This window comes from Arachis hypogaea, chromosome 20 (genome assembly GCF_003086295.3).
Source record: "Arachis hypogaea cultivar Tifrunner chromosome 20, arahy.Tifrunner.gnm2.J5K5, whole genome shotgun sequence".
Lineage (NCBI taxonomy): Eukaryota > Viridiplantae > Streptophyta > Magnoliopsida > Fabales > Fabaceae > Arachis > Arachis hypogaea.
Genome location: NC_092055.1, coordinates 16,140,712 through 16,212,800, shown reverse-complemented (window position 1 = coordinate 16,212,800; position 72,089 = coordinate 16,140,712). Strand labels below are relative to the sequence as shown.

The 72,089-nt window shown below is 33.5% G+C and overlaps 5 protein-coding genes across 9 annotated transcripts; 4 read left to right on the top strand and 1 right to left on the bottom strand.

Moving 5' to 3' along the window:
- The first annotated feature begins 12,323 nt into the window (after window positions 1-12,323).
- Window positions 12,324-16,998, top strand: LOC112784098 (pentatricopeptide repeat-containing protein At1g62350). Of its 2 annotated transcripts, none has more exons than XM_025827215.3 (2): window positions 12,324-12,940; window positions 16,285-16,998. In XM_025827215.3, exons 1-2 carry the CDS (start codon window positions 12,668-12,670, stop codon window positions 16,690-16,692), a joined length of 681 nt encoding a protein of 226 aa, XP_025683000.1. In that variant the 5' UTR covers window positions 12,324-12,667; the 3' UTR covers window positions 16,693-16,998. The 2 variants fall into 2 exon arrangements, with proteins under 2 accessions (XP_025683000.1, XP_025682998.1); XM_025827213.3 differs by having other exon boundaries at window positions 12,437-12,958.
- Window positions 16,999-21,569: 4,571 nt separating this feature from the next.
- On the top strand, window positions 21,570-23,220 carry LOC112784081 (photosystem II reaction center proteins PsbY, chloroplastic). The gene has a single exon (XM_025827194.3). It carries the CDS (start codon window positions 22,494-22,496, stop codon window positions 23,115-23,117), a length of 624 nt encoding a protein of 207 aa, XP_025682979.1. The 5' UTR covers window positions 21,570-22,493; the 3' UTR covers window positions 23,118-23,220.
- A 487-nt stretch (window positions 23,221-23,707) lies between these two features.
- Window positions 23,708-31,131, bottom strand: LOC112785512 (uncharacterized). Of its 2 annotated transcripts, none has more exons than XM_025828975.3 (6): window positions 30,831-31,131; window positions 29,339-29,406; window positions 28,500-29,247; window positions 25,433-28,129; window positions 24,591-24,645; window positions 23,708-24,137 (listed from the first exon to the last, which is right to left on the bottom strand). In XM_025828975.3, the coding sequence occupies exons 1-6, from the start codon at window positions 30,976-30,978 to the stop codon at window positions 23,999-24,001; spliced, it is 3,855 nt and encodes a 1,284-aa protein (XP_025684760.1). In that variant the 5' UTR covers window positions 30,979-31,131; the 3' UTR covers window positions 23,708-23,998. The 2 variants fall into 2 exon arrangements, with proteins under 2 accessions (XP_025684760.1, XP_029152353.1); XM_029296520.2 differs by having other exon boundaries at window positions 23,708-24,095.
- Window positions 31,132-37,432: 6,301 nt separating this feature from the next.
- Window positions 37,433-42,903, top strand: LOC112784044 (uncharacterized protein At4g29660). 3 transcript variants are annotated; one of them, XM_072229370.1, is made up of 3 exons: window positions 37,433-37,951; window positions 40,970-41,194; window positions 42,379-42,903. In XM_072229370.1, the coding sequence occupies exons 2-3, from the start codon at window positions 41,012-41,014 to the stop codon at window positions 42,493-42,495; spliced, it is 300 nt and encodes a 99-aa protein (XP_072085471.1). In that variant the 5' UTR covers window positions 37,433-37,951; window positions 40,970-41,011; the 3' UTR covers window positions 42,496-42,903. The 3 variants fall into 3 exon arrangements, with proteins under 3 accessions (XP_072085471.1, XP_025682919.1, XP_072085472.1); XM_025827134.3 differs by having other exon boundaries at window positions 37,449-37,859; XM_072229371.1 differs by lacking the exon at window positions 37,433-37,951 and adding an exon at window positions 38,889-38,936.
- Window positions 42,904-49,335: 6,432 nt separating this feature from the next.
- On the top strand, window positions 49,336-50,049 carry LOC114926114 (uncharacterized). The gene has a single exon (XM_029296583.1). The coding sequence runs from the start codon at window positions 49,336-49,338 to the stop codon at window positions 50,047-50,049; it is 714 nt and encodes a 237-aa protein (XP_029152416.1).
- The last annotated feature ends 22,040 nt before the right edge of the window (window positions 50,050-72,089 follow it).

Here is a 72,089-nt window from a genome sequence, read left to right as displayed (position 1 = left end):
TACTTAGTACTCACAATAGGTAGCTCTAATCTAGGAATATTAATTGGAGCAACTGAGTCTCTTCTTCTTTTTTAAGCAATCGACAAATCCGTCCTTGCCTTCCCAATAGAGCATAGCAACAATGGATTATTCGACGCACTACTTTGTTGATTAAGAGTCTTAGAATTGGAACCAAAGACCTTAAACACCTTAGAAGGGGAGCTGACACTATTTTCCAACTATTGAACAAGAGATTGGACTAGTTGAGTTAATTGTTCAACAAAATTAGCTAATGAATCTAAAGTCACTTTGTCCTTCAATGATGGATCGTGTTCACTATAACATTAAAAAAAAGTGAAGACACCATCACCACGGCAATAATGAAGACACATCGTCGTTTCCAGACTTGGCATTGCCACACTTCTCTTCCTTCTCACCCTCGTCCTCTTTGCCGCAACCACACTAACCTCTCTCATTCTCTCTTCCTACTTTCTCCCGACATTAATAACCATCTCCATCACGCGCTCCCTCTTCGTCGAATCCAAACTCCACGCTCTCTCCATTCCACCGCCCTCCGATTCCGTTCCTCCGCGTCAGATGGCGGGGAGTGAGAGACGAAACCCTAAACCCTAAGGCTATTCTCTCCTCTTTCTTTTCTTGGGCCAAAACGAGCATGTTTTCTTTAAGATAGTTTTTTATAATTCTAAATAAAAAAAATATTGCAACATAATTCGTATCTTATTTTTTTAATCGAAAATGTGAATAAATAGACTCGTTACGAAAAAATAATAAAAGAACATTAAGAATAAGTTTATGAAACAAGAACAACAAAAAAATAATTAGTACGTGCTTGTTTAAAATTTCAGTTGGTTCTTGACGGATCTTCATGTTAGAAATAGAGTTTGCCTCATAATCTCTGAAATCACTTAACACACATATCAAGTCATCTAATGGTGATAAGAGAGGATTAATATTAGCAATATAAAGACCAAAGAAGCATGTTTTCAATCATAGCACAAAATCAAGAAGGAAGACATAAAGCATGCAATTAGTATGAATAAATGGGTAAAGAGTTGATAAAAACCACTCAATTGAGCACAAGATAAACCATGAAATAGTGATTTATCACCTCAACAGAAGCAGGCCGATTATTTCTACGCATTTTTACCATTGTAATTAGCTTGTAATATTATGTGTTTGAGAAAAAATACATAACAATAATAAAAGAGAGTTCTTATTATATATCAATTTAAGGTAAATCTGTATTAAATATAAATTCAATCTAATTATTGACAATCTAATTAGTGTTATAATCAACATGAATCACACAAATTTTATTATTTATAAGTAAATCATATATTCAACCATAATCAATGTTATGTGTAAAAATTACAAGTTTAAAGGCTAATATTATGCAGAGTAATAAGTTAGAATAATAATATCTATTTTGAATCATTTCTAAATAAAAATAATAAGTTTTCAGTTATATATGATTTAAAAAAATTATATATTTATTATTAAATATTTATTATCACGTGGAATAATAAATTTAAATAATAATATCTATTATGAATAATTTTAAAATAAAAATAAAAAGTTTACAATAATATATTATTTAAAATATATATATATATATATATATTTATTATTAAATATTATGTATTTATTATCATGCAGAGTATAAGTTGGTACTAGAATAGCTACTATGAATGATGTCTAAAAAAAATAATAAGTTTCTAATTCAAAATTATTTTTGAAAAAAAAGTATTTATTATTAAAAATTATATATTTATTATCACATAGAATAATAAGTTTGAATAATAATATATATTTTAAATAATATTTAAATAAAAATAATATCTACTTTGAATAGTAAATCTTTTTAAATTACAATCATAAAAAATGCACATACCTTGCAATTATATTATATGATATAAATATAAAATAATGAAATCTTTTTAAAAGATAATTTTTCAAAAATAAAGAACGAGCAAACAATATTTTATTCTATATATAAAGACACTGCTCAACATGTTATTAGCAAACTATATTCACCATATTATTCTAATTGTATTACATATATTCTTAGGTGATTGACATGTGTAAATGAGAATCATCTGGACCACCTCAACATAGCGAGAAAAAAAGAGACACAAGAGAGGTTAGTATTAATGTTATTGGTAACCAACTATTACATAATCCGTACTTCAACCATATACCTCACATAGTCACATACCCCAATATTTCTATTCTATGTACCACAGTTTTTACACTGCTATAATATATTCTAACCAATCTCCGACAACCATGCATCCATCGCTATACAACCTATTTCTACCATCATTTATCGTAGGTTCAACTGTCACAAATTTTTGGCATCCTACTCTCGTATGTCCTTTTCAATCTACTAATCCAAAAGATACAGATGAAATTCTTAAACTGCTAAAGTCTCCACCACATCATCAGTCTGACTCTGGTAAAAATAAGAAACCATCAAAGCATACAAGTGTATACGATAAGAAGGTATCTGCGGCCAAGAGAAGAATTGTCTGAAATCCACATTTGTCTGAGAGTACGGTTGGTGTGAATATTGTTTCCATTAAAGACAAATTTTTAAGAAATAAAATAATTATACTGAGGACCTCACACAAATCCTAAACCAACGAGCAAAAGGCACTCTTAAAAAAGAGTACACCAAATAGATATTCTATTAGCATGCGTTCCCTAAACAACAAAAAGGCCGAGCACAATAAATGAAGAATTGAATGACCATCTATAAGTTTTCATATCACAAGAATTTGCATCGATCATCTAAGGTTACATAACTTAGTAATCATGCAATTTTATTTTTGCAGTGGATCCCGATTTTATTTAAGCCTTCTGCATACATGAATTTGGATAACCTGGATATTAAAATGACAACCTATGTATTTGTACCAAATAAAAGAAGGTTACATATCCCATTATCTATCTATCTATCTATTAAAGCTTAAAAAATGGTACAAAATTAATGTGTTTCATATTTGTAGTGATGAGCAATTGGTAGAGTTAAACCCCAAAATAGTCTTTGAGATTGGCGTCGTGCACTAAAACTGTCCCTGAGATTTCAATTGCACTAATTACGTCCCTGAGATTGACAAAAAGTGTACTACGTTAGTCCTTGACCCATTTTCCATTAACAACGTGATGACATGGATGGATGACATGAGCTGTTAGTGCCACGTGTCATTTCATGGTTTGGCCACATGTAATGGTATGATGATGTGGTGACCAGTGACACGTGGCATACTGATATAGATAGTTGTGCCACGTGTCATAATGCTATTTGGCCACATGTTTGTTTATGCCACGTGTCACAATATCCGTCCACATGTCGTCCATTATGTCATCATTGTAGATGTACCAAATTAGTCTCTCACTTTGCATTAAATGACTCATTTTAGTCCCTGAAATTGAATGTCGTGCACCAAACTAGTCCCTTCACCAGTTTTTTTCTCATTTTTTCTATAAATTCAAAATTCTCAATATCTTTGAATGCAATAATTTCAATTCTGTTTTTTCACATGTTATTCAAATATAAGTGCTTTTATAAAATAGTTTTTCTCTTGCGAATACTCCTAACCACCGTCTTAGAGTTGACGTGAAGGCATTTCAATCACCCTCACTACCATCTCCGACCTCTTTCGTCTAGACTGAAGAGGCCGGAGATGGTAGTGGGGTTGCTTGAAGTGACTTCAGTCTAGCCCATTTACACACAATGGAAACATGTATTTCATAAGAACAAAAAAATGTTTGTTTTAATCATTGATTTCTTGTTAAAAACACATGTTTTTGATGAAAAAATGTGTATAATCAATCATATAATTCTCTTTTTATAATAACATACTTATATATTACAAAATTTATCAATGTTAAATTATTCTAGAAAAAATTATATAATTAAAACTAAAATCTTAAAAATTTTTATGAAAGCACTTGTATTTAAATGATATATGAAAAAATAGAATTGAAATTAGTGCATCCAAGATATTGAAAATTTTAAATTTAAAAAAAATGAGAAAAAACTGGTGAAAAGACTAGTTTGGTGCACGACATTCAATTTTATGGACTAAAATGAGTCACTTAATGCAAAGTGAGAGACTAATTCGGTGCATCTATAAAATGATGACATAATGGATGACACGTGGACGAATACCATTGCGACACGTGGCACAAATTGACATATGGCCAAATAGCATTGTGACACGTGGCCAAACCATGGAGTGACACGTGTCACTAACAACCCACCTCATCAAGCCATGTCATCACGTCGTTAATGAAAAATGGGTCAAGGACTAATGTAGTGCATTTTTGTCAATCTCAGGGATGTAATTGGTGCAATGGAATCCTAGGGATGATTTTAGGACATGACGCCAATCTCAGAGACCATTTTGGGGTTTAACTCGGTATTGGCAATAAAAAACAAGTTTAGCAAAACTCGTGGCAACTTCAAGTCATTAATTCCCAAGGAATGGGTGCATGGGTATGTAAGTGTATAATTAAACTACTATCTCTAGCATACTTTCAATTCTTAATAAATTTATTAATTACCACATAAGTGTTGGATTTGGTGGCTACTATGCTAACCGTGCAGGAGAAAGGAATAGGATGTCAAACACACTAGTATTTGCTAGCTATATTTTCAGTACGCCATGTCTTTTTCAGGTTTGTTACAGTTTTTATTTATTTTATTTTATTGTATAATTGGTATCACTGACTTAGCCCTTGACTATTAAATTCAGCAATTCATACTTGAATGTGATACCAAAATTGAAGTTTTGTTGAAACATTATAAAAAAGAATTTATGGAAAAAGTTGATGAAGGTCTAAAAAAGGTATATGATTAATTGTATTTATTATTTTTTTTTCATTGTTTAATGGCATTTATCTTTATGAACTGATCTATACTTTTTATTTTAAAAATTTTTGTATCTAATAATATTCTAATACATGAAAGTTTGTATTAGATTTTTTTATCTGTCAACGAGAACAACATGCATTGGTATCTAGTTGTTTCTTATTTGTACAATCATCAAACAATTCTGCTAGACTCCCTACCAATTGTTTCAAATAAAAGAGGGAAAGAGATCGAGTATTGTAAAGCTGGTAAATTAACTTTTCCCATTTTCAGTTTTATGACATTTTTTTTAAAAGTTTCAAATAACATCCTTTATTTTAATTTTTTTCCTATATAAATAGGCAAAATATCTGGAAGATATGCTCAAGTATGACTCGTTTTATAAATACAACACTCCATATTGGCTACAGATACTTGATTTTGCATTTGTGGATACGCTAGAAGTAGGAGAACAAGCTCCTGTCTCGTAAGGAATATCTGTATTTGTGTTTTTCTCTTTGAAATATTTATCTGTATAAGCTAACCACGTCTTATTTAACACAGTAATGATTGTGGGATATAGGTGGCAACCTGGATGACAAACTATAAGAAGACGTATTGTTATACAATAAATATATTATTTTTTGCTTAAAAAAAATAGTACATCATTTACTAATGTGTATGGTTTTGTTAGTAACCTTAAATATTTTTATTTTTTAGGTTAATGATAGTACAAGGATGCGACTTACGTTAGATTTGATTCTAAGGCTCCACAATTTGATGTTGTATAATGTCATTAACTCTACTACCAGGAATTACAATAAGTATAAACAAAAAGATTCAAACAATAACTATATTTTCTATGGGCTCTTTCTGAAAATTGATGTTTTTGTCTTTAGTTCAATTATATTTGAATTTAGATGAAGCTTAATTTTCACTCTAGCATTTCTATTCTTTGAACCACTTCTGTGTTGTAAGCTAGGCAAGTCCTCATATTTGGAATAATATTAAAAGTTACTAGCAATATATATGTATAAATAAATTACTAGTTATTGTATAAAGTATAAACAACGGAAGCTGATATTACAAAGGTTTATTAAGAACGTGTAGTTAAATAAATTCAGTGCTGCCATTGTCTTGTAGAATTAGTTGTTAGTGAATGCAATTGAATAAACAAAAGCAGTTTCTGAATCTGTAATAAAAACAAAAAAGTTGAAAGTAACTCATAAGGAAAGCTATATGTATTAACGAAGTCAATCTTAAAAAGAGTTATCTGATCTTTCTGTTTAGTTATTACTGATGATGAGGAACAAGAATGCGACTAATTATATTAAAGAAAGGTCAAGCCCAAACAAGTTTTCATTATTGATTCATATGAACCATTAAACCATTTATTCTTTCTTTTATCAATTATTATATCATGTCCTTTTTGAACTGGAAGTATATTATAGCTTTGACTAAAGAACAAAGCTTCAAATAGATATTTATTGCCAAGTAGTTGAACAACTTTGTAAATTGCTGATGGCTTATTCTACAAACTCATTAACTGATACTCTTCCTCTCTTCCATAGCATGATTCTAAGCGTCACTGCCACAAAAAATATCAATTTCATTCGCATATGATATCAACTTAATGTGCCAACTCAGTTTACTATTGTCAGAGATGAATTTAGGTCTAACATCTGTCACAAATTAAAATTTGAGTAGTTAACTTTTGGTATAATGCAATTTAAAGAGCCTTTTGGTATTTATCTTTAGAATGAAAGAAAAAAAAAATCTTACATAATGATATTAATAAGGATACTATATTGTTTTACTTTTACAATATCAAAGAGTTACATGTATGCTACAGACTTTGTAGCAAGACAGTAGTTAATGAACATGCAGCAATTTTTACACACAAATTAACATGCAGCAATTTTTACACACAAATTAACATTAAAAAATGTTTAATTATTTAGTTGGTTTCTATAGTTTTGCAAAATTTTTAATTAGGTCCCTATACTTTTTTTCCTTTTAATTGGGTCTCTACACTAATTTTTTTTTTCAATTGAGTCCCTACACTTTTTTTCCTTTTATTTGAGTTCCTGTACCAATTTTTTTTTTAGTTAGATCCCTATACAATTAAGCCAATTACTACCAAAAGGGACCTAATTGAAAAAAAAAATTAGTGCAGGGACCCAATTAAAAGGAAAAAATATATAGAAACCAAATTGAATATTTCGCAAAACTATAAGACTCAACAGAATAATTAAACCTTAAAAAAAATATCTAATCAAGATGGAATAAGCTGAAAGCTTCCTCAAAGTGCAGATCAATGCCCTCAGGAGCTAATGAACATTCACATATGCTTTTTACTTTGTTAATCTGCATATATTAATATAAACGGATAATATTAGCATGAAACTTGTAAATCACTCTTTGATAGCATTATGAAATATGGACTATAAGAGAAGAATTAAAATAACCCTATAATGAAAATGAAAAAACTTTTTATATGGATTATAAGAGAAGAATTAAAATATCTAAGCCAAAAAAATTTTTTTTTCCCTTTTCCACCATAAAAAAATAAATGAAAATCACAATTCACATTATGCAATAGTCAATATGCATCTCAAATTGCAATATAATAATAAGCTTGATTTTCATTATTTTTTTAAATTATGAAAAATATTATGAAAATAAAGATTAGAGTTTAAGAAGGAAAGAAAGATAAAAGAGGATTGAGAGTATAAGAGATGACTTTATTAATGATTGGTGCATACAGAACTCCAAAAGGGGGTTATTTATAGTCAAGAGTCTAACTTCTAGCTGACTCAGTTAGGTTGACTAATACTATCTATTTGAAATTTAAAATACAATTACAATCTAGGACATTCATAACAGATATCTTTATAACACTCTCCCTTGGATGTTCCTAGTGGTAATACGTTAGAAAGCTGTCTCATTAAAAACCTTACCAGAAAAAATCCAATGCGATAAAAATCATGGTTAAGGAAAAGAGTATGGTCCGTATTACTCCCCCTAATGATTACATCACTTGATATCTCTTAGTTGGCGCATCCTAGTCTTGTATACTAGCTTCTTAAATGTTGAAGTAGGTAGTGCTTTAGTGAACAAATCTGCTAAATTATCATTGGAATGAATTTGTTGAACGTCTATATCACCACTTTGTTGAAGATCATGAGAGTAGAAGAGCTTGGGTGAGATATGTTTTATTTTATTTCCTTTGATGTATCCCTCCTTTAGTTGATGTATGTATGTAGAGTTATCTTCGTATATGACTGCAGGTATTTTCTTCATCGGTAAACCACACATATCTTGAGCATGTTGGGTGATTGACCTAAGCAAACACATTCTCGAGTTGCTTCATGAATTGCCAATATTTCTGCATGATTTGAGGAGGCTGCAGCTATAATTTGCTTTGTTGAGCGCCAAGATATAGTTGTTCCTCCACTTGTGAATAAATAACCTGTTTGTGACCTGCCTTTATGGAATTAGAAAGAAAACCTGCATCTGCATATCCAACTAATTGAAATATTGTTTCATTAGTTACATAAACCCTTATCAATAGATCCTTGAATGTATCTTAATATATGTTTGACATCATTCCAATGTCTTCTAGTCGGACAAGAACTAAATCTTGATAACAAGTTTACTGAAAATGCTATATCTGATCTTGTATTGTTAGTGAGATACATTAGTGCACCAATAGCACTAAGATAAGGTACTTCAGGACCAAGGATCTCTTTACTTTTACAAAGTCGAAATGGATCTTTATCCACAACTAATGATCTCACTACTATTGGAGTACTCAATGGGTATGCCTTGTCCATATAAAATTTTTTCAAAAATTTCTCAACATAAGTTGACTGATGGATGAATATACCATCCTTCAAGTGTTCAATTTATAAATCAAGGCAAAATTTTGTCTTGCCAAGATATTTCATTTTAAATTCTCTTTTTAAATAATCCACAATTTGTGGAATCTCTTTGGGTGATCCGATGATGTTTAAATCATCAACATATACTGTAATAATAATAAATTTGTATTCAAATCTCTTTATAAACACACATGGACATACACGGTCATTTTTATATCCATCTTTGAATAAGTATTTACTGAGACATTTATTCCACATAAGCCCGGATGTTTTAATCCATACAAGGACTTTTGAAGTCTTACTTAAAAAATTTATGAAGAATTATTATATGCTTCCGGCACTTTGAATCCTTTAAGGGCTTTCATATAAATTTCTTTGAAAAGATGGTGATTCAATCCCAATTTTTTCTTGTAATAGTCTTGTAATTAAAGGGTGTCAAGGGAGGTCTTATGAAAGGTTTTGGAAAGGAAAAGAGTAAGAATCGCATATATTCATGCAATTAGGTAGCGTTTGGTGGAGATACAGAGACGGAAAGACTAAGACTGAGAGACAGAGACTAAGAGACAGGGATTGAAATAAATCTCAGTATTCTGTTTGGTGCAAAATGGGAGACAGGAATTGAAATAAGAATGAAACTCTAATTTAATTTGCACAAAGGGTAAAATTGGAATTAATTAATTGAAATGAAAGTATTTTAGGTATAAAATGTTATTTAAGTTTCAGTCTCCATCTCTAAAAATTTCAGTCCCCTGTGTCCCTATTTTTTGGAAGTACTGAAATACTGAAATTTTAGAGACAGAGACAAAAATTTTAGTACCAGTCTCTGAACTAACACACACGATACTGAGTCTCAGTCTTTCAGTCTCTGTCTCAGTACCTCAAAACAAACGCTACCTTAAAGACATGTATGATGGGGTTACAGCTAGTGTGAAGACTTAAGGTGATGTGACAGAGGAATTTTCTATTGGTATAGGATTACACCAGGGATCATCATTAAGTCCATATCTTTTCACATTAGTCTTGGATGTACTCACAGATCATATCTAAGAGCCTGTGCCATGGTGCATGCTTTTTGCCGATGGAGAGAAGTTCTAGAAGTGTATAGTCTGCGCATAAACTATAGCAAGACGGAATCTATGGAATGTATGTTCGGCCGCCGAAGAAAAAACCTTAATATATAAATGTAAAGATTGGAGAAAATATCCTACGAAAAATTAAAAGTTTTAAGTATCTTGGGTGCATTATACAGGATAATAGAGAGATTGAATATGATGTAAATCATAAGATCCAAACAGGTTGGTCAAACATAGTTAGTTGAAGAGAGTAATTCAACTGAATTCTTCTTAAATAAAGATTTCAAATAAAATACTAAAATTAATCATCAATATTATGACTGTGACTAAAATTAATTTCTAACATAACCGTAATAAAATCTAATATAATTCAACTAGATATATCAAATTAAAATATAATTTAAATATAAATTTAACATAATCAACAAACACAAAATTTTTAACATATAAATTAAAATAATATAAATATAAAAATTTCCAACAAATACTAAGAATGAATTAGGATTACATAATATAGGAACATCAGTTATTTTAATCGTTGATTTCAATTAATATATATTATATATATTTTTTATAATTCAGATCAACGGTTAAAACAACTAGTGCACCGGTACTCCCAGTGCACTTGAATTGTTTCCCATAATATGTATATATATATATATATATATATATATATGAGCATTTAAATAAATTCTACTTCCCGAAAATTTGGCAGATCCTCAATAATGCAAGTATATCAATCCCCATCCTCTACCCCATTTATTTGCGAGAGCAGATCTCCATCTCCATAAAAATTTGTAGATTGTGTTAGTCTTTCACATAAATGATCCCCACGAATACCTACCCATGCGAGTTTTTTTGCCATTCTTAGTTATAATCATATAAAAAATAAATTCTAATAGACAAACATATGGAATAAATCTCTATAGTAATCTCTAAGATTCACGCATTACCCAATATGATCTTCGAGATTTCAATTTCACTATTATAATCTTCTAGATAGAGCTTCGGGCACCATAACGGTCCTTGAGCATCTTTCTGGCAAAGAGTCAGCTATCGCAATGCTGACGTGGCATCACTTTGTCACGTTGGACCCAATTTGGTCCCTCCTCCTATGAGCCACTTAGTTCTGGCACTGCTACCACTGCTAGAGTCCCACATTCTTGGTGTCGATGGGAGGGGTGTATGTGAGGAAGAAGAGGAAGAATAGTGTGTCCAGATTTAGGATGGCGTTTCAAAGGAGCTAGCGTGCCGGAAAAGAAGCGGTTGTCGATGGTGCTGGTGTTGAACTTCGTCGAGAGGAAGGAGGTATAGGCTTGTGAGGGAAAGCCGGCGATGGTAGGGGCGGTTAACATAGTGAGAGGAGAATAACGTGCAGTGGGCGCTGGGGAAGGCTGGCGAGGACAGGGTACACGTGGTGGTGTCGGAGGACCAGGGCACCATAGTGGTCCCTGAGCATCTTTCCAGTGAAGAGTCAGTTATCATAATGCTGACGTGGCATCACTTTGCGATGCTGGACCCAATTTGGTCCCTCCTTCTCCGAGCCGCTTAGTTTTGGCGCTGCTACCACTGTGGGAGTCTCGTTCTTGGTGCCGCTGGGAGGGGTGTATGTGAGGAAGAAGAGGAAGAATGGCATGTCGAGATTCAGGAAGGCGTTTCAGAGGAGCATGCCAGAAAGGAAGTGATCGTGGATGGTGTCGGTGCTGAACTTTGTCGGGAGGAAAGAAGTTCAGGCTTGAGAGGAAAAGCCGACGACGGTAGGGGCGATTAACGTAGCGAAAAGAGAGAGCAATGTGCAGTGGGTGCTGGGAAAGGCCGGCGAGGACAGGGTACACGTAGTGGTGTAGGAGGACCAGGGTTGGTTGTTTGTTAGGATTTATGACAGTTTCAACGACCCTGACGCCTCGGAGTTCCTGATGGGACATCTCTACCTTGCGGTCCATAACGAACTTCAGGGTTTGTTCTGGGAAGCTGAAGAAGGAAAGGGTAAAAATGACAATTCAAGTGTTCCTGTTGCTGAAGTTGCTACTGAGGTGAAAACACTGAGGGAGATGCAAGTGAAGACTCGAGCTCTTACTCTACAACCGCAGCGGTGAAGAAGGTAATGTTTCAAGTGGAGGGAATGGAAAGTAGGAGGTGTGGACTGTGGGAATTTCTTGCTGAGGACCCCAAAGACAGCCTTGACCTTTCTAGTTCCGATGGGTTTGCATTTTTCTGTGGATGATGCTCTCAGTATTAGCAATGCCAATGCTGACTCCGCTGTTGGCAGAAAGTGTCTGTTGTTGTCGAAATTGAAGTATAAGTTGTCGAAGCATAAGGAAGGTATGGTCAAGGTAGGAGGTTGTTGCCGTGGAACTTTGGTGCGAAAGGAAAGGATGAAAAAGAAGAATAGTGAAAAGATGCTCTAGCGTAGTAAAATGATGTCACATGAGCGCTGTGATAACTTACTCATTATCAAAAATGATGTCTGGAACTCTATTTGATAAACTACAATAATAAAATTAAAATATCGAAAATTACATTTGGTAATCGGACAAATCTCAAAAACCACTTAAAATTTACTCCAAAAATATCCAAATACTAAAAAATTATGAAAAGTTTGTCAAATTTCGTTTCTAATCTAAGTATCTAACCTAATCTAATTTGAATCTCTAATTGTATTCCACTCTTTCTCAAACCCCCCTTGCCCACCCCAACTGCAAAATCCCTGGAAAACAAAAAACCCTCCCAAAGCTGCTGAATTTTCCTCACTTGAAAAGGAAAAGGAAAAGGAAAAGAAAAATCAAAACCCCCCACCAGGTGCAGCAAAAGAGAAAACAATCAACCATCAAAGCAGCAGTGCTCGTATCATCATTATGCTGCGTCGTGCAGTACGAAGAGCTGCTTCTTTGGCCACCCGAACCGCCTTACACCCTCGCCAGTTCGTTTCCGGTTCGGCGTCCAAACCAAGCCTGTCCATATGGAGGCGCAAGAAAGAGATGGGCAAAGAAGCCCTCATCGCCGCTAAAGAACTCAAGCGCCTTCGCTCCGATCCGCTCCGCCTCGACCGCTTCGTGGCGTCGCACGTCTCTCGCCTTCTCAAGTCGGACCTTGTTGCCGTCCTCGCCGAGTTCCAGAGACAGGACCAGGTCTTCCTCTCCATGAAGGTTTCTTCTTCTTTTTTTATTTATTTTTATATGATGCAACTTCGTTACTGGTACGGTTATTAGGTTAGAACTTGATTTGATTTTCCTCCTGAATATGACGAAAGGTTGCGATTTTGCTCACCTAAACCCACGTTGGTACAGTTTCTTTGGTCTTTCAGCTTACAATTAAGAGGGAAATTCGATTCAGTATGCAGGTTATGGAGAGTTTGAAACTTAAGGTAGTTAGTGAGAGTTTGAGACTGTTTCCAGTTCTTCATTTAGTTGTATTGCCATTGCTAGGGATGGTTAGTTTTGTTTAGAAATTTTTGAATTCTCCTTGGATAAGTGTGGGCGTATGATATTATTAAATGTGATGATATTTCGTTTTAGAGAATTAGGGAGGATGGAAGGATAAAGAATGCAATGCCCTTTGGGTTGTCATGGAACCACTTATCCTAAAAGTTTATGTGGTTAGATAGAGGCTTATGAATGGTTATATATCTAATATGTCTCTCACACAAGATTCCATCTTGGGTATAAAGCATGAATTAGCATAGGTCCATCTTTGGAATAACAAGGATCAAGCTTTAGACCTATTGTTCAATAGAATCTTTGATAACCAGAACCATTTATCCCAAAAACTTAAGTTGTTACATAGAGGCACATTAATGATTATATATCTAATATAGGTGTCTTCAGTATTCGTAGTGATTTGGTGCAATTTGTCGGAGAGAAGTGGTAGAATCATAAGGAAATCTTCTTTTTGTCAACAAAGAAAGGGAATAAGTTGTAATTTGTTGTCATACTGACTTATATGGGGATGTGCTGAGGTGGTCTTAGCGTAGTTTTGATTCCCGAGCCCCATTTTTTTTGGTTTAATGTGTAAAAAATGATTTGTTTAAGATTTCAATAGTGTCAGAACATAATGGTAGTATGCGTTATTGTTTGTCCTAATTGGTTTGAGTGTAATTCATGCAACTTCAATAATAGATTTTTCAGACAAGCAAGTTTTTTGGGAAAGGATTAGATGCTTAGCCTCTATTTGGTGTAAAGCTCATTATTAAACTTTCCCTCTCATATCTGTTGAGTGATTGGGAAGTGACACTTTAGAATTGACTTTTTCTTTTAGTTCTTTTTTGTTTTTCTTGCTCTTGTAAGGAGGATTTCTTATCCTTCTATCTTTTTGTATTATTTTTCTTTCAGTCTAAAATCTTAATGATGCTCTTCTTTTATTAAAAAAATATTCAGTATGACAGTATGCTCTTATATTTCAGTTCTGCAGCAATGATGTTTTTGCAATAGATTTGGCTCTATAACATTGTTTGATCATGCCTGTAAAATGTTATCTTTCCTTTACCAACAAATGCTCAAATAGAGCTGTAATAATTTTGAAAAAAAAAAGAGTGCAGTAATAGTTTCTTGAGTTTGATGGAAGCTCGTAGAGTGTAATGATAGTTTGCGTTTGGACTGTCAAAATACATAATAGAGGACTAAATTAATTTCTTTAGGTGGAAACTTAATTGATGTTGGTTCTGAAAATGCAAATTCTGGCTTGCTAGTATTTGAATGAGGCAGTAATTTCTGTTAGGCCTTTTAGAAATGCTAGTGGGTTTGAGTGGTCAACACTCACCTCTTCGTTTAGAAGGCATGATTAAGTTTATTATTATTATTTAGTAATAGTAGTAAGAGAACAAGCTTTTTCACGGGGAAAAGGATTGTTTTCTCTGCTTATTTTTTATTGTAGTTGTTTTATTGAAGGAGGTTTTCGTAGGAGGGTTTTAGGGCAGTTATGGTGTTTGCTGTTTCTTTTTTCTTGTTTTGTTTGTGTATTCTTATGGAGAGTTTTTTCTTTCAATAACTTGTTATAGTTTTCCCATATCTATCGAATTTCTCTCTCTCTCTCTCTATATATATATATAACTTCACTAAAGTGTTTTGCTAGTATTTGAATGAGGCAGTAATTTCTGTTAGGCCTTCTAGAAATGCTAGTGGGTTTGAGTGGTCAACACTCACCTCTTCATTTAGAAGGCATAATTAAGTTTATTATTATTATTATTATTATTTAGTAGTAGTAGTAAGAGAAAAAGCTTTTTCAAGGGGAAAAGGATTGTTTTCTCTGCTTATTTTTTATTGCAGTTGTTTTATTGAAGGAGGTTTTCGTAGGAGGGTTTTAGGCAGTTATGGTGTTTGCTGTTTCTTTTTTCTTGTTTTGTTTGTGTATTCTTATGGAGAGTTTTTTTTTTTCCAATAACTTGTTATAGTTTTCCCATATCTATCGAATTTCTCGCTCTCTCTCTCTATATATATATATATATAACTTCACTAAAGTGTTTTGTTTATTGACTTTGCCGGGGTGTGGTATGAAGCTTGATAAACTGCAGAGAAAACATGAACATTGATTAGAAATGGGTGTCTCAATGTGCAAGACTCCCACTTGATGGGGTTGGTAGAGGCCTAGAGGGTAGTACACAACCTTACACCGATAAATACATAGGCTGTTTTTCCAATTTGAAGTCTTGATTCTTGATTTTCAAGTTACAATTTAACACTTTTATCATTATGTGAATGGATTTAGTTATTGGGCCATATCCCTGTTTATATTTTCCTCCCAGATTCCATCCTTTATTGGTCATTAATATCTCTTTTTGTCAATTCTGGTCCAACTGTTGTTGCTAACCCTTTTGCTTTGTGTTTAGTAAATCAAAAAGACCATGTGCTTGTGCTTGCAGCTTTTAAAAAATAGGGGTGCTTTTAATTTCCAAATTTAACTTACATCTATGTCTATGATAGTAATTTTAAATTTTAAAAGCTATTTTACCAAACGTAATTGTTGTTGCTTGTGTTTATTGAAAGCCATTTTTAATTTATTTTACCAAACATAGATGCTACAACTTTTAAAAAGGCTATCTTTTAAAAGCTAGCTTTTATAAGCCACTTTTGAAAAGTTACCAAACTAATCCTAAGTTTGATGCTATGGCAAGTTCATTGCTACAAGATGAACTGGAAGTTTATTTATTTTGAAATTTAATTTCAGAAATCAATTGTTCAGCTTCTTTCGTATACTAATTTCTTTAAGTCATTCGGGCAATATATTTGGTTGTATTGAAATTTGTTTCATGCTCTTAAATATCGCCTGTTTAGCCTCAATGAAACTATGAGAGCAATTTATTTACCTTTTAATACTCATTTTAATTACTGAATACATGGTGATGAACTGATGATTTAGATTTAGTTATGGTATTTATTCTGATATTTTGATCGGCAACGGCTAATGGTTGCTCATATTGAAAGAGTTTTGCCCTTTATTATGTCCGTATCCTTTTTCTGACAAATCATTCATTTCTCAGTTGTATGATATAGTGCGCAAAGAAATATGGTACCGGCCAGACATGTTCTTTTACAGGGACATGCTTATGATGCTGGCAAGAAACAAAAGAGTGGAAGAAGCAAAGAGGGTATGGCAAGATTTGGAAAGCGAGCATGTCCTCTTTGATCAGCATACATTCGGAGACATCATTAGAGCTTTTCTAGATAGCGGATTGCTGTCGGAGGCAATGGACATATATGAAAAAATGAGACAATCTCCTGAGCCCCCTCTTTCACTGCCGTTTCGCGTGATATTAAAAGGGCTTCTTCCTTACCCAGAATTGAGAGAGAAAGTAAAAGATGACTTCTTGGAGATTTTCCCAGATATGATCATCTATGACCCCCCAGAGGACTTGTTTGAAGATCAATCAAGACCAGGATATAGATAAGAATTTGTTTATTTATTTATTTAGTTTAAACTTAGTTACCTAGATTCTCTGGCATGTTGTACATTATCCTATGATAATAACGTGAAAATAGAGACAATGATTTTTGAAGCCTATGTGATGTTAGTAACAGGAAATTTTTTTTGTTCTTTCCTTTAGAAACCCAGATTTTCCCCCATTAAATCATTGTACATCTCAGCTTAACTAGGAATGGATGTGGATCATACATTACTTCATAAGCATAGGTCAAAAGATGGTGGCGAGTTATTCAATGAATACACACACAAGATTTATGGAATTTTATTATTATTTTTTTCTTTTGTGACAATATTGTTTAGACTGCTTGTTTCTATCTTGATTTTATATTGGTTAGATTTATAGGTTTCAGACCAACAGAGAAAAAAAATGATACGGGTTAGAACTTAGAACTTAGAACCGTACCAAGAAAAAATTATGCGAACATCATTGCTTTACTGAGCTACACTAGTGTAAGAGAGTGAAAGCTAATCTTAGAAATAATTATTTATTATTCGTTCATCTGAATATATATATACATCGGTTTTAAGAATAGACACAGCTTAAAAGGCAAATTTAATATTAGAGTGTGTTATGTTTTTCAGATGTGTACTTTATAAGTATGTTAACAAATGAAAGAGATTTGTCGCATTCTTATGTTAGTCATCATCTCTTGCTTAGTGTTCCTACAAGATGGAGCCTCTGCTAGACATGCCTAACACTTGCTGCAACTTGGTGGCATGGAAAACATGGCATGAGATTTGTGGCCAATGTGTTTATTTCTTTTGACATACAACTCATACACACACTCACGCACACCCTAACACATTTTACTAAAGGATTCTTCACCCGGATATATGGTTTATGAGGCTTATAGATTATCCACTAACCCGGATATAGTGTAAACTTTTAAACTTGGATTAGTTTCATGCACTATGAGTATAAAGATATTTTAAGCAAATACCAGTTATACATTGAATTTAAATTGAAAGATTAAAAAAAAATAAAAACTGAGAGAAAATATGCATTTCCATCCCTTGAAATATCCCTAATACCGCTTATATATTACCCTATAGGGAAATTATAGCATACAGATTTAATGTATACAGATTTCTCTTTGGAGAAGGTTGTAGTGACAAATGGCATGATGATCCTTGATGGGGAGCAGCTTGGCAGTGGTGTCAGACTCCTTGTCGAGGCTGGATGTTGTAGGAGCCGCACCAGCTAGCCAGAGTGAGGGAAGCCCGTAATGGGCTTCGGAAGTGGACCCCGTAACGGCAAGTCAATATGGATTGGAGACAGGAGTTTGGACCAAGGGTGCATGGGCAATGGGCTGTTAATGGGTTTAGGGAGTAAGAGTTGTAGCATTATTCAAACCGGAAAAGAAGTTCTCTTTCAGGGGAAATATGAGGCTGCCAAAAACAATATGCATGCAAAGCTAGTGGAGTGAACTAGGAAAAAATAAAGACGAAACAGCATGTTGAAAGTAGTTCAGGTTGTTCTTTTATTATGAATATAATTAATTGCAAATACAAGCTGAAACTGTAAAAATCTTTTTTTCTCTTGTATAAAATTTAAATAAAATTAGAAAAGGATTAGTTAAAAAATTAATACAGAAAACAGGTAATATGAAAATGTCACATGAAACATATTTTAAAAACATGCCTATGAAAATATTAAATTTTAATTTTTAAAAATATGACAACACCTTGATAATTATTTTTCAAAATACAAAAACAATATTCGATGATTGAATTTTAAAAAATTGATATAGGTTTTAGTTTATTCCTAAAGCACTAACATATTCCGTTAAGAAATAATTTAAAAAATACTAAATTATTACTGAAGTTCAAAGATTATGTCAGTAATTATGAATTGAAATTTAATATTAACAATAGTGAAAATACCTTTTATTTAATTCTAAAAGAATAAAATAGTATTTTACCATTAATAATTTTTCATGTGCATCTAATTATATAGTGATATGTCAAGAGAAATAATTACATTTTACATTAATAGTATGAATAGTCATGTAAATGTAATAATGCAATTGACCCACTGTACAAAAATATTGACATTGTCAATGTATTAAAATTAAACTTTGATGGCTATCAGTACTTAAGAGAAGAGGGGGCTGTATGTTAGCAATCAGCAGCCGTTTCTTCTGAATCTTACTTGTTGCATTTTCAGAGGAAGTTAGGAGATTTTTGTTAATTTTGTCTCGTGTTGGGTTTAGAGACACTTTATTTTTGTCGTCTCAGCAACAGAAACAGAAATGAAATACAGCAGTATAAGTTACACCTAGATGTATCTTGCTTTAGCTACTAAATGCAATGTAGCATACATTCAGTCTCCGTCACAATGCTGATGAAATTTGAATAACTTTTTCACTGAATTACATACACCAATGTTTTGAATAGGATCTACCAAATCCTATCTGGGACTAATCCAGATTATGACCAAATTTGAATTTGACTAGGACTCGTCGTAGCTTTCAACAGCCAAGAGCTAACCCAACTTGCAAGGGAATCTCCATATGAGCATGAAACAAAACAGAAAGGTGTATAAAGAAAATCAGGAACATCTGGCGGCATTTTCTTCAAGTGTAAGTCACTGTCCTTTATCTCTCATCGGCAGTTTCCGACTAACCTCACCATGTTTGGAGAATTTCGATGAGACTCAGACAGACCAAAATGAGAAAAAGAAATAACAATGAGAACCATGAAGGAGAAGAACTCAAACAACTGAGGCAGCGATGAGATGTGAATCCTGTGTTTTGATTCTTACTATCTTGCAGTCCACTATCAGCCGTTCACCGTTATTATAGAAGACTGGACCCTCCAAGGTTGAAGCAAGTTCAAAACCCGTACTGTGTTGTTGTGTTGCATCAGAGCCGCAGCGACTTCGTCAGTGAGGAGAGAGAGATCCAAATCTATTGCATGCATGTTACCCATAGATTCTCATCCTTTTTTTTCAAGTTTCTTGAATCTAGCACATAGAGTTTTGCTTTGGCTCGAAGTTTGGATTTGGACCGTGGATCTTCTACTGTCCGGATTTGACTTTGATTTCTCCCTCATTGCTTGATTTGTGCCTGAGTCTTGGTAGATTTCTTTTTGGATCCTTGGTGCAGCACAAATGAGGGAAAATAGTTTTTGATGTGCTCTGACGTTAGTCTGACTAGGCTCTTTGTATTAGCCCTTTCTTGTTGGATGGATGCGGGAACACGCCTTTTGTTCTACAACCCACCGTAGCTTCTGCACCTTCCGTTTCCTTCTTTCTTCGTTGTTGGATGATGTGACCGAAGAGTAGGAGTGCTGGGAGAAAAGAGACGACATGACTTTTGGTGGAACGCAAGAAAGGTTAAATGAATCGGCATAGTTGTAAGAATCGGTCCGGACTGGCCTGTTCGACTGCAAAAAAAGGTGGACCGGACTCGCAACTGGTATGGTGCAATCGTGGAACAGCATAAGGAACAGAACCGGTCAAAGTCGGTTAGAACCGGTCAAAGTCGGTCAAAGCATGTGAAAACTTCTAGGAATCGGTTAAAATTGGTTCAACCGAACCGTTTGGGAGAAAACTCCAAAATTAGTGAAATTATGGTGTTATTGGTGACTATAACTGTATCTGAGGTTTGGTCATTGAAGAAGAAGGATATTAGTTGTAAGGGTGTAATCGGGTCGGTTTGTTATTATTTTGGACCGTAAAACAACTGAACCGGCCTGTACGGTCCTGAAGTGATGGCAACAGGTTGGGTTGCTGCGTTATGGGCAACGAACCGAACAAAACCGACAGTGGATCGGTTCAGTCGATTACTTCGGGTATTTAATGCCTAATAATCATAACTTAAGTCACCGTAAAATGAAGTTTAAAACCCTGAGTAAACTTAAAATAACAATAGTATATGGCGTCCAATGAGATGTACAATTTCAACTTAACCCGACAGTAAAACATACCAAGGAATACAGTTTAAAATTGCTAACAAAAAAAGAAAACTAAGACACTTTGAATGACACTTGCGATTCGGTTCGGCTCGGTTCGGTCTTCAAGGAGCCAATTGTGAACCGAACCGAACCAATCGGTTTAACTCAAATAAATCAACAGAGAGCGATCTTTTCCTGTTTATGAATCAACTGCTATAAAATTCGATATGATTTTGCAGTAAATTTCGGACCAATTCGGTTAGTTACACCCCTTACAGAAGATATGAAGATAATGAAATTGAAATTAAACACTACTGTGTGTTTTATGATATATTTAAGTGCATATAAATAATTTTATAAATATGTCTAAATTAAAAGGCAAAATAATTTTATACTTATTAAATATGCTATATTTTTATAAATAATTTAATTTTATTAGATATAAATTAAAAATTATTATAAAAAAAATATTGATAGACTATAATAAATATAAAATATAATAAACATCACTAATAATTGTGAAGTTTAATTGTGAGATTTTTTCCTAAATAAATTTAACCTATTTTGAGTAATTAATGAGTTAATTTTGTTATAATTACGTTAGTTATGTGTTAATGTGTAGAAATATTTAGCCTATTTAAAATAATATATATATTAGTTAGCCGTAGTGTTAATTAATAAATAAATATTATTGTTGTTGAATATTATATAATTTTTAATTTTTGGTTATATAATTAATTAGTTATTTAAGTCATTAATTATTATTATAAAAATAATATTACTATATTAGTTATATTAGCCGTGCAGTGTATGTAAGAATAGTTTATTAGTGTGAGTGTTAGGGACGGCGGTCCTCCGCACTGAACCTAGGGATTTCGTTCCCTGTTAGTACACTATCAAAGTGAAGAACCAAGTGATAGATTTCATCCTTTTTTTTTTTCGGCCCAAACAAGGTCCATGATGAGAGCCTCCAACCAACGGAATGCGTAACCTTCAGAACCCGTTCAACTTCACCCCACCAAACCGTCGCACCTCACATCAGCTCCCACCACCTCCTCTGAGCCAGCTGCATGCAATATGAGACCAACACGTGTTATTACATGAAATAAAATAAAAAAAATCTGTATATCTGTATAACTTTGATCTGTACATTAATGCGACCCATTACTATATTAGTATGTTAGAAGAAGAGAGAAAACATGCATTTCCAATTTTCCATGCCTTGAAAAATGTCTAGATGACATTTCCCTCGTGGTGGCTTCTACTTACATTTTTCTATAAGAATAAAACAAACTACTCTCTAGTCCATTTATAAATTTTTGGTGAATTCTACCTTAAGCTACGGTTGACTTCATATTATTTTATATAAATTAAATTATATTTTACAAAATATTTTTTAATAGTAATTATTACACATTAGAAAAAAAAAAGTTGTCGTTTCAAATTACAATGATAATATAAAAATATACTTAATTAATGCAATAAATTGTATTTATTTTTTCCCATTATTTTGTTGATATCAATATATATTTCTTATAAAAGAATTATATATATATTATATGATATAATTCATTGTTAATGTATAAAAAAAAAAAGTAAAAATAACAAAAGAGGGAAATGATATATTGCATTTTGTGCAAGCATGTGAAGTGATAAGAAGCTAAGGAACATGAGGTCCAAACGAGCCCAAATAGCATTGTTGTGATAAGAGAAGAATCCAGAGATCACAATCTCATTGGTCCAAAATTCTCCAACTAAGCCTTACCTTCTAATATTCCAAATCCTAGTCACAATTCAACACTCAAAAAAGTTTCCACTTCAGGTTCTCATCTTACAACAATAGCAAGAAAGCTTTCAGGTTCTCATCAAATGGCAGCAACAATAGCAACAATGGCCATGGTTAATGCAAAGTGCCTTAACACAAACTCACCCAAGTTTCCAAAGCCCACACCTTCTTCTTCAAGGCCCACTTTTTCCCTCCTTTCCCTTGAGAATCTCCCAAAGGGAATTGCCACCACAAAAAGCTCCAATCCCGTCAACCTTTCAACTTCCATGGCAGGAACTGCCATAGCTGGTGCTATCTTCTCCACCCTTGGAGCCTCCGACGCCGCCTTCGCCGCACAGCAAATCGCCGACATAGCAGACGGCGACAACCGTGGGCTTGCACTGTTGCTGCCCATAATTCCGGCAATTGCATGGGTTCTTTTCAACATCCTGCAGCCAGCACTTAACCAACTGAACCGCATGAGGAGCAGCAAAGGGGTCATTGTTGGGCTTGGGCTTGGGCTTGGTGGGCTTTCAGCATCAGGGATTTTGTGGACACCCGAGGCATCAGCGGCAGTTAGCAATGATTTGGGAATGATTGCTGCTGATGCTGCGAGTGACAACAGGGGTCAGCTTCTGCTGTTTGTTGTGGCACCTGCAATTCTTTGGGTTCTTTACAATATCTTGCAGCCTGCTTTGAACCAACTCAACAGGATGAGATCTCAGTGACTCTCACCTTTTTTGTTCAAGCTTCATCAAATGCTTTATTGTATCAACTCGCTTGTAACTTTGTATGTAATCACTGGATGAATGGATGCTGCATATTATCAAACTTTTCTTTTCTTTTCTTTCCAGTTTGAGTGCTAGGTCTTGTTCTTAAGACAATGTATATACTCATGAGCAATTAAAACATTAACAATAATGAGTCGATTTTTAATGAAAACACTTTGGTTATCACTGGTCGCTTTATTTATAACATATTGCAAATATGTGAATCAAAATTTTGGAAAATATTTTAAAAAACACTACTTAGACTAATTGGTGTGACCTACTTCCTTGACCTCTTTCTCAGTCACTGTTCTAGACAGCATATTGTTAGTGGTGTCTAATTTCACCGGAATATCTTCTAGTTCCTCCGTCGGATCTCGCGGATTAGAAGATCTAAACCACTCTTCAAAATAATCTTGAGCTATTCCAGATGAATCTAATTTAGTCACTCTAGAGTCATCTTCTAGTATGTAAATTTTCTGTTCCTTCTATTACAATGCTGTTTAGTTTATTTGACTCTTGTGAAACAGACGGGATATTACACTTCCTAATGGTTTGCAAATGGCTCAAAACATCTTGCATCATATATCAATAAATTTGAAGTATTTTTGACAAAAGAGAGCACAGGTAACAATAGTGAAGAACTTCAACATCAATTTGTGTTTGGAAAGATACTGAGAAGCAAAAAAGGAATTAAATTAAACCCAGTATCAGCAGCAACAAAAACTGGAGGCAACTAGATACATGATCCATAAGTAAAAATAGAACACTAAAAAGGACCACAATGCTGTGGTTAAGTGGTGTTTCTTCTCCCCTTTTCAGCTGAAACTTGAGATTACATGTTACTCAGCAAGGCTATCTGGAACAAACTCCGGTTGGCTTTCAGATTCTTCCAACTGAGATGCCGTTATTCTGGCCTTCTTATACCTGCTCGAACTTCTGAAAACATGATCAATCGGCTTCCCTTTAATGCTTGACATGCTGCATAATGTAAAATGCTTCATAACTCAATTTGCTGATATGTTAATTATGTAACATACAAATATGCCTGATGAAATTTTAACCAAAACATCGCGAAGCCTCTGAAACACCTACGGTTTGCTGCAATGATGTAATTATGGTGAAAGAGTGGAAGTTCATAATTTCAAACTAACAATTTTGAGCAGCATGATCTTGCCAGCTATTTCCAAATGCCCCTTATAATTCTTTGTTTCATGATTATTCAGCACCATTTGATTAATCAAATGCCGTTAATATGATAACCATAAATCCATAATCTTCTTTGTCAACTATAAGTTCGGCTTAAAGTCGGTCAAATTTAATACTAGAGTGTCAAGATTCAAGAATCTACACAATGAAAATAATGAGAAAGAGAGAGAGAGGGGGGAGGGACTTTGCTGCTTATAGCCGCAGAAATACAATTCACTACCGTACCTTCCATTAAAATCATTTTGTTCACCACTTTCCAGTCTTTTCCCACCATGTGAATCTGAACAAATTTTATTCAAAAAGATAATTAGTTCCAAATTTCAGGAAAGTGCTATTTCTATGTGAGTGAAATCGGCACAAGAATCATCAAGGACACTTATTCTAATTCTATATCACCAACTTTATGCGCACACAAAAACAGATGCAACAATCAGTATGGGTGAAGATGATATAACAATTAGCAGACAGGAATTTGAAGATATTAGAACCAACATGATGTTTAGGACTAAGTGAATATAAGATAAAAACACAGCTACCTCAAGTGTCCTCGTTAGTTGAAAGAAAAATATTGTCCCCAAAATAATCTATAAGAGGATAGTTGACTATGCTAAATGGTTTCATACCTTGGACATACAATATCTCGGAATAGAAACGGACAAGTCCTAATTACAAAAATCTGAATTGAATTTATCCATGGTGGCCATCCATTCATCACAAAACACTGACTAATTAAAAACATGAGAACATAACTTAAAAATGCTCAAAATAAGCGGGGAAGAAACAAGCTTTTCTTCTCAACTTCCAAGGATAACATCCGCAAACAATCAACCATAATAAATGAGCACCTAGATATTTCCAGCTATTAAAAAGAACATAGTAGGACAAAATTCAATAATCAATTTCCTACATGTTCAACTTCAGAATGATAAAAAATTATCAGTGTCAGAAAGTCCACAATCCACAAGCATAGAGAAAAAAAAAATTATATGCAATGTATCATCTAACATAAGGGCAGATTCTCAATTACAATATGATATTTCAGATACAATTTGATTGTGATTCCTGACCTTCGCTGATATCACCATCTGAAAAATCAGACAAGAGTGAATTTGCAGATGGACTTTTAGTGCTGGCATCAGACATATCAACTTTATCTGCATCTTTAGAAGTGTCACTGCTATCATCTTTGAAGATTGCTCCTGATAACAAGCTCTTCTTCTGATTTGTTTTACCCTTTACTTCCCTGGCATTATTCACTAAAGATTTTCCTGCTTTCTTGTGAATCACTTTCTTGGAACCTTTCATCGTTGGGCTTGATATTGGAAGATGATCTGCTGAATCCATACTTTTTCCGGAAGCATTGGCTCGAGGCTTTCCTTTTTCTCTAATTGAGGATATATCACTGTTAGACTGACTAGACAACTTTGCGTCTCTTTTTGTCTTGCGCACATTTGGTACCATCTTATCAAGGTGACTTATGTGCTGCACTTGCTGGGATGGAGATTGTTGCTCAACATTAACCCTGTCATCTTCCAAAGATGCTTCCAAATTCTTTTCATCTTTCTCTTCACATGAAAATGTTGAATCTTTAGCAGCATCATTAGCTTCAACAGGAGCCAGGTTGTCAATTCCTTCAGCAGTATTTGATGGAAACAGGGACACATTAGGGCTAGCAAGTGTTCCAATATCAGAAGATGGCGATGGCTTCTGACTATCATTAACATCGTTTGTTAGCAGATTTGATGAACTCTTTGATTTAGTGCTTTGCTTCTTGTTTGATTTCTTTCTGCGTGTCTTGTCCACATGTTCAGCATTGGCTATAGTTTCAATTTGTTCCAAGGAACCAGGATTATCAGCTCCAGAAGCATCATCCTTTTCAGTAGCTGAAACAACAGTGCCTTCCATCTCTGTTAAATCCATGCTTTTTCCGGGAGCACTGGCTCGAGGCTTTCCTTTTTCTCTAATTGAGGATATATCACTGTTAGACTGACTAGACAACTTTGCGTCTCTTTTTGTCTTGCGCACATTTGGTACCATCTTATCAAGGTGACTTCTGTGCTGCACTTGCTGGGATGGAGATTGTTGCTCAACATTAACCCTGTCATCTTCCAAAGATGCTTCCAAATTCTTTTCATCTTTCTCTTCACATGAAAATGTTGAATCTTTAGCAGCATCATTAGCTTCAACAGGAGCCAGGTTGTCAATTCCTTCAGCAGTATTTGATGGAAACAGGGACACATTAGGGCTAGCAAGTGTTCCAATATCAGAAGATGGCGATGGCTTCTGACTATCATTAACATCGTTTGTTAGCAGATTTGATGAACTCTTTGATTTAGTGCTTTGCTTCTTGTTTGATTTCTTTCTGCGTGTCTTGTCCACATGTTCAGCATTGGCTATAGTTTCAATTTGTTCCAAGTAACCAGGATTATCAGCTCCAGAAGCATCATCCTTTTCAGTAGCTGAAACAACAGTGCCTTTCATCTCTGCCTGCTGTATAATTCCCACTTCTGTATGATTTAAAGGGTTTTCCTCTGCTCCAATATCTCCCGATGCTGGATTAACATCGTTTGTTAGCATATTTGATGAACTCTTTGATTTAGTGCTTTGCTTCTTGTTTGATTTCTTTCTGCGTGTCTTGTCCACATGTTCAGCATTGACTATAGTTTCAATTTGTTCCAAGGAACCAGGATTATCAGCTCCAGAAGCATCATCCTTTTCAGTAGCTGAAACAACAGTGCCTTTCATCTCTGCCTGCTGTATAATTCCCACTTCTGTATGATTTAAAGGGTTTTCCTCTGCTCCAATATCTCCCGATGCTGGATTAACATCGTTTGTTAGCATATTTGATGAACTCTTTGATTTAGTGCTTTGCTTCTTGTTTGATTTCTTTCTGCGTGTCTTGTCCACATGTTCAGCATTGGCTATAGTTTCAATTTGTTCCAAGGAACCAGGATTATCAGCTCCAGAAGCATCATCCTTTTCAATAGCTGAAACAACAGGGCCTTTCATCTCTGCCTGCTGTATAATTCCCACTTCTGTATGATTTAAAGGGTTTTCCTCTGCTCCAATATCTCCCGATGCTGGATTACAATCAGATGATTTAAGAGACTTTACAATAACAATCTTGCTATCAGAAGCATCAGTAGGGCCAATATCTTCCCCAACTGTTGTTTCTACATCTGAATCCTTATCTTTTCTTGTCTTTCTTTTCTTCTTCTCTGATTTTTCTATTCCAAGCACAACTTTTGAAGTCACATTTAAGTCATTGACGTTTGCATCTGTGTTATTCTGTTTAGATGGTGTGCACTCTTTTCTAGATGTACTCTCATCCAAATCCATATCTTTTCTCTTCCTTCTCTTCTTTTTCTCAGATTTTACAGGTTCACCCATCTCATTCATATCAACAGGTTTTGGAGTCACATTTGATTCTTTGATATTTGCTTCAGTGTTATTATTCTGTTCAGATGGTGTACACTCTTCCAACTGCATTGGCTTAGGATCATCTTGTAATACTTCTCTTCTTCCTTCAGCTCTATCAGTCAGACCAACCTTACTTTCATTGCACTGGTCAAGAACAATATTCAAATTATCTTCATTCAACTGCTTGGGTTCCTTTGGCTCCTTTACACCAGAAGGTTGTAATTTTGTTTCGACATCAGTACGGTTGTGTTTTTTTGACTTCTTTACTTTAGATGGAATACCTTCTAAGGATGCATCAGTTCCAATCTCCATTTTTTCAAGCGTAGGTATGCTCATGCTGATATCTACCAAGGATTAAAAAAATAATAAAGGATCAGTAGATTTAACATTTATTTATTTCAATTATTAATCTTTTTTATTAAAAGAAAAAGAGAGATTCAATAAAATGAGAAGGATAATACAAATTGGGGATAAGGGTTCCTCTATACAAAATCAAAACAAAACAAAAGATTTATCTATAAATCATAGCTTTCCAACCTCTCAACACGTCTGTGAGGGAAAGTCCTCCATAAGGCATAGCCTTCCAATCTCGTAACATAGCTTTTCAATTATTACAAACATACATATCAAATTCATATTAATATGACACAAGTTTACCACCCAATAAGACAAGTATAATGTCTACTTTCAACCGTTCCTTGAGTAGTATATTACCTTTAGAGACTATACCATCTTCATAAACTTCCTCTTCAACACCCCCTTGAATGTTGGAAGGATATGCTTCTGCATCTTTCCTGAATGAAGTCAAATGTGTCTCATGAGAATTTGATGATCTCTTCTTCCCTTTCTTCTGCATAACATCAGCATCATGAATCAAAGATCTCTTACTTTTCTTCTGCTTATTTGTAGCACGTACAGGTTCAGAAGCCTCTTTCATTGACTCAGTACCAATGCCAATTGTCGCGTTATTATTATTGAATTCATTGTGCTGATGCTCCTTTAAAACTTCACTTTCAATGATTACTTCTTTGGTTGCATTTAATGAAGGGTCTGCCATAACCTCAATCTCCCTTTGAATAGTATCATTGCCTGGCCTAAAAACAGAAGCATCATATTCCGGAGTATCATCTTCTTTCCTTGTACTCTTCTGTTTTTCCTTTGCACTAGACACAGATTTTGACATTTCATCCTCGCATACAACGTTATCATCCTTAACAGCTTTATCAGATGGATTCACAAAATCATGTTCATCTTTCTCATCATTGATCAAACCAGTCAAGGCATTATCTGAATTGCCAAGAAGTATCTTCTGGCTACGAGAACCAGAAGAACAATCATTTTGACCACGCTCGCCCAATGGAGAAGCATCCACACTAAGAAACCAGCTCTTGTTGAAACCATAGAAGGCACTTTTTACAAACATGGAATCAGATAGGTGATAAAAGTACCCTTTGCGCTTTACCTGCAAATTAGCAAAATAATGTTATAATCAATAGGAATACAACCATACCTTGAATAGCAAAAGAGAGTCAACAGGATCTACTACGATATACCTTCATTGCATGAATCTGTATCTGCCCAAGTTTGGGAAAGCATGATGGGTGTTCTGACAAAATTCGCTCTGTATATAAAAAATTCATACATATGCCATGTACACAGAATGTCAGAACTCTGAAATAATTATGTGCATATTTAAGCAATGATTAGAAAAGTATAGCAGAGAAGACAATAGCGAGTTATAAATGCTAAGAGATTTTAAATATAACAATCATTATGAAGTATATACTAGAGAAGCCTGCCTTTATGCACTTGAGGTTTCAAAAGCAATCTTAGAAGGAAAAGTCACACAGACAATATCAAATCCACTGCAAGAGGGATAGAAACTAAGGGTTGCTTAGACACTAACTACTTGAACAATACAATACTTGAGCTGTCTGCCTCGACGCAATATTAGTCAAAGTTTGACATCTATTTCACAAGTAGAATTAACACTCTTGTCATGTACGAATACAGAGATATCACAAAAGGAGGAACTAGTGGCTTTCTTCTTGAAGAGGTTCAGCACCTTGACACGCCCTTCCAAGGTGGTTGTTGAAGTAAAATTGATAACACCTTCAACAAAATCAGCCACTAAATCCAGAAGTTTCATTAAGTCATCTGCATAGAAATTCAAAGTAGTGCTGATGTTCAGAGATCCACGAGCTGGAAGTGTGTCCTCATGCAATGGGGCAGTAGCCAAAAGCTTCCCACGATAATTAAGATAAGCCGTGCTGTTGTGGTAACTAAAGCTTCCATAGTTGGGGTTCTCAACTGTGAGCAATATGCCCAAGGACACATTTATTGCCTCAATCGGGAAAGTAACCAAACTCGCCTCTTTAACCTTAACAGACTGCAAGGTGACGGTAGGGTCCTTCTGCTTGAAGACAGTGAAGATCAAGATCACCAGGATCACCACCAACAAAATCACAATAGCAGCAGTGGCACCACAGCATATCTTCATCCTTTTGGAACACCTCATGCAGCACGCCATGAGTACTCTCAAAATTGGGCGATACAGAATTTCACAAAACTATTCAATTGTGCATAATCCAAGGAACACTAAAACCAAAACATGCATTGTACTTATAAGAACAGTTCTACTCTAAATATATACAATTAGGGCTGCAAGCATTTTTCGATAAAAAACTACTAAACCGGGCTTAACCATTCTTTTTTTTTAATTATTATTTTTGTATTTGGAGATGAAAACAATGAACGAGACGGCTGATTGTTCTTGTTTTTGCAGTTCCAAACTTCTAGACACACATTTTAGTTAGTTTTCTACACACAAACAAAAAGACAAAGCAAACATCTTTGGGGACACAACCTAGAAAACGAAGCTATCTATTTTCTCAAACATTGAGAGTGCTAATGCAGAACGTCGTAACAGCTGCACAAAGTCATAAACATTCAGAACACTACTGGAGAGGGAAAAAAGTCTGCATTTGAAAAATAATAAATCTCCGAAGAATGAAGAAAGAGAAAGTAAAAGTGTGAAAGGAAGACCTTTGAGGTCGGAGACGGTATCGTGATCGGAGACGAGGACGGCCAAGTGAGTATCGAGGTTGGTGTCGATGAAGACGACGTTGGCGTCGTCTTTGTTTTCAGAGAGGGGTTTAGGTTTGGACTCCGAGTCACGAATCGGAGGGTCCATTATTGAGTGGCTCGGCGGAGCTGGTTTAGTGGTGAAGGGGAAGCAATGGAAGGGAGCGCCCTGCTATGCCGGCATGTGAGGTAAGAATAATACTGAGGGTTTTTGTATTTTCCTTCCTCTTATGATTGGTTCGAGTCGAGAAAAAATAAGAACAACCGGAATCATAAAAATTTGGTGTAATTACCTATCAGTCCTACAATTTTAATTTTAGTCTCTCCAATTTTAAAATGAGTAAAACATTTTCTAATATTTATTTTTGTGAGACAATAGAAATAGGGGAGTGGATCCTCTCCAGTGAATAAAAAACTAGATGGTGTGCAGTATTTAATCTAACCATTCACCACATTCTCTCTTTTATTTATTTGTGGTCTCACTATTAAAATCAAAGGTGAGAGATTGCACTGTATTTTGTCAAGTGTTGAAAAAACTGGAGAGGATCCATTCCCATAAAAATAGAATACTAACTCATACGTAGCTATTAAGTATATACATATTCAATTTAAACAAATTAGTTCTCAAAATAAAGTATAAAATAATGTCTAAATAATTTAAAAAATTTCAAAATAATTCTTGAAAATTTTTAAATTATTTATATATAATTATTTTAATTTCTAAAAGTTTTAGTCTATTTATTTTAAATTTGATTATTTATACAAGAATTTTCAAAATAATTTTTAAATTAATATTTTTTATACATTAAATAATTTAAAATAAATGAACTCATATTTTACTTTTGATCATATAAGATATTAATTTAATTTATTTGTAGGTATTATATTTTATGATCATTCTTTAACGATGAAGAAAAGAACCAGCCGGTGTTGTTTAAAGAGATGCGAAAACTTTCATTTAACATAAAATTTTTTACATAAATAATTAAAAATATTTGTGTAAATTTTTATAAAGGCAACACTTTGAAACTTGCATATAATGCAATCAAGTGATTTATGAAGTCAAATTTGTAAATTATGGTCAACGTGGATTATTTACAAAATTTTAATTTGCAGCTTCTAATACTTTGCAATACTTAAAGAAGAAATATCATAGAAAATTCAAGTATTCTATTCCTATTTTTTAAAAAGTTGTAATGTTGCACAAAATAGGCTAGTAGTTAAAGTTATTTGTGCTACCACAATTAGCAATTATGTCAAAAAAAAAAAATTCTTAACTTCAAAATATTTTCTAAGTTTATTTGGTGCCAATATCTTAAAAGTTTAGGAATATAAATAATGAACTTCATAATACAATGAGCACAACTTATAAATAATGGATAGATTAACTAAGTCTGCCCACTTTCTACTGATTCGGATGGATTATTCTCTAGAAAAACTCGCACAGCTCTATATTTAGAAAATAGTCAGGTTACACAGCGTACCATCCAACCTTGTGTCTGACAGAGACCCGAGATTCACTTTAGAATCTATTAGGAACCCACCTATACACATGAGCACAGCTAATCACCCCCACAGAATGACGGCCAGTCAGAAAGAACAATTCAGACCCTGGAAAATATGATGACGACTTGTGCATTGGACAAAAAGAGAAGTTGGGATAGATACTTGTTGCTTGTAGAGTTTTCTTACAACAACAGCTTTCATGCAAATATCAAGATGGCATCGTATGAAGTACCTTACGAGCGCAAATATCAATTTCTGCTATGTTAGTGCGAAGGAAAAGAACCCAGTATTTTGGGACCGGAATTAGTTTAGGAAATGACGGAATAGATTAAGAGCATTTGCGAAAAAATTCTAATGGTCCAAACCCGGCAGAAGAGCTATGCCGATAGGATAAGAAAACCTTTAGAGTTTAGTGAGAGTGACCATATTTTTCTTAAGGTTACACGAACCACTGGAGTAGGTCGTAGTCTTAAGACCAAGAAGTTGAGCCTAGGTATATAGGTCATTTTCAGATTCTTAAGAGAGTAGGTTCAGTAGCTTAACAAATAGCTCTTCCCCCTTATCTGTCCAATCTTCATAATGTATTTCACATCTCCTAGTTTAAAAAATATAATCATGATAAGAGTCATAACCTAGAGCCTGAGACAATACTGATACAGAATAACTTGAAATTTCGAATACCACCCATCAAGATAGCCAATCGGAGTGTCAAACAACTAAGAGTTAGTGAAAGTTGCTTAGGGACGAGATTGAGCCAAAGAGTACACATGAAAGTTAGAGACTATTATGAGGACAGATTTTCCACAATTGTTCACAGGTACTAAATTTTGAGGATAAAATTTATTTTAGAGAGGTTAGAATGTAAGGACCCGATTTTTGGTAAACTGATTTTTCTGGCTATTTTGTAATTTATTATGTAAAACCCGTGACCATAGTCCATCAAGAACTAGCAAGGCAGTCCCAATGGTGGAAAAAACGAAAATAAATTAAAAAATGGTAATTAACAGGTTAAATTTAACTTTACGAGGATAATTACTCCATCTAAATCAAATTTGACTAGTAGAATTAAATATCCACTCCCCATTGGTCCATTATTCCTCACTAAAGACTCTTTGAGCCGAAATTCACTTTTAATGACGTTTTTGCACGCGTTGGAAAAAAGTTAGCAACAAAAAATCTTAGAATCAGCGGTAAAAGAAATTTCTACCTTGGTAATTGTGTTCCAAGATTATTATTAGTTATTCATTCTTGATTTTATTCCTTTAAGAATAAATCTCAGCCGCTCATTATTTTACCACGCGGTAAAAGTTAATCCGAAGCGAATTTCTGACTAGTATTCCGCAAATACTTCCTAGAGACCCCGAATTTTCTTGCTTGTTTCTCAAGAAACACGTCCCTCTCTCTCACTCATATGGCTGAGATTATCTCTACTATTTATCCCTCTCTGCAGTATTTTTAATCTCGAGTAATTAACCGCAATTAACTGCGGATAAATATGTCATTACGAGTCTGACTATGTTTCCTAGGAATCACGCCCCTTCTCTCATTTTTTTCAGCTCATTCTCCTCTGATTTTTCACAGCCTTTTACCACATTAAATCAAGCCAAACTTCAAGAGAATCATTTAGCAATGATGAAAACATTAGACAAAAAGAGAGATAAATTGCCGTGTTTTAGAGAGAGGAAGAGAGGATTTTCTACTCTTTCAGTCTACATTGAAGTAGTTTTTCTATTGTTCTTCTCTTGTTATTCAAGAGTTCAAGTCATTCAAGCACAACTCCTTGTTCATTCTTGCTAATTCTTACATTTTCATACAAAATTCTAACAAGGTAAGCATTTGTTCATCGCCTCTTCATTTTGGTTTTTCAAGCTGAATTTAAGATGAATTTTTACTCTCTTCTATGTCTAAGAAACCCATATTGAAGGACATATGGAGTACGCCTAAGGAGCCAAGGAAATTCAAGCCCAAAGTGACTAAAATCCATCATTTTTGTGACACTAGTTTTGACCAAGAAAGTTCCACCATCACTAGCTATGTTCTTGATTTTATTTGAGTAATTTATGGTATTTAAAGTGTTTAAGGGATGAATTAAATAAGAGGTAAGGATTAGGATTAGTTAGAATATTTTTGTGTTTGATTTGGTGTTCATATGAGTCACTTTGTGGTGAATTTGTGCTTGTTTGTAATTCTAAAAATTTTGTGATGTAACTCTATTTTTGGCTTATTATTTAAGTAAAATATGAAGTTTATTTGCCTCTGAATTTTGTATGAAACAGCCAAAAATATTAGAGCACTTCGGGTTTAAAGGTTATGGCCTGCATAGGATCATGCATGCATCATACTTGCTGCATTTTTCTGTTTGTGATTGTTTATTTGTATATATAATTGTTATTTTGTTTTATACTTGTGTTTGTACTTGTTTGTGTGTGAATTACAGTTATGACCTTGCAAACATTTAGACTTAGGCTACAGATCCATTTAGGTTTCCGTGTAGTACCGTGTTGAGAACCTTAACTTCTCATCCCCTTATTTTTCCACCTCTGCAGATGAGGATCGGCGTGATATTCTTTGAATACCCAACATATGGCAGATACGTAGATCCTACGATGGGAGGTGCGGTGTTTTGGAGTAGTCCACATACGTACATTTACTATCTTTCTAATCGTCCTTTCTCTCACACTTTGCTTAGCCCGGAGTTTGACCCTAATATACCATATGATATATTACTATCAGAGCTTCACCTTGGCGGAGGCCAATATCCTTTTCCGCCTTATTCTTTGAACATGTTGGAGCCCATACCAAAGTCCCCGATAATTGATGTGCTCAAGTACCCACCATGATTCGACCCGATCAGGAGCCAGTGATTCTCGATGTACCTATGCCCGCTGATCCACCACCATTCCCTATAGCCAAACCAATCAACAACTCTTGGGGAGAGATCGATGGACTAGGGATTCCCAAGGGCTTTGGATCCTCATCCTCATCGGAGGATAGCTCGTAGGCGTAGATTGACCAGATGATGGCAGACATGTACAACAGCTCTTTTGAGATAGGGGAAGAGGAATCCGTTGGGAAGGCAAACAACAGCAACATCGCAGACATGTCATAGTGACTTTCTCTACTTCAGCATAGTGTTTCCTCAACTTCCAGTTATCCATAATCATCCGTAGTAGCAGCAACAGTAGTAGTAGTAGTCGTCGTAGTGGTACTTGCCCTCGTATTGTATAAACTTTTTAGAGGGCTATCTCTTTTGTAAATATTTAATATATGTAATTTAGAATGGGTCTTAGACTAGGGTGGTTCTTGTGAGTCAGGGCTTGTTAGTATAAACAATAGAGTTTGTAAATATTTAAAATTAAGTAGTGATGTATGAATTATAGTTATATAATAAACTGAGCCTACATATGATATGACTATGTTTTGCTATGCCTTTATATGTTTACATGCTTCATATATTATCTGTTTAACTTATAATTATTTCGATATATTTGATTAAATACGCGATCTCAACTAGTGCTACAGGCTCATATGTATATATTTAATATATGGTCTAGAGTCCCTAAGATAAATTGAACAACAGCACTTAGCTACTAGCTTTTTTCATAACGGGCTAAGAGTTGAGTCATTACATAAACACTTAAAGATAAATAAGAGGATTTAAATTAATATTTATGTTAGTGTTCACGATGCTGAAATCGTGGATAAGAAATAAAAAGGTCGCCTTATAATTAACATTTACGATAGTTAATTTAGTCATGTAAACTTTAGGATTTACCAATTTGCATATTATCTATGAAATGTAGATAATGAATCATGAATAAAGAAATAAAAGAGTCTCTCAATGGTTAATGTTTATCGTAGTTAGCTTAATAATGTAATTTTAAGATTTTTCAATTGAGATGAAAGATTTATATTAAATTATAAAAATTAAAAAATATTTTTATCATTTATGTTCGAAAATAAAAAGTAATCAAATCGCCAATGAGTAATAGCTCAAATGGCATAGTCTCCCCATACTCAATTAAGAAGTTGCGGGTTCGAGTCTCCTATCTTTGGTAAAAAAAAAAAATCAAATCATATGATTTTTAAACCATTGTTATCAAAACCAGACCAGACTGGTCGGTTTGACCGAAAAATCTGTGAATCAAATTATATATCGGTCCAGTCTGATAATTGGACCGCACAAAGTAAAAATCGGTACGAACCGGTCAAATTCAGAATGAACCGATAGAAATCAGTCAAACTCGATAAAGACCGATCTGACCGAACCGTTACAATTTCAAAATTTCTTCAAAATGAAATTATTGGATTTGAACCCCCTCCCTTAAGGATACGAGGGGTAGCCTCAACCACCAAGCTAATTGGCTTATTACTAGTATATATGCAAATTAAAATACATATTGATATCTTTCAGCAAATAATTTACTTCTATTTAACTTATTTTAATTTTAATTATAAGTTCACTCATTCTTAAATTAATTATATTTTTATTTAACAGTAATTATAAACTCACTTATTATTTTCTTTTCATAATTATATAATATCTATTAATATTATTTTTCAATAAATACTTGTAGTATATAATAGTATAATAGATATAAACTAATTAATAAATTATTAAAATTTAAAAAAATAATAGTTATTTTAATATAAAAACAAAATAAAAATATTCATGATAGAGTTAAAATTTACAAAATACTTATTGTTTCAGTTCCATATTGTTTAGAATAGCTAGATATTTTTAAAATATTAGTAAAAATATATATTTTAAATTTTTAATTCTAAACTTTTTAGTTAATCAAGACCTTTTAAAATTATATCATCATTTTTCTATTTCGATAAAGAATAGTTAGTTTTTCCAATGTTCTAAAAATCGGACCGGATCGATCGGTCAAACCGATTCAATCGCAAACCGACAACATTAACAGTCCAATCAAATATGTAAAACTGTTAATTAAAAAACCAGTGAAAAATTGTTGATCCGACCGAGAACCGGCCCGTCGGACCGAACCGGACCCGGCCGGTTTACAAAAAAGGAAGCTCCTTCGTTTCTTTCTCCCTTTCTTTCTTTCTTTCATTCAGAAAGAAATCACACAAACCCAACCCAAAAACCCTAGCACTGTAAGCCTACACCACACCACCGCCGCAAGGAGTGGCATACTGCCGCCGGCCGTCGCACTCAAAGTTCGCCACCCGTCATCTAGCTTCCCTCGTGCTCCAACTCTTCAACCCCTGTTCGCTGTCACCGATCGCGGCTGCTTCCTCGAGCTTGGCGTCCGTCGTCTTTGTCTGCTCAGCCGCGCTTCCGTCGCCGTTTGTTTGCTGTTCACGTTCGCGTTCTTCGCCGTTCACCGTTCACGTTCGCTCGGCGTTCACCGTTCGAGTTCGCATTCGCGTTCGTCTGGAAGCCACGTTGCTCTGATTCAAACTCTGCGACTAACCCGCGCGCTCCACCTAGCCGTCGAACTGCTTTCTTTTGTCGTCGTGAGTTCCCTAAACCCGCCACCAGACAATACACTCACACAACACCAATACTCTGCTTCAAACTCTGCAACTTCTGATTTCTATTACAATAAGTAATTATTTGATTTGGTAGTGGTTTGGATTTTTTCATAGACTGAATTAAAGTTACAATAGTTATGTTCTCTTCTCTATCACATTGAAATTAAGCTTTGAATTCTCTTATTTCGTTTTAATTTTACCGCACTCAACATGTTTGATGAAATGCTTTAATCATATTTCTAGTTGGTTTTATAATTTCTAGCTTTTAGAAACTTAGTAAGTTGATTGCATGTGAAGTTAGAATAATTGGATCATAGTAATTAGGAAATTTTAGCTGCACAAATAGCATCTTTGCAGAAAACATATTAGCATGATGATTCCACTTGCATTAGTGTTCTTCTGGTAAAATTTAACTGTTATTGTGAACTTGTTAATTTGCTAATTGTTCTCGTGTTGTTGTTCTGTTGTTCTTCTGTTACTTTTAATTTTTTTTGTTTTTGTTGTGATTTTCTGTTCTTGAACTTGTTAAGTTGATAATTTGCTAAAAATTGTTGGGCTGCTGTTTCTTTAATTTGCCAAATTGTTAGGTTGCTGCGACTTAATTTGTTGGATTTTCTATTTAGGTCTTGTTCCTGTTTATTTGCTAAATTGTTGTTGTGTATTTATTGTTGTCTTTGAGATTATTGCTGGATATTGGTGATCATTGATTTATTATATGCTTCATGTTTTCATTGGTTTCTTCTTCTGAAGGAAAAAAAAATCCTGTTTTCATTGTTTTGTTAATTGTTTGTTTTGTTCCGAAAATCATTTTTTTGTGATCAATGCTCGAACTCTGAATGTTGTTCTGCAGTTTTTGTTTTGTTTCAGAAATCAATTTTTTGTGATCAATGCTCAAACTCTGAGTGTTGTTCTGTTTTGTTTTAAGGCTGTGTTTGGAAGAGGTGATGATTTCTGAGTGTTGTTTTGTTTTTGTTTTAAGGCTGTGTGTTGTGTTCAATATTCATTTTGTAGGAAATTCTCTGAGGTATATAAGAATTAAGAAGGAAGACTATTTCAACGGTATTACTCTGTTGATTCTGGTCTGCTACAAGCTTGAACGTAGAATTGAAAAGAGAAAAACCTTTAATTTGTCTCCTAGCTTGATAATCAAATGATAAAGATTCAATAAAAAGGTCTTTCTTCTGGTGTTGTGTAGCACTCTTTAATTTCCTCAGTGGATTAATCACTTTGCAATAGTTTGATTTGGAGGTCAGTGGTAATTCATAAGAGTTTGTTTTAAAAAGAGAGAAGATGAGAAGGTTCTAGCAGTTTCAACATGGAATTTTCATTTGAGTTGAAGTTTTTTTGTTATATTTGTTTTGTTTTTCATTTAGGAAGGATCTTCTATGTTCTGTTCTTTGGCCCTTTTGTTTTCCTTTGCATATTTAGAACAAAGATGCTAAAAAGTGCACAAAAAGAGTGAGTGACTATATGGAAAACTAGAAATAAGAAAATATTCAACAATGAATCTGTGATTATGGAGGAGATGAAAAGGCTGATTTCATTTTATAAGGAGTCTTGGAAACGAGGCAGGGAAGTCAAGATAATTGATCATTGAAGCTTTTTTGTTCCGTGCCAGTAGCTAGTGGATTTTTTGTGTTAGGAGTTACTAGTTACTTTGTTTTGTGTTGATTGATCTGCGGTTTGTATTCTTGTTCTGGTTGTATCTTTTCATCCTGTTGCTGCTGATTGTTGTAGTTTTTTTGCTCCTCATCACCCTCTTCGGGTTTATGGATGTGACTTAGGCTTTTCTAGAGGAATATGTTCATCTCCACAAAAAAATTATTGGAATTCTGCTATATTAGTTTATTTTCCAATGGAATATTACTTTGAAAAACAGAAAAGTGATAATTTCAGCCTTTGTATTATAACTTCAATTTTCAGGATTTTTCTTTTTCTTGATTAATCTCTGGACAATTGATTATTTAAGTGAGACCTGGTCAACCGGTTCAACTAGTGACCCAGTGGTCCAACCGGTTCAATTACCAGTTCAGTTCTAATAATTATGTTTGAATGGTTTGTTTACTCCTGAGATATTTTGCTGCCTAAATAATTTGTTATGTTCATTTGAACTTATGCTTACTAAAGATAAGGGGGAAATTTCCTCTTATTATTGTAGGAAAGAAAATTATAAAATAATAAGGATAAAGGATAATTTAGAAAAATAGCACAAGAAGGGAGTGACAATATCAAATTTAGGAGTAGCGACATCACTTCCCCTGCTTTGGAGGTTTGGGTAGAGATGATAAGGAATTCAGACATTATGTGCAAGGTAAAACAGGGGAATAAATTTAGTATAATTAGGGAGTTGTTTTGGGATTTTGAAGGCCTTTAAGTCAAATTTATTGACCTTATTGAGTCCAGTTAACTCTCGTTAATGATAATTTATTGTAGCAATGACTTGTAGGATTGACTAAATAGGAAGGAAATGGGTCTTAATTCTTAGTTCTATGTCTGAATTAGGAACAATTGGTTGCATGCTAATAACAGATTTCCCTGAGAGATCAACTTTTGGGTTTGCTGCCTTACAAGAAAATTGAATCACCAATGTCTGTGTGTGATAATTACCTATATTTAGTTTTAGCTGGTTCTACTTAAAAAATCTCTTGGTTATACATTCAACACCTTTGTTGATATATCGATGTCTAGATGTTATTTTTGCTAACAGTTAGTGTTTTCTAGTTCTGGAAGTGGGAGACACAAATGAAAAAACTTTTCATTAGCCTTCCATTTTGAGATGATTTCTTGTCTGGATAATTGTGAAAGGAGGTATAAACCTTGATCTTCGATTCATTTAGATTTTAGAGTAAACTTAGATTTGAGAACTACTTTTCTGAAATCAAAATGACTTTTGAATTCATTTATAAGTGAAACTATACTTTGGACACGAAAATTAGTAAATCACTTTATTATTTGGTTTCATATCCCATGGTTCTTGTCAAAACTTTGGCATTGAACTGTATTTACCAACATTACTCTTGTATGTGTATGAATTGAATTAAAAATTTTATTTTAGTTTCCTATCAAACTTCTAAATTATTTTCTCTCTACAGATATTGTTTTGTCTTGCGATAATTGAACGGGAGGCCATTGAAATGGCAAGCTACTTGTGGAGAAAATATGCAGATTACTTGTACACAAAATGGGAGAAAACCTTTCTTTGGGACATGGTGGCGCCTTATAGAAGGCCCAAATCCTTTACACCTTTAGTCACAATTTATATAGCTGCTTTCTACACTGGAGTTGTTGGGGCTGCCATCACTGAACAACTCCACAAGGTTCTTCTTCTATGATATTCTTGATCTTATTCCTTTCATTTATTTGTCTTTATCTTTTCTGTTTTCTTTTCTTGTGATCATTTTTTTAATCCTTTGTTCTTTTGGGTCTCAATTGTGACAGCAAGGGAATAACGGAATGAGTAGTTTTAGATAAATAGTCGTGCCAAATGATGTTCACTATTTGTGCTGTTCGATGAGTTTTTAAGGAGAAAGAATGGCAAAACATTGGTGTGTAGGACTCTAGGTTCAGTTCGGCAGATAATCTCATAGATTTGGTTGGACTAGAAGTTCTAACATTCAAATGTGTAGCATTCACCCCAAGGCTGCATTTGGTTTTGAGAATAGAACAAGATAGGACACTGAAAAAAGGACACAAAAATTAGTGTTTTTATATGTTGTTCGGTGATAAACTGATATAATATAGAACAAATAATAAAAGTCCAATTTACCTTTTTTTTTCTTCACATAAAATTAAGAAAGAAAAATAGAATGGTAAAAGATATAATTATGAAAAATTGATAGTGACGATAAAAGGAAAAAAGAAAAAATAAGTTGTGTCTTTGTCCAGTGTCTTTCCTGACGAGAAGGACACAAAATACAGGAAAGACACAAAATACACTAATTCAATGTCCCAAGACACAATGACTCTATCCATGTCTTATTCATCAAACACGATTTGTATCTCTGTGTTCGTGTCTTAGTGTCTTGTGCTTGTAAACAAACGCTGCCCAAGGTCATCCACCCATTCTATTGAAGCCTATATCTAGAGATTCGATTCAGATAGAATAACAACCATTTACCTACAAAAGCAATAATCTCGGAATCCATAATACCTTTGCCTAAAGGATATTTATGGGCTTGCAATCTACCTGCCAATTAACAAGATGCCTAAGGGCTTCTTGAATCACTTGATTGCTGATTCCTCTTTTTTTCTTGCACGCGTCCCCTCTCTTGGAGTGTTGGATTGCCAAATTCATTAGTGCTGTAGTGACTGATCATGTTGGATGGATATCACTCAATTCATTTCTAAATATTTTTATCATGAAATTTTCCACATCTCTTGCTACATTTTAGATCACCATGGGAATTTATAGCAATAATAAGTTAATAACCTCAAATATATGTGATAAGGATCTACATTTGAAAGTCAAATTTATGTGATGGATCTTAAAATATCGCTGCAGGAAAAGTATTGGGAAGAGCATCCAGGCAGAGTTGTGCCTCTCATGGAACCAAAGTTTTATTGGGGTCCGTGGAGGATTATGCGAGGAGACGTACCGTCTCCACCACCATCTCAATGAAAGGTCTGGATGCATGTTTTATGTTTGCTTCCAATTCACCACATTTTGTCATTTAAGCACAGGATGTTTGGCTTCACCAAAAGCTTGTTACTGCACCCTTGTTGTGTTGTCTTTTTCTCTCAGCTGTGAAATCGAAAGGTTTGGAACTTGTTCTCTTCATGGAAAGCATACTATAATATTTATAAATAGCATTAAGAATTTTTACAACAGCTTTACTTACTAGTTGAGCTTATCCCTCTTTGTAAATTTGTGCTGATTTATATGTTGTTTTTCTTTTGTTTATTGACTTGGACAGTAGGACTTGACAAAAGCAACATGAAGCTTTGTTAATTAACTTGGCTTCTGTTCGTCGTAGAACACAAGTTCCATCATAAAATTTGAAAATGCAATTACATATTTGGTGTAGAATATTCAAACCGTGCATTGACTTTTAAGCATTCAAAAAAATAATGTGAATAAAAAAAGTGATAATCCCACATATCTAGGATGCTATTTTCGGTGGTATAAATATGAGAGTTCTATAAGCTGGGTTGGTGTAGTGGTTAATTCACTAGTATGCTAAAGCAAGTTTTGGGGGTTCGAATCTCGTCTTGTGTATGCAGCAACCTATTGGCTAGGGGAAAACCCTTAAATGGAGCTTAGTATTGCGACTAGGGGTGTTCATAAAAAAAAAACCAAAATGTGGTTAACCGGTTAAAAAATCATAACCACATTTTGGTTAACCAGTTTAATAAAATAATTTTAAAAATTATATTCATATTTTTTAGAATTGGTTAATCAAAATCAAATTAAAAAAAATTAGTTTTTAACCGGTTAACCAAAATCAAATTAAAATCAAAATCTAATTTCAAAATTAAATTACATATTCTCTCTCCCTTCCTCTTTCTTTCTCTCTCCCTCCCTTCTTTCTCTCTCTCTCTCTTTCTCTCTCTCTCTCCCCTTCTCTCTCTTCTTTTCCCCTCTATTTCTCTCCCTTCTCCCTCTCTCCCCCTTCCTTCCCCCCCTCTCTCTCTCTCTCTCTCTCTCTCTCTCTCTTTCTCTCCCTTCTCTCATTCATTTTTCTCGTTATCTCTTCTCCCATTCTCTCCTTTCCCTCTCTCTGCTTCTCTCTCTCTCTCTCTATTCTCTGTTCCCTTCTCTCTCTTCTTTTCCCCTCTATTTCTCTCCCTTCTCCCTCTCTTTTCCCCTTCCTTCCTCCTCTCTCTCCCTTCTCTCTCTCACTCATTTTCCTCTATTTCCTCTCCCATTCTCTCTCTCCTTTTCCTCTCTCTACTTCTCTCTCTCTCCTTTCTCCCCATTTTCTCTCTCTCTCTCTCTCTATCTCTCTCTCTCCTATCTCTCTCTTTCCCTTTCTTCCTCTCTTTCTCCCTTCTCCCTCCTTTCTCTCTCTCTCTCTCTCCACCTCGTCTTTCTTTCTCTCTCTCTTGTCTCTCTATCCTTCTCTCCCTCTCTCTCCCCTTCCCTCTCTCTCTCTCCTCTCCCTCTCTCTCTTTCTCTCTATCTCTCTCGCCTTCTCCCCCCTCCCTTCTCTCTCTTCCTTTCCCTCCTCTCCTTCATCTCTCTAATCATCTCTTTCCTTTTTTTGTCTCTCCTCCTCCTCTCTCTCCCCTCCTATCTCTCTCTCTCCTCTCCTCTCCTTCTCTCTCTCTCTCTCACATATCTTTCTCCTTTCTCCTCTATTTTTCCTTCTCTCGCTCTCTCCCCTCTCCTTCCCCTCTCTCTCTCTCTCCCTCTTTCTCCTTTTCCTCCCCTTTCTTTCTCTCTCTCTCTCTCTCTTTTCTCTCTTTCTCTCTCTCACTCCTCTCTCTTTCCTTTTCTTCTTTCTCTTTCTCTCCCATTTTCTCTCTCTCCTCTTCCTCCTCTCTGCCTTTTCTCTCCTTCTTCTCTTTCTTTTCTTACTCTCTCTTTTCTCTTTCTCTCTCAACCTTATCTCAATCTCTATCCCTCTTCTATCTCTTTCTCCTCTTCTCTCTAAAGCAAGAGAGAATAGAGAGAGGAGGAGAAGATAGAGGAGGAGAAAGAAAAAAGAAGAGAGATAAGAGGGAAGAAGGATAGGAGAGAGAGAGAGAAAAAGAGAGAGAAAGAGGAAGAAAAAGAGGATAAAGAGGGAGAAAGAGAGAAGGGAGAGAGAGAGAAAAAGAGAAGGAGAGAGAAATGAGAGGAGGGAAGAGAGGAGGGAGAGGAGGGGAGAGAGAAAGAGGGAGGGAGAGAGAGAGAGAGAGAGCATGGGGAGAGAAGGATAGAGAGAAAGAAAAGGGAGGGGGAGAAAGAGGGGAAGGGGAGAGAGAGATAGATAGAGAGGAGAGGGAGAGAGAGAAAAGAAAGAGAGGAGGAGAGAGAAAAATGGGAGAGAGAGAGAGAGAGAGAGAGAGAGAGAGAGAGAAAGAGAGAGAAGGAAGAGAAGAGGGGAGGGGGAGAGAGAAAGAAATGGGAGAGAGGGGAGAGAGAAGAAGAGAAAGAAAGGGGAGGGGGAGAAAGAGGAAAAGGGGAGAAAGAGAGAGAGAGAAGAAAGAGAGAAGAGAAGGGGGAGAAAAAAGGAGAGAGATGGAAAGAAGGAGACAAAAAAAATTATTCGTATCATTTAGAAAGAAAATTATTTATATTAGAAAAAATTATTTATAGAAAATATTGAAAAGAGATAAGAAAGAAAAAGGAACGAAAGCAATGGAAGGGATTTCATTATTTACAAATGTTACTCGTATCATTTAGAAAGAAAAAAAATTTAGATTAAAAAAATTCAATTAAAAAAGGTTTAAAAATTTGGGTTTTTGTATGTAAAAATATTAATTTTTGTGTAAAAATCTATTTTTACATGTAAAAACCAATTTTATGGTATAAAAACCAATTTTTTAGTATAAAAATCGGTTTTTGGTTTTTTGGTACAAAAACCGGTTTTAATGTAAAAACCGGTTTTTTAAAAACCGGTTTTCGCTTTAATAACCGGTTAAAAACCGGTTTTGAATTTTACTAACCGGTTAATAACCGGTTTCATCATGTAAAACTAATTTGATTAATTAACCAATACTGTATTTTTGGTTAACCAAAAAACTGGTTTGGTTTTTGGATTAACCAAACCATGAACACCTCTAATTGCGACGGATTAATCCCTTATCTGTTGGGTTAGGGGATACCATAGGAAACAAAAAAAAAAATGAGAGTTTTGATTGATTTGGGTCATGTTTGTAGTTCTTTCACTTAGGCAAATTTAGATAAACAACTTAAGTAAGATCTTTTAAAATGTTTGTCGTTAACTAATGAGTTGTTGTATGCACAAGGTGGGATTTAAATCTTCAATACTTGTTTAAGTGGACGAGTGAACTAATCATTCGACCAAACAGATTGGTCGAATAATAATAGTTTTGGGCTCCTAGTGTCAAATATCAAGGCCTTTTTTATTAGCTTTAGAAGTTGCCATATTACACATGTAAAGAGAAGTGCAATTTAGCAGCCCACACACTTGCAAATCTGGCTTTTACCAGACCAAGTCTAGTGTGGCTGGAAGAGATTCCACCCGCGATCTGTAACCAGACCCATTTGGATACCTTTGGTATATCCTTATAATATAACATAAATATGACTTTTTAAAAAAAGAGAGAATAAGTAATCCTAAAAATTTTCTATAAACGAGAAATTGAAACTATATTCTTTTGGGTATATAAATATGAAAAATGATTGAAATTTCTGGTTCGTCTTCTAGGATTTTCAATTGTTATTCAATAAAATATATTCTATAGCAATATTTGGAATTTGCAAATTTCTTTGAAATTAGTATCCAAGCATTATTAATTTATTATCAATAATTAATTTAAATATATTAAAAACCTACATTACCCTCTATAATTATTTCATCCAAATACAACCTTGCAAACTTGGAATCAACTTAGAAAAACTTCATATACCTTGCAAACTATTTTTTGACCTCCTTTCACCCTGAGAACCAACTTCTATTAAACTATGGCATATATGAGTATATGACACTTCTTAAGAATTAGGCTCTGTCTAATTCTAGAAGGTAGAAGGTGAAAGTAGTTCATAGAAGATTAGAACTAACCAAAAACTTTACATTAAAAAGATTTAGATATTGAGAGATTTTTCTTGATTTCTTCTATGTAAAAGAAGCCAAGAGATCATCTAGAAACATAAAGATGAGAAGTGGAGAAAGTGGTGGATGTAAAATGTAGAAAGAAAACCAACTTGGGTTGGTCGAGTGTTTAACTCACTCGCCTGCTTAAGCAAGTGCCAGAGGTTCGAATCTCGCATTGTGTATGCAGCAACTCATTGGTCAGCGGTAGACCCTTAAATGGAGCTCAGATCCGCGACGGATTAATTCTTGAGCTGTCGGGCTGGGGGATGCCATGAGAAACAAAAAAAAAATGTAGAAAGGAGATTATGGTTTTTCCTATTATGGATAATCCCATTACGGATCATTTAGACAACTCATATAAATAGTTACTGGCTCTTAACACCATTTCAGTACCAGAAATGTGTGTTAAAAATTTTTGCTGTTATAGTGTCAGATACAAATCGCAACCAATCGCAACTTGCATTTAACATTTTATTTTGTTTTTTATTTTCTTTTGTTTATGAAAATAACCAAACGCAGGCTGCGTTTAGCGGTGTCACATTTTCCCATTTTTTTTCCTTTTGGTACTAGCCCAAACGCAGCTTGCATTTTTCAAATGGGCAATATTTAATTTTCTTTTGAAACCCACAAACGCAGCTTGCATTTTGTTTAGTGTCAGAAACTTTTTCTTGAAGGCCTCAAAACGCAGGTTGCGTTTTCTATAAGAAACAATATTTTAATCGAGAGCCATGTCTATAAATACGAAATGCAATTTCATCCTTCTTCACTTCTACTCCTATTCCTCTTTCTTGCATATATGTCATAGTTGAGTTTTTTTGGGCAATTAGTTGTGTCAAAAAAGTCGGATTATGTGAAGAGGTTATGGAATGTATTGCAAATTTGTGAGTATATTATAACGGTGAGATTATACCAAACACAAACGAATGAGTAAGTTTTGTTTGTAAATGCCCGTTTTTATTTGTTATTCCATGGACCATGAGTTTTGTAGAGTTGTAAAATGGTCTTTGTGATAAAATACAAAGTCACATTTCGAAAAGGGTGAGCAACATTTTATACAGGATTCCTGTACAAGTATTTGGTGAGCTGATACAGTTTCAAATAATGTCCATCACCGACGACATAAGTATGCAGCAGATGTTCTGTATTTATCAACAAATCCGATTTCACGTGCCGATGACAGAGCTGTACGTTGAGTTCGAACAACATACGGGGCTGGATGCGGTTGGCGAGGAGGTCAATGTTGATGAACTCGGGGATATAGATTGGGAAGAAGATAACAACAACAGTGAAGAGGAGTTTGAAGCCAACTATGAAGTCGATGGCAAAAATGATGACGGAGACCTGGCAGGCAATTAAGCAGTGCAAAATGAAGCAGATGCGATTGTAAGCCAGCACCCCTTTGGTGTTCCGTCTTTTAATGCGGACTCCGGATCTCGAAGCCATGCATGCCCCGGATTTTTTTGAGTATGCGAATATGGGTATGTTATGATTATTAATTAAAGTTATCACTACCATTTATTTTATTTTCCTTGTCCGACTGATGGTGGTTCGCATGTCGTAGTGAAGGCAACATTGCAGCGGAAGATGGTGAGTTTAGTGTTGGAATAGAATTTGGTTCTAGAGAGTCGGTGATATCTGCAATCAAAAGCTACACTATCTCTAGAGGAGTTGATTACACTGTGTATGAGTCTAAGCCGCAGACATTCTATGCAAAATGCAAGGGTTATGGTGTAGGGTGCGATTGGCTTATCCGAGCTAGCTTGATTCAAAAGAAAGCTTGTTGGGAGATTAGGAAAAACAGTGGCAAACACACGTGCACCATGGGGACGATTTCACAAGATCATGCCATGTTGGACTCAGACACAATTGCAGATGCTATTAGGCCGTTGGTTGAAGCAAACCTGTCGATAATGGTGAAGTCTATTATTGCAGAAGTTCAATCCAGGTTCAACTACATTGTAAGTTACTGCAAGGCTTGGTTGGCAAAGTAGAAATTTGTCGCAAAAGTTTTCGGTGATTGGGAAGTTTCTTACCAGACTCTGCCAGTATGGTTGAAAGCAATGACTGCGAAGATGTCAAGGTCTCGTGTTTAAATAAAAATGCTCTCCGTTTACCGTGAGAGTGAGAAGGTTCAAGGTGTAAGAGTTCTCCATCGCATTTTTTGGAGCTTCTATCCGTGTATTGTAGCATTCAGACACTGCAAGCCATTGGTACAGGTTGATGGCACACACCTATACGAAAAATATAGAGGTGCACTTCTAGTTGCGGTTGCACAAGATGGGAACCAAAACATTATGCCTATTGCAGTCGAGGGTGAGATGGCAGATGCGTGGGAGTTTTTCCTAACCAATTTGCGGAGATATGTTTACCATTGATGGCATGTGCATTATTTCTGACCGCCATAACTCCATCGATGCAGCAATAGCTTGCAGTAACGGTGCATGGTCACCACCAAGAGCGTGGCACATGTTCTGCATTAGGCACATTGAGTCTAACTTCTTAAGGAGGTTCAAGGCTCTGTATTTTCATAAACTCGTGGTTAACACAAGTATTTGAATTCGCTGTTATTGTCCTATTCATAGTAATTTTGTGGGATCTGCTTATGATTACATAGCCTGTTATTCTAGGACGGAACATGAGTACAACAAAAACTACCAAAGGCTTAAAGAGTGGGGTGAGGCATACACTCAATGGTGCGATGAGATCGGTGTTCGAAGATGGGTGTTGGCATTCGATTGGGTTATCGTTGGGGACATATGACGACAAACTTGGTAGAGTGCATAAATTCTGTCCTGAAGGGTGCACGCAACCTTCCAGTGACTGCCTTTATTAGGTCTATTTTTTATCGGCTAAATGAATTGTTTACTCGGAAGAGCACCGAGGCTTATGAGCGTGTCCACAACGGATTTACGTATTCAAAATTTGCTACCAAAAGAGTTGAAGAAAGTTTTCGACGTGCAGGAAACATTGTCGTCAATCGGTTTGACAGGCGCAATGAGATGTTTGACGTTTGCGAAATACAAGATGGTTCTATTTACACTGTTAACCTTGTGCAACGATACTGTGATTGTGGCCATTTCCAGGTCGAGCGACTCCCATGTCGCCACGTTCTTGCATGTTGCGTTAACCAACGTCTTGATTGGCAATTATATGTGCATGAAGTGTACAAGATGTCTGAAATTTGCAAGGTGTACAGAGGCGAATTTGTTCCGATGGGTGACCCATCTACGTGGGCTAGATATGAAGGAGTGAAGGTGATCGCCAATTGGACATTGAGGCGTGCGACAAAAGGAAGACCGAAGTCAACCTGCTACTTGAATGAGATGGATTCGCGGGATATGCGTGGTCTTCGCCGGTGTACTATATGTGGACGGGAGGGACATAGCCTAGCCGATGTCCTCAGCGTGCAGGTAGACCTTCGTATATATCTATTTAGTCGGCGCCAACAACAACAACAACAACAACAATAATAACAACGATAAACAATACCGTCGCACAAGTGGAATACTAACATCGACGAGCTCGTCGCGGGGAATAGGCGCCAGGAATGGCATACGCTCCCACGCCCAAACAAAAAGTAGAATGACTGGCCCATCCATCTCTTTATAGTTGTATCGTGATGCACGACACATCGATCTATATAGATGTGCCAGACTGGCTGCCCCCCAATTGTATAGTGGAATCCGGTGGAAATCTCGAAGTAGAGGCAAAAATTTTGAGTTCAATGAAGTGGTAGACTTATCTGAAAATACAATCGTTCCGAGCACCTAAAAAATGTGAGCCCAGACGTACCGTTCAATGGACTCCTGCGTGTCAGAAGGTTCGGTGTCTCGGCACCGTCGGACCCATGCAAGATTTACCTTACCCAAGACGTGATCGTACGGACCGGACTCTCAACTAAAATAAACGAAGCAGTTCTCCACCAAAAACTGGTGACTGTTGTCCGTTCTACCCATGACGGGCTCCCAATTACTTGGGAGGTCAAGTATGTGTCACGTCTTTCAGCGTCACAGTCACTTTGCCGACTAGAAGGTGAAACGTGTGGGTTTTCAGCCTCTATCGTTCCATCAAGGCACTCAGGAATGCAGAATGGCCTCTCATTTTACCCACTCACGAAACATGTTGAAACCCAGTAAAAACTAGTGCCACTGTAACTATATCTTTAAAGATCTCCGGTGGATCAAAATTTTCTGGATAACAAATTTCTGATCACCTGCAATAATAATAATAATAATAATAATAATAATAATATTTTTTTACTGATAACAGTTAATAATATATTAAAAAAAATAAGAATATAATAATAATAACAATAATAATAATAATAATAATAATAATAATAATAATAATAATAATAATGTTCATAGTTTCTAACTAACAGTATTATAAAAAATTATTATTGTTATTATAAACATTATTACAAAAATTTAATAATATACTAATCATAACATTAACCACTCATATATACCGAAAACAATAATAATAATAATAATAACAACGTTACTACTGCTACTACTAATAATAATAGGTATTAATATATTGAAAAATAATAATAAGCACAAAATAATGATAATTTATTAATAATAATAAATTATTATTGTTATTATAAACAATATCATAAAAAATAATTTGTATAATACTTTTCATATTTTTATTAATATATTAATAATAATTAATTATTATTATTATTATCATAAACAATATTATAAAAATTTTACAATATATTAATAATAATAATTTTTCTGGAGACTTAATCATACTAAATAATTATTCAAATATAACAAAAACATTAATGACTAACAACAACAACAACAACAACAACAACAATAATAATAATAATAATGATGATGAAGTCAACAATAAAATTATTAGTTAAAACACAAATAAATAAAATAAAAATAAATATATTTATTCATCATAAAATTAAAAAAAATAAAAACACTTATCTAGAGGATGATCTAGATATTCAATAATGTGTTCTTTAGATAAGGTAAAATCACGAACCATTTTTTCTTCCTCCCTTACTGAAACCCTAACCCTTCACTGTATTCTTCTTCCTCCCACACTTACCTTCCCTTCCACCCCTCAACGCATAACCCTCCGCAATGCAGCCTCACCGTATAAGTGAAACTCTTGCTTCTTCCCAACCTGCGTTTTGCTTTTAAAGACCGGCTTCATCACTCTCAGTCAACACGTGTCGTGCATGCAACGAGGGAGGCTGCCAATCGCAACCTACGATTTGCCTGTGCTGCCTACCAATCGCAACCTGCGTTTGGGGGAACTCCAAGGTGCTCAACATCTGGTCATGTCTGTATGCAAGGGACAGGGACACGCTTCGAGACGTGGTTGTCCTTCTCTGCCAATCACAGCTTGTGTTTGCAGCTGCTTGCAGTTTTTCATTTTTCGTCCCACCCAAAATGTTACTTGCGTTTTACAGGTGACTGAACATGGCTGATTCACATATGTGGATAACAAACAATGCACCAATATATCTAAATATCACCATTATTTTATCCATTAGTAAATTAATTTATGCAAGAAAGGAGAAATTGTACATTTTTGCATGCGTCAAGTCTTGGCATTGTGGCATGGGCTGAGTGAAAATATTTATTATGCCTTTGCATAATATAAATAGACATTTTAAGCCACTGGGTGCGGGTGAGCGCGTGCGTGGCAGGGATTCAAGAATGGGTCCGGACTCAACACATGTTTTGTTGGGAATGAAAAGGAAAGGGAGATAAATGAAAGAACAAGAATTACAAACTCAAGCGGCAATGAAAGAACAAGAATTACAAACTCAGGGGTATATTAAAGAAATGGAGATAAATGCAAAAGAAAAGGAAAATGGAAAGGATGGCTAAGGAAAGGGAAAGGGAAATGGATATGCAAATACTTAATGCTGACACGTCTACAATGAGTGAAAATGACGAGCTCTTCATGAGATTGCATGTGAGAAAATAATCGCGAAATGGTTTACTTAATAGTTCCTTGTATTCGTAGAGTTACGTAGTATGTTCTTATTTTTATTGCGTATTACTGGTATGTGATGTAGTTTGTTTTATTCATTTCTGATGTAACTTTTCAAATTATTGTGCTGTCATTCTTCATGAAAGTGACCGTCAAGTAGCCGTTGCAAAACTATCTGTTAAGTAGCCGTTGTAAAACTAGACGTTGAGAAGTAGGTACTTATTGTAGACACACTTATAAATATAAACTATTAATGACTCTGCAACTCCATTTCAACTCTTGTTTCTCACCACGAAAGAGTACTAAAAATTACATTTCAAGATATGGCTAGAAATTTTGATGATATGTTTAATGAAGCTTTGTATGGCAAAAGAAGACGGTAAGATAACACACTCATAGATAATTGGATCGATGAGTGTTTATTCGAAGATTCAGAAGAATATATCGATAGAAGCTCTATCCCAACTCCTCGTAGATGGATCAACAGAGATCGAGAAGCAGGACATGATCACCTTTTCCAAGATTACTTTGTAGATAAACCGGTGTATAATGCTGATATTTTCCGACGGAGATTTCGAATGAGAAGACATGTGTTACTTCGGATAGTAGACGCTCTCTTAAACGTCTATCCGTATTTCCAACAAAGGGTTGATGCAACTGGAAGAAGAGACTTGTCACTACTCTAAAAATGCACCACTGCGATACGGATGTTAGTATATGGCGTAGCAGCTAATGCTGTTGATGATTACATGCGCATAGGCGAGAGCACTACAATTGAATGCTTGGAAAAATTTGTTGAAGGTTTCATTTCGGTGTTCGAGAATGAATACTTGCGAAAACCAAATCCAAATGATGTACGACGCCTGCTACAAATGGCGGAGGGTCGTGGCTTTCCTGGCATGTTGGGTAGCATTGACTGCATGCATCGGCAACGAAAAAATTGTCCAAAGGCATGAAAAGGTATGCACATGAGTGGTTATCGTGGGGTTGCAATCATAGTACTTGAGGTTGTAGCATTTTTAGACCTTTGGATATGGCATGCGTTCTTTAAAATTTCTGGTTCAAATAACGATATCAATGTGTTAGATTGTTCTCCAGTGTTCAATGATATTCTAAATGACCGTGCTCCGGAGGTAAATTATATTATTAATGGTAATAATTATACTATGGGATACTATTTAGCATATGATATTTATTTTGAATGAGCCACATTTGTCAAATTAATCTCAAAGTTGTAACGACCCACATTTTTTAAAATATAAATATAAATAAGTTATAATTTATTTTATAAATTAGAGTTTCTTATTTTTAGAAACTAATTTATTAAAAATAATAATTAATTTATGATTATTAAAGTTTAAATTAATTATAATTTATTTTATTATTTTAAATTATTTATTAAAAAATTACTTTAATAAATAAAATTAAACTTATTATTATTATTATTATTATTATTATTATTATTATTATTATTATTATTATTATTATTATTAATAATGTTAAGAAAAAAAAAAAGAAGTGGCCAAAACTATGGAAGAAACAAAGAAAGATTTGTTACATATATACATAAATGGGGAGTTCTTTGGTGGCCAAGAATATAGTGACCAAGAATGACCAAATTTTGATTGACTTGTATAAAAAGGATAAGTGACGACAGTAATAATTGTGAATGATTCTATTAGGTGTGTGAGTGCTATATGTACTGCAGGGTATATTTGTAATTACATTTTTAAAAAAGTGCTCCATGTATATGGCTTTATATGTAATTGGACAAAAACAAACATCAAACAATTGCTATTTTTTTTAAATTAATCTAATATAAGGTGTTATCTAATTCTTTTGACAAAATGTTTTCTCAAATAATTATTAAAGTTTTTTTCAAAAAAATTTATTATTTAATTAGACAAAATGTATTTCAAAAATAAAAATTCCATTAAAGTGATGAGAGTAGTTTTAATGGTTACGTACATAATTACTATTTACTATTAATTGAAAAATATTAGCTAAGTATTTATATTATATATTTTAAATTACGAAATAGATAAATATAAAATATGCGTAGACAATTATTTATTAAATATACCACATGTTGTTATAAAATTATTTTATAATTATTTACGTTATTTTATCAAATTATGCTACTATTCTTATTAAAGAAATGTTAAGGGAATATTAAAATTTATTTTTTTTAGCTATCATTTAACCATAGACTCAATTTATTTAGTCTAATTTTTTTATTCTAGTAATCCAACAACATATTTTATCTCATATTTTTAAATATTAATACCAAAAATAATAAATTTTGATAATCCTCTAGTATTCCTCTTTTTATTATTTTATTTTAAAAATTGAAAAAACCAAAAGTAGAATTAAAATTTTAAACAAAATAAAGAAAATCAAACCTTTTAATTTTTTCGACAAAATAAAATAGTTGAGGTAGATGAAGTAATAAAATTTTATTAGTTTAATTAATAATTTGTTTTTTTATTTTTTTTATTTTTTTGGACTTGGTTCAAGGTCCACAAAAACAAATCTGACTTAAAGAATGGCTAAATTTTGACTGGTCTATGAATTATATAAGAGTATAAATTTATAAAATGTCTAAATTTTATAAGAAAATATTATTATTTTGAATAAAATAACTATTAAACAATATTATTGATATTACTATAGTTATTATTATTTTTGTTCTTGGTATTTTGATATTATTGTTGTTATTATTAAAAGAGAAATTTTTGGAGAATATTAATCTTTAGTTCTTTTGGCCATCTTTTGGTCAATATAAATATTAAATTATCTTTAATAGATAAATTTTATTAATTTATGTGTTTAAATTCTGAAAAATTTGGATGCAAGTAACAATGATTCATGTGTGAAAAATTTTGGTAAATATAGGTGCAAACTATTTGTTTATTGTGTATAAAATCTCTGTAAATATGAGTACAAATTATTATCGGTTAAGTGCTGACTAAAAATAATAATACTTGTTGATCATGTAGCATTGTTCTTATTAAAAATATTCATAATAATTTTTTTAATAAGATTTACTTTTTTACTTTGTTAATCCATATTAAATCTGATTTTCATAAATCATAAATTCATAATATCATACTTTCAAGAATTGACTTAATTAAATAAACTAGTTAAAAATTATTCTTACGAAATTATCTTAAAATTAAATGCATTTTAATTTTTTTTTTGTTCTCTCAATATTTATATAAGCGTGGTCCTTGTACAAGATTTTAAAGAAACAAATATAATATAAAACTTGCAAAACTACTACAATTTATGAAGTAAATTTGTTAATTTTTATGCCTTTTTAAGATTTTAATTTATTATTTTTTATTTAACTAAAAATTCTTAATTTTTTAATTAGTCTATCCATAATTATGCATATTATTTGTTAATTCCAAAACTATAAGTTTTAAAATTAAAGAAGATGAGTGCTACACATACAAGTCATTTTTGTTTACAAGTCTTACAAGTTGGGCCTAACACGCTCGTTACAGAAGTTGGGCCTAACACGCGCGTGTGTGAATATAAATGACTTGTATGATTTGTATGGAAAAGCGTTCTCTCTTTGCCTTCGATATCCTTCTGTTTTTTTCGATTTTCATGATTTCTGAAATCAAGCTTTGAAATTGTTTTGAAGATGATGGAACTTCAGAAATACACCCGAATGATTACAAAAATACACCCAAACGATTATAGAAATACATCCAAAAGATTACAGAAATACACCAAAACAGTTACAGAAATAAACCAAACGATTATAGAAATACACCCAAAGGATTTAAGAAATACACCCAATATAGGGAGAGACAGTATATTTCTTCTTGAAATTAATACACCCAAAGAATTATAGAAATACACCCAAAGGATTACAAAAATACACCCAAAGAATTTAAGAAATACATCCAAAATTCGTTGAAGTACACCTTATGCATAATTCAGAACTCTTTCTCTTTTTCCTCCTCATCTTCTGCTGCTGCTTCTTCTTCTTCAAAAACGATTTCAGAGCTTGATGTCAAAAAACAATGGAAACCGAGAATAACGAAGAAAGAAAACAAAGAGAAAAGCACGTAAATGAAGAAGAAGAACAGGAAGAGGAAGAAGAACGTGTAGCAAGAAGAAGAAGAAGAAGAAAGAGAAGGCAAGAAACGTACCTTGAATAATGTTTCTTCGTTTTTTCTGGTGATTTTGATGAAGGAGAAAGAGAAAACGAAAAGAGGAGAAGAAATTTCAATAAAAAAAGAGGGAAGAAGAGAAGAAAAAGAGACACAGAGAAAGAAGAAGAAGAAGAAGAAGAGGAAGAGGAAGAGGAAGCACGGAGAAAGAAGAAGAAGAAAAAGAGGCAAAAAAAAAAAAACGTGAAACGGCGTGTTTATAAATGACTTGTATGACTTGTATGGAAAATCACTTGTATGCGAAAAATTACTCATTAAAGAATAAATGGACACTGACAAGCATAAAACGTAAAAGTAAAAAACAAAAAAAATTACTCGTATTTTCTTAGAATATCCATGTAAAATTATGAAAAATATATTTTAATTCTAGTTGTGTATAAAATATTTTTGTATTTATGTTGTCAGGAACAGATCTAAAATTTTTAATATGGAGGAGTCAAATTTTAGATAAATTTTTTTAATTTTTTTTAGATTTTTTTTATTATATAAAAACAATCTAGGAATAATATAATATTATTGAATTGATTTTATCTAGATATATAAAAAAATATGTTATAAATTCTTTTTGGTAATTACATTTTTTATATGAGAATTACATAAAAAAGACAATAATTAAGCTATAAACCTATCACATAATAAAAAATAACACATATAAAATTATTAAATTATATAATATTTTTTATTTTCTTAGACATATATTTCATATGTAAGTATAGTTCTTTAAAATTTGAGGGGTGGATGAAGTCATTATTGCCCCTGCATGTTACAATAAAAGATGAAAAAAGCTTAACAATTAATAAAAACTGAAATTCAAATTTTGTATTTAATTTTGAACAAAAAAAAGTGTTTCTACAAACATATAATTTTAAACCATAAATTTATTTTCGAAAAAAGTAACCTATATATAACCGTCTAAAGTGGCACGTCAGCATAAATTTTATATATTTTAGATTTTATGGTAACAAATAATTATAATAAAGAAATTTTATAAATCTAACCAGATTTATATAGTATAATTCGAAAAATATTAAGACGTAACAATAGCAAAAATATTATTTAACTTTTAAATATCCCTCCAGCACTTAACCGATAATAATTTATACTCATATTTACAGAAATTTTATACACAATAAGCATATAATTTGCACCTATGTTTATCAAAATTTTACACACATAAATCATTACCATTTGCATTCAAATTTTTCAGAGTTTAAATACATAAATTAATAAAATTTATCTATTAAAGATAATTTAATATTTATATTGACCAAAAGATGGCCAAAAGAACTAAAGATTAATATTCTCCAAAAATTTCTCTTTTAATAATAACAACAATAATATCAAAAATACCAAGAACAAAAATAATAATAATTATAGTAATATCAACAATACTGTTTAATAGTTATTTTTATTCAAAATAATAATATTTTCTTATAAAATTTAGACACTTTATAAATTTATACTCTCATATTATTCATAGATCACCCGTCAAAACTTAGCCATTCTTTGAGTCAGATTTATTTTTGTGGACTTTGAACCAAGTCCAAAAAAAATTAAAAAAAATAAATTATTCATTAAACTAATAAATTTTATTGCTTCATCTATTTCAACTATTTTATTTTGTCGAAAAAATAAAAAGGTTTAATTTCTTTTATTTTGTCTAAAATTTTAATTCTACTTTTGGTCATTATTTAGCCATCAATGTTTAAAAATGTGAGATAAAGTATGTTGTTGGATTACTAGACTAAAAGAATTGAGTCTATGATTAAATATAGATAAAAAAATAAATTTTAATGATTCCTTAACATTTCTCTAATAAAAATAGTAGCATAGTTTAATAAAATAACGTGAATAATTATAGAACAATTTCATAACAACATGTGGTATATTTAATAAAAAATTGTTTACGCATATTTTATATTTATCTATTTTGTAATTTAAAATATATAATACAAATATTTAGCTAATATTTTTTAATTAATAGTAAATAGTAATTATGTACGTAATCATTAAAACTATTCTCATCACTTTAATGAAATTTTTATTTTCGAAATACATTTTGTCTAATTAAATAATAAATTTTTTTGAAAAAAAAAATAACTTTAATAATTTGAAAAAACATTTTGTCAAGAAGAATTAGATAACACCTTATATTAGATTAACTTTAAAAAAAAATAGCAATTGTTTGATGTTTGTTTTTGTCCAATTACATATAAAGCCCATATACATGGAGTACTTTTTTAAAAATATAATTACAAATGTACCCTGCAGTACATATAACACTCACACATCTAATAAAATCATTTATAATTATTATTGTCGCCACTTACTCTTTTTATACAAATCAGTCAAAACTTGATCATTTTTAACTACTATATTCTTGGCCACAAAAAAATCCCATATATATATATATATTCACTTATAATAATTCATTATCATCATTATAGGGGGAACGTGGCTTGTAACCCTTTAATACATATAACCATTCCCTTAATCATGAAACGTGACTTTAATGCAATATGTATATATCCAACCTTGACACCTAACGCAACTTTAACCACCACAAATCACTATTATCCTTAATCTTCTTCATTTCTTCTCATTCATGACCGAAACCATAAGAAAATGAAAGAAAGGCCGTGAGAGAAAGAGATTGAGAAATCATGGAACCTCTGAACTTCTGGCTTCGATTTTTTGCGATCCGTAATTCTAATAAAAAATCTAATTCGGTAAAAGTGTTTGTATCTTCCTTCTCTACACGTTAGCGTCACTTTTGATCGGTGAAAGTTGACGGTGATGTAGCTTTCTTACCCCTTGAATTCGGCCAATTAGAATTTTAGGAGGCATAGACGATTTCTGACGTTTTCTTCTTCAGCAGTTCGGTCAAAAATTTCTCGAAAATTTTTATTGACTTTGATTTCGTACGGTAGGAGATTTATTTCAAAATTAACTTTTAATTTACGAATGCCATTGAAGTTTAGTGAGTAACTGTAAATAATTCATAAATGTCTCGTTTGATTAACTGATGAAAAATGATAAAATTGAGATTGTTGGTGATTAATCTGGCGTTATTTATTAATTTGAATATGCTCAGTTGATTATTAAAAATTTGTTGTATGAGTAATTGTTGAATTGAGTTTGGGTTATGGCCGTGATTATGACTAGTTTCGTTATTGTGAGTGATTAATTGGTGAGATTGATTTTGGTTTGATTTGTTGGTATTGAATTAAAATTTGAAAATAATTTATGATATTGGAATTAGTTTGAGTTATTGGAAACGCTTTGAAAAAAAAAAAGGTTGAGAATAGTTCGATTGGGACCCGAAAAGGGTGGTGAAGTCCAATTTTAAGTAAAAATATACGAAAAGTAATTTTATTTTTAAAATATGATTTATAAGCTGATTTTGAGAAATTATTGATTTGATTTATTAATAATTATTGGTTTCACTCAATAACATAAGATTTGAAAGATTTAAAAGGTCTGAATTTTATTAAAATAGAAAGTGGCTTAGCTTTAAAGAAAACGTTTTAATTACTGAAAAATATTTAATTTCAATTTATTACAGAAAGTCTTATTTTCAGCTTGATTTATTAAGAAAGTATAAGGTTTTACATTCAGTTTTTTTGAGAATATATTTTGTTTCAAGTTATTATTTGAGTTCGGTTTGTTAAAAGAAAGAAGGAAAGAGGAAAGAGAACACGGCACATGTGATTATGAAATGAATAAAAGGTCACAAAAGGGTGACAAAAAGTAACTAGTTAAGGTGTCGATGTGAGAATGTTAAGCCGTGGGATTTATGTGTGAATGATTGTGCGAGGATGCCCGTGTGTATGGAATGGCTTCCAGGAGAAAGTGGCACATACTTCAGCTGGAGAATTAGTGCCTGCAAGTACTTGCAGAGGTCATGTTCGACATACTTCACCTGGAGAATCAGCGCCTGCAAGAAGTAGAAACTTGCAAAAGTTATGCCGCTGGAATGCCTTATCTGACTTGCGAGTCGGATTTCGTCGGGTGCGGGTCGAAACCGACAAATGAGCTCATTACATGCGATAAGACTAGACATGCATCATCATTGTTTGCACATTTGTATTTGATTGTGTTTGCTTATCTTGTCTCTCTGTGATTGTGCTGTTTGTCTTATTACTATTTGTTTGTGTGTTGATCTGTTTTCTGTACTATTAGTTTGTGTATTGAGGTGACTGAGAACTGAGGTTGTGATTGAGATTTGTCTTAAGTTCGGAAATTTAAAGAAGGTAATTAATTATATAAAATAATAGTAAAAATTATTTTCAAAAGGTTTGATAAAAATATAATTTTATTGAGTAAAGTTAATTATTTACATTTTATTTCATTACTCTTACGACATTCCCATTCCCTACTAAGAACGCGTGGTTTGTTCTCACCCCAAAATCTTCCACCCTTTCAGTGACACAGGTTCGAAGACTGAGTTTGAAACTGCGGGCGATTATTAGTCTTATTTGGGTTAAGTTTATGTGTTGAGTCGCTTTCCTAGAATTCCCTCGCCTTTGTTAGTTAAGATTTCATTTTATACAGAGGGATAGGAGTTATATCTAAATTCCTTTTGATTTCTTTTGTACAATATTTATTATTATTAATAATTATGTGATTGTTATTACTTGGTGCTCTTTAATGATTGGGTTTGATTAATAAAAAAAAATACAAGTTTTCGGCTTTTTCTTAAAAATTGAAATGCGAAATCGAACTAAAGGCTCAGTATTAAATAGTAAATACGGAAAACAGGTCAGTAACGCCTCACTTTTTGTACGATCATGACGTGCTGAAAGTTAGAGTATTACAAAAGCCACAAGGGGAGAAACACAAGTTATTTGCACAATACCAAGAAGGGCAAAGAAAAGATGTGGAGCAAGCATTTGGAGTGTTGCAAGCACGCTTTGCAATTATACGTGGTTCATCTCGCTTTTGGGAAAAGAAGAAACTTGCCAACATAATGAGAGCTTGTATTATATTACATAATATGATTGTTGAGGATGAAAGAGACACTTTTGCAGGAAATTTTGCTCAAGACTTAGAGTATGACGATGTCGAAAATGGCTTAACACAACCTCACTTGGGAGAGAAAGATTTTGCACCATACCATCAATTTCTCCAAAGAAACGCCCAACGTCAAAATAGGCAGCATCATAAACAATTGAAAGAGGACTTGATTGAACACATATGGCAATTTCACAATGCTTGTCGTCAACTATAGAGCTTAATTTTTCTTTTCTTTGTATTAAGTAATTTTACAAATTAGTGTAATCCCAAATTATATATTGTGTATTATTGTTACATATGAATTTTTTAATATTAATATCTTTTAATAGTGAATTATTTTTAAATTTATAAATCTAAATAATATTATTGACAAAAAATAATTACATTAATTTTAAGTATTTTAATTAATTAATTAAGTGGGACCACAACAGGGACTAAAGTTAGATCCTTCTAATGGAGAAGAGAGAGATACTTTGAATTCCTATTTACTGTTTATGACGCAAAAGCTAATGTGGAGTTATTTTTTATGACAGCTGGGTCATAAATAGGGATTGGGATGAGTTCTCTACTGGGTTTAACTTTTTCTAACATGTGGAGAACCTACCGTTGGAGCATAGAGAGATGGAGTCCCTGCACATAGTTTAAGAAGAGAGAGTCCCCATTCAGAGGAACTCATATTAACTAATAATAACTTGCCACTCGACAAGTTATTATAAAAATAAATAATTATATAAAATCTGAAATAATTAAATAATTATATTAAATAATTAAATTAGTAATAATTATAATAAATAATTATATTAAATAATTATATCTCTATTTAATTAATAATTTATATTAATTATTTAAATAATAATTAATTAAATAATTAAATCATAATTAATTTATTAATAATTATAATAATTAACTAGATTAAATAATTAAATTTCTATTTAATTAATAATTTATATTAATTATTTATGTCATAATTAATATTAAATATTATTTATATTATTATATTAAATTATAATTAATTAAATTTACTTACACTAAAAAGTAAATTTAATTTTTATACCTTACAAAAAAATTTTTGGTTGGGTTGGTTATTTTTATTTTTAAAATTTAAAATGCTAATCACATTATTAAAATTAGCCGTTGCAAAACTAGCCGTTGCAAAGTTAGCCGTTGGAAACTAGCCGTTACTATGTTACCGATGTTATTAATAAATTAATATCTTATTACTCTATATATACCACTTAAATACACTTCTATTCTCACACTTTCTTCTACTCTTCTTCATCTTCTTCCAAGTTTACGAAATCAAAGTTCTACTGATATTATTTTTTGTTCGAAAAAATGGATCCAAACCAACTCAATTCTTTTTTCAATTATTTACAAAACTTTTCTCAAACTCCAAATACCCAACAATCTCAAACCTCAAACTCTCAAGTTACAAATTAAAACTTCATACTACCAAATACATTTCAAAATCCAAATCCACAAAATCTTCCTAATTTCAATTTTCAAACTCCTTATAATAATCAATTTCCTATATTCCAACCACAAAATCAAAATTCACAAACACCACATTTTTTATTTTCATCCATCTTTAACCCCTCTATCGGAAATGTTACTCCAATATTCTTGCTGTTTCCAACTCAATTCAGTGCATCAAGACATAACTCATCTGGTGTTGGTGGCTCTTCTAACCCATCCTCTCAGACTCCGATACAACCTAGTCCCAATTCGCAATATTCAGATTTTGCTAACCCTCATGGATTAGATGCTATCGATCTCAATGATGATGATATTGAAGATCGGAGGCAATATAGTATTCAATACTGGTATTGAAAAGAGGATGAGATGCTGATCAGTGCATGGTTAAATGTTTCAACTGACCCTATTGTTGGTACCGATCAAAAGGGAGAAATATTTTAAAGTCGAATTCACAACTACTGTGTAGAATTTTGCTCTGACAGGACAAGGGGGGTAGTTGCATGTAAGAAATGATGGTATAAAATCAACAAGGCTATTGCACAATTTGCTGGTTGCTATGATCAAGCTTGTTAAAACATAAAGAGTGGTGCGAATGCTGATGATATAAGGGAGTTGGCCTATAAATTTTATTCCACAAATTATGGTCAAAATTCACTTTTGGGAGGTATTGGAACGTGCTTCGTTTAAAGCAAAAATGGAGAAGCCAACTACCTCACAGAGTGGAGGCTCAAAAAGAACCAAGGTTAGTGCAACTGGAGTATACTCATCCTCATCAAACCCAGATACACCGTTGGCAGACGAACCCGGTGTGGAATCTCCCGTTCGCCCACAAGGATAAAAGAAGAGCAAGCGAAAAGGTAAGGAAAAAGCACAAATGTCTGAAGATATTAACGAAAAGAAATCATCGGTTGTTAAAAAACTATCTCTCATGGAAGATATTAAGAATGTTAGAGAAAAGGAACTAATGGATAGGGAAAAAGAAAGAGATGAGGATAGGGCACAAAAAGCAAAGATTATGGCAATGAAGGAGAAAGAGTTACAAATTCAAGTGGCAATGAAAGAACAAGAATTACAAACTCAAGCGGCAATGAAACAAGCGGCAATGAAATAACAAGAATTACAAACTCAAGCGGCAATGAAAGAACAAGAATTACAAACTCAGATGTATATTAAAGAAATGGAGATAAATGCAAAAGAAAGGGAAACGGAAAGGATGGCTAAGGAAAGGGAAATGGATATGCAAATACTTAATGCTGAAACGTCTACAATGAGTGAAAACGACGAGCTCTTCATGAGATTGCATGCGAGAAAATAATCGCGAAGTGGTTTACTTAATAGTTCCTTGTATTCGTAGAGTTACATAGTATGTTCTTATTTTTATTGCGTATTACTGGTATGCGATGTAGTCTGTTTTATTCATTTCTGATGTAACTTTTCAAATTATTGTGCTGTTATTGTTCATGAAAATGACCGTTAAGTAGCCGTTGCAAAACTAGTTGTTAAGTAGTCATTACAAAACTATTCGTTAAGTAGCCGTTGTAAAACTAGCTGTTGAGAAGTAGGTACTTGTTGCAGACATACTTATAAATATCAACTATTAATGACTCTGCAACTCCATTTCAACTCTTGTTTCTCACCTCGAAAGAGTATTAAAAATTACATTTCAAGATATAGCTAGAAATTTTGATGATATGTTTAATGAGGCTTTGTATGGCAAAAGAAGAAGGCAAGATAACAGACTCATAGATAATTGGATCGATGAGTGTTTATTCAAAGATTCAGAAGAACAAGATATCGATAGAAGCTCTATCCCAACTCCTCGTAGATGGATCAACAGAGATCGAGAAGCAGGACATGATTGCCTTTTCCAAGATTACTTTGCAGATGAACCGGTGTATAATGCTGACATTTTCCGACGGATATTTCAAATGAGAAGACATGTGTTCCTTCGGATAGTAGATGCTCTCTCAAACGTCTATCCATATTTTCAACAGATGGTTGATGCAACTGGAAGAAGAGGCTTGTCACCACTCCAAAAATGCACTGTTGCGATACGGATGTTAGCATATGGCGTAGCAGCTGATGCTGTTGATGATTATGTGCGCATAGGCGAGAGCACTACAATTGAATTCTTGGAAAAATTTGTTGATGGTGTCATTTCAGTGTTCGAAGATGAATACTTGCGAAAACCAAATCCAAATGATGTATGATGCCTGGTACGAATGGCGGAGTGTTGTGGCTTTCCTAGCATGATGGTTAGCATTGACTGCATGCATTGGCAACGGAGAAATTGTCCAAAGACGTGGAAAGATATGTACATGAGTGGTTATCGTGGGGTTGCAACCATAGTACTTGAGGTTGTAGCATCTTCAGACCTTTGGATATGACATGCGTTCTTTGGAGTTTCTGGTACAAATAACGATATCAATGTCTTAGATCGTTCTCCAGTGTTCGATGATATTCTAAATGACCGTGCTCTGGAGGTAAATTATACTATTGATGGTAATAATTATACTATTTAGCAGATGGTATTTATCCTGAATGGGCCACATTTGTCAAATCAATCTCAAAGCCACAATGGGAGAAACGCAAGTTATTTGCACAATACCAAAAGGGCAAAGAAAAGATGTGGAGCGAGCATTCGGAGTGTTGCAAGTACGCTTTGCAATTATACGTGGTCCAGATCGCTTTTGGGAAAAGAAGAAGCTTGCCAACATAATGAGAGCTTGTATTATATTACATAATATGATTGTTGAGGATGTAAGAGACACTTATGCGAAAAATTTTGCTCAAGGCTTAGAGTATGACGATGTCGAAAATGGCTTATCACAACCTCAGTTGGCAGAGAAAGATTTTGTACTATACCATCAATTTCACCAAAGAAATGCCCAACTTCGAAATAGGTAGCAGCATGCCAGCATAGACAATTGAAAGAGGACTTGATTGAATACATATGGCACTTTCACATTGCTTGTCGTCAACTATAAACCTTAATTATGATTTTCTTTGTATTAAGTAAATTTATAAATTAGTGTTATCCCAAATTATATATTGTGTATTATTGTTACATATGAATTTTTTAATATTAATATCTATTAATAGTGAATTATTTTTAAATTTATAAATTTAAATAATATTATTGAAAAAATAATTACATTAATTTTAAGTATTTTAATTAATTAATTAAGTGGGACCACAACAAAGACTAAAGTTAGTTTTTTCTAATGGAAAAGTGAGAGATGCTTTGAGTTCCTATTTACTGTTTATGACGCAAAAGTTGATGTGGAGTTATTTTTTATGACAGATGGACCATAAATAGGGATTGTGATGAGTTTTTTACTAGTGATGGTCTTAGATCACCTCCAATGGCTAGGTTCCCATTCAACTTTTTCTAACATGTGGGAGAACCTACCGTTGGACTATAGAGAGATGGAGTCCCTGTACATAGTTTAAGAAGAGAGAGTCCCCATTCAAAGGGACTCATATTAACCAATAATAACTTGCCAAAAACTTGCCACTTGGCAAGTTATTATAAAAATAAATAATTATATAAAATCTGAAATAATTAAATAATTATATTAAATAATTATATCTCTATTTAATTAATATTTTATATAAAGTATTTAAATATTAATTAATTATATTAAATAATTAAATTTTTATTTAATTAATAATTTATATTAATTATTTATGTCATAATTAATATTGAATATTATTTATATTATTATATTAAATTATAACTAATTAAAGTTATTTACATTAAAAAATAAATTTAAATTTTTACACTTAACAAAAGAATTTTTGGTTGGGTTGGTTATTTTTATTTTTAAAATTTAAAATGCTAACCACATTATTAAAATTAGTCGTTGCAAACTAGCCGATGCAAAATTAGTCGTTACTATGTTACCGTTATTATTAATAAATTAATATCTTATTACTCTATATATATGACTTACATACACTTCTATTCTCACACTTTCTTCTACTCTTCTTCATCTTCTTCCAAGTTTACGAAATCAAAGTTCTATTGATATTATTTTTTGTTCAAAAAAATGGATCCAAACCAACTCAACTCTTTTTTCAATTATTTACAAAACTTTTCTCAAACTCCAAATATCCAACAATCTCAAATCTCAAACTCTCAGGTTCCAAATTAAAACTTCACACTACTAAATACATTTCAAAATCCAAATTCACAAAATCTTTCTAATTTCAATTTTCAAACTCCTTATAATAATCAATTTTCTATATTCCAACCATAAAATCAAAATTCACAAACACCACATTTTCTATTTTTATCCATATTTAACCCCTCTATCGAAAATGTTACTCCAACATCTTTGCTGTTTCCAACTCAATTCATTGCATCAAGACATAACTCATCTGGTGTTGGTGGCTCTTCTAACACATCCTCTCAGACTCCGATACAACCTAGTCCGAATTCGCAATATTCAGATTTTGCCAACCCTTGTAGATTAGATGCTATCGACCTCAATGATGATGATATTGAAGATCAGAGGCAAGATAGTATTCAACACTGGCATTGAAAAGAGAATGAGATACTGATCAGTGCATGGTTAAATGTTTCAACTGACCCTATTGTTGGTGCCAATCAAAAGGGGAAAATATTTTGGAGTCGAATTCACAGCTACTGTGTAGAATTTTGCTCCGACATGACAAGGGGAATAGTTGCATGTAAGAAACGATGGTATAAGATCAACAAGGCTGTTGCACAATTTGCTGGTTACTACGATCAAGCTAGTCGAAACATAAGGAGTGGTTCGAATGCTAATGATATAAAGGAGTTGGTCTATAAACTTTATTCCACAAATTATGGTAAAAAATTCACTGTTGAGAGGCATTGGAACATGCTTCGTTTGGAGAAAAAATAGAGAAGCCAACTATCTACATAGAGTGGAGGCTCAAAGAGAACCAAGGTTATTACAACTGGACATACTCATCCTCATCAAACCCAGATACACCATTGGTAGACGAACCCGGTGTGCATTCTACCGTTTGCCCACAAGGATAAAAGAAGAGCAAGCGAAAAGGTAAGAGAAAAGCACAAATTTCTGAAGATCTTAGCGAAAAGAAATCATCGGTTGTTAAAAAACTATCTCTCACAGAAGATATTAAGAATGTTAAAGAAAAAAATTAATGGATAGGAAAAAAGAATGAGAAGAGCAGGGGGCACATAAAGTAAAGATTATAGCAATGAAGGAAAAGGAGTTATAAATTCAAGGGGCAATGAAAGAACAAGAATTACAAACTCAGAGGTATAGTAAAGAAATGGAGATAAATGCAAAAGAAAGGGAAATGGAAAGGATGGCTAAGGAAAGGGAAAGGAAAATGGATATGCAAATACTTAATGCTGACACGTCTACAATGAGTGAAAACGACGAGCTCTTCATGAGATTGCATGTGAGAAAATAATCGCGAAGTGGTTTACTTAATAGTTCCTTGTATTCGTAGATTTACGTAGTATGTTCTTATTTTTATTGCGTATTACTGGTATGCGATGTAGTCTATTTTTTTCATTTCTGATGTAACTTTTCAAATTATTGTGCCGTTATTGTTCATGAAAGTGACCGTTATGTAGCCGTTGCAAAACTATCCCTTAAGTAACCATTGTAAAATTAGCTGTTGAGAAGTAGGTACTTGTTGCAGACACAGTTATAAATACCAACTATTAATGACTCTGCAACTCCATTTCAACTCTTGTTTCTCGCCTCGAAAGAGTACTAAAAATTACATTTCAAGATATGGCCAGAAATTTTAATGATATGTTTAATGAGGCTTTGTATGGCAAAAGAAGACGGCAAGATAACACACTCATAGATAATGGGATCGATGAGTGTTTATTCGAAGATTCAGAAGAAGAAGATATCGATAGAAGCTTTATCCCAACTCCTTGTAGATGGATCAACAGAGATCGAGAAGCAGGACATGATCGCCTTTTCCAAGATTACTTTGTAGATGAACCGGTGTATAATGCTAATATTTTTCGACGGAGATTTCGAATGAGAAGACATGTGTTCCTTCGGATAGTGGACGCTCTCTCAAACGTCTATCCGTATTTCCAACAGAGGGTTGATGCAACTGGAAGAAGAAACTTGTCACCACTCCAAAAATGCACCGCTGCTATACGGATGTTAGCATATGGCGTAGCAGCTGATGCTGTTGATGATTATGTGCGCATAGGCGAGAGCACCACAATTGAATGCTTGAAAAAATTTGTTGAAGGTGTCATTTCTGTGTTCGAGGATGAATACTTGCGAAAACCAAATCAAAATGATATACGACGACTGCTACAAATGGTGGAGGGTCGTGGCTTTCCTGGCATGTTGGGTAGCATTGACTGCATGCATTGGCAATGAAAAAATTGTCCAAAGGCGTGGAAAGGTATGTACATGAGTGGTTATCGTGGATTTGCGACCATAGTACTTGAGGTTGTAGCATCTTCAGACCTTTGGATATGGCATGCATTCTTTGGAGTTTCTGGTTTAAATAACGATATCAATGTGTTAGATCGTTCTCCAGTTTTCGTTGATATTCTAAATGACCGTGCTCCGGAGGTAAATAATTATACTATTAATGGTAATAATTATACTATGGGATACTATTTAGCAGATGGTATTTATCTTGAATGGGCCACATTTGTTAAATCAATCTCAAAGCCACAAGGGGAGAAACACAAGTTATTTGCACAATTCCAAAAAGGGCAAAGAAAAGATGTGGAGCGAGCATTTGGAGTGTTGCAAGCACGCTTTGTAATTATACGTGGTCTAGCTCACTTTTGGGAAAAGAAGAAGCTTGCCAACATAATGAGAGCTTGTATTATATTACATAATATGATTGTTGAGGATGAAAGAGACACTCATGCAGGAAATTTTGCTCAAGGCTTAGAGTATGACGATGTCGAAAATGGCTTATCACAACCTCAGTTGGGAGAGGAAGATTTTGCACCATACCATCAATTTCTCCAAAGAAATGCCCAACTTTGAAATAGGCAGCAGCATAGACAATTGAAAGAGGACTTGATTGAACACATATGACACTTTCACAATGCTTGTCGTCAACTATAGAGCTTAATTATGGTTTTCTTTGTATTAAGTAAATTTACAAATTAGTGTAAACCCGAATTATATATTGTGTATTATTATTACGTATGAATTTTTTTAATATTAATTTCTTTTAATAGTGAATTATTTTTAAATTTATAAATTTAAATAATATTATTGAAAAAAATAATTACATTAATTTTAAATATTTTAATTAATTAATTAAGTGAGACCACAATAGGAACTAAAGTTAGTTCCTTCTAATGGAGAAGAGAGAGATGCTTTAGGTTTCCATTTACTATTCATGACACAAAAGCTGATGTAGAGTTATTTTTTATGACAGGTGGGCCATAAATAGAGATTGGGATGAGTTTCCTACTAGAGATGGTCTTAGAGCACCTCCAACGGCTGGGTTCCCATTCAACTTTTTCTGACATGTGGGGAACTTACCGTTGGAGCATAGAGAGATGGAGTCCCTGCAAATAGTTTAAGAAGAGAGTGTCCCCATTCGGAGGGACTCATATTAACCAAAATAACTTGCCACTTGGCAAGTTATTATAAAAATAAATAATTATATAAAATTTGAAATAATTAAATAATTATATTAAATAATTATATCTCTATCTAATTATTAATTTATATTAATTATTTAAATAATAATTAATTAAATAATTAAATCATTATTAATTTATTAATAATTATAATAATTAATTAGATTAAATAATTAAATTTCTATTTAATTAATAATTTATGTTATTATATTTAATTATAATTAATTAAATTTACTTACATTAAAAAATAAATTTAATTTTTACACCTTACAAAAGAATTTTTGGTTGGGTTGGTTATTTTTATTTTTAAAATTTAAAATGCTAACCACATTATTAAAATTAAACGTTGCAAAACTAGCCGTTGCAAAATTAGCCGTTCGAAATTAGCCGTTACTATGTTACCGTTATTATTAATAAATTAATATCTTATTACTCTATATATACCACTTACATACACTTCTATTCTCACAATTTCTTCTACTCTTCTTCATCTTCTTCCAAGTTTACGAAATCAAAGTTCTGCTATATTATTATTTGTTCGAAAAAATGGATCCAAACCAACTCAACTCTTTTTTCAATTATTTACAAAACTTTTCTCAAACTCCAAATATCCAACAATCTCAAATCTCAAACTCTCAGGTTCCAAATTAAAACTTCACACTACTAAATACATTTCAAAATCCAAATTCACAAAATCTTTCTAATTTCAATTTTCAAACTCCTTATAATAATCAATTTCCTATATTCCAACCATAAAATCAAAATTCACAAACACCACATTTTCTATTTTTATCCATATTTAACCCCTCTATCGAAAATGTTACTCCAACATCTTTGCTGTTTCCAACTCAATTCATTGCATCAAGACATAACTCATCTGGTGTTGGTGGCTCTTCTAACACATCCTCTCAGACTCCAATACAACCTAGTCCGAATTCGCAATATTCAGATTTTGCCAACCCTTGTAGATTAGATGCTATCGACCTTAATGATGATGATATTGAAGATCGGAGGCAAGATAGTATTCAACACTGGCATTGAAAAGAGAATGAGATACTGATCAGTGCATGGTTAAATGTTTCAACTGACCCTATTGTTGGTGCCAATCAAAAGGAAAAAATATTTTGGAGTCGAATTCACAGCTACTGTGTAGAATTTTGCTCCGACATGACAAGGGGAATAGTTGCATGTAAGAAACGATGGTATAAGATCAACAAGGCTGTTGCACAATTTGCTGGTTACTACGATCAAG

Coding starts and splice junctions, on each gene's coding strand:
- LOC112784098 (XM_025827213.3), top strand. CDS start 12,668: ATGCTGCGTCGTGCAGTACGAAGAGCTGCTTCTTTGGCCACCCGAACC. Junction 12,959..16,284: donor AGGTCTTCCTCTCCATGAAG/GTTTCTTCTTCT, acceptor TTCATTTCTCAG/TTGTATGATATAGTGCGCAA.
- LOC112784081 (XM_025827194.3), top strand. CDS start 22,494: ATGGCAGCAACAATAGCAACAATGGCCATGGTTAATGCAAAGTGCCTT.
- LOC112785512 (XM_025828975.3), bottom strand. CDS start 30,978: ATGGACCCTCCGATTCGTGACTCGGAGTCCAAACCTAAACCCCTCTCT. Junction 29,407..30,830: donor TACCGTCTCCGACCTCAAAG/GTCTTCCTTTCA, acceptor TTTTATATACAG/AGCGAATTTTGTCAGAACAC. Junction 24,646..25,432: donor AGATGGTGATATCAGCGAAG/GTCAGGAATCAC, acceptor AAATTTGTTCAG/ATTCACATGGTGGGAAAAGA.
- LOC112784044 (XM_072229370.1), top strand. CDS start 41,012: ATGGCAAGCTACTTGTGGAGAAAATATGCAGATTACTTGTACACAAAA. Junction 41,195..42,378: donor TCACTGAACAACTCCACAAG/GTTCTTCTTCTA, acceptor ATATCGCTGCAG/GAAAAGTATTGGGAAGAGCA.
- LOC114926114 (XM_029296583.1), top strand. CDS start 49,336: ATGACGACAAACTTGGTAGAGTGCATAAATTCTGTCCTGAAGGGTGCA.